This window comes from Haliotis rubra, unplaced genomic scaffold (assembly GCF_003918875.1).
Source record: "Haliotis rubra isolate DU_JTF1 unplaced genomic scaffold, ASM391887v1 Scf300, whole genome shotgun sequence".
NCBI lineage: Eukaryota > Metazoa > Mollusca > Gastropoda > Lepetellida > Haliotidae > Haliotis > Haliotis rubra.
Window position 1 is genome coordinate 1123921 of NW_025766970.1, and position 72089 is coordinate 1196009.

Genomic DNA, 72089 nt, shown 5'->3' on the forward strand with positions numbered 1-72089 from the left:
TCTTCATCGTCACAAGGGTGAATAGAAATAGCCTAGTCGGAAACTTGATATGCGCCGTGACGCCCTGTTTGTGGCCTTGTGTCTAGCTATTTTGCACAATGTAGGTTGTTGTTGTGTGGAAAGGGTGACGAAATCAACACACACCGAGAGGGAATGGGACATGGCTATATTCGGGTAGAAATGGTAACAAAGAGATCAGTACACGTTTGCTCTTTTAGAACTGCATTCAGGTTAGTTACGGTAACAGATGGGAATGTTCAGGTTAGTTACGGTAACATATGGGAATGTTCAGGTTAGTTACGGTAACAGATGGGAATGTTCAGGTTAGTTACGGTAACAGATGGGAATGTTCAGGTTAGTTACGGTAACAGGAATGTTGGGAATGTTAACAGATGGGAATGTTCAGGTTAGTTACGGTAACAGATGGGAATGTTCAGGTTAGTTACGGTAACAGATGGGAATGTTCAGGTTAGTTACGGTAACAGATGGGAATGTTCAGGTTAGTTACGGTAACAGATGGGAATGTTCAGGTTAGTTACGGTAACAGAAGGTATGTTCATGTACGGCAACAGATGGGAATACAGGTTAGTTACGGTAACAGATGGGAATGTTCAGGTTAGTTACGGTAACAGATGGGAATGTTCAGGTTAGTTACGGTAACAGATGGGAATGTTCAGGTTAGTTACGGTAACAGATCAGGTTAGAATGTTCAGGTTAGTTACGGTAACAGATGGGAATGTTCAGGTTAGTTACGGTAACAGGAGTTGTAATTACGGGAATGTTCCAGGTTAGGAACAGATTCAGGTTAGTTATTACGGTAACAGATGGGAATGTTAGTTACGGTAACAGATGGGAATGTTCAGGTAGTACGGTTACGGTAACAGATGGGAATGTTCACAGATGGGGTTAGTTACGGTAACACGGTAACAGGGAATGTTCAGGTTAGTTACGGTAACAGATGGGAATGTTCAGGTTAGTTACGGTAACAGATTAGGGAATGTAACAGATGGGAATGGTCAGGTTAGTTACGGTAACAGATAGTTATGGAATGTTCAGGTTAGTTACGGTAACAGATGGGAATGTTCAGGTTAGTTACGGTAACAGATGGGAATGTTCAGGTTAGTTACGGTAACAGATGGGAATGTTCAGGTTAGTTACGGTAACAGATGGGAATGTTCAGGGGTTAGTTACGGTAACAGATGGGAATGTTCAGGTTAGTTACGGTAACAGATGGGAATGTTCAGGTTAGTTACGGTAACAGATGGGAATGTTGGGGTTAGTTACGGTAACAGATGGGAATGTTCAGGTTAGTTACGGTAACAGATAGGGAATGTTCAGGTTAGTTACGGTAACAGATGGGAATGTTCAGGTTAGTTACGGTAACAGATGGGAATGTTCAGGTTAGTTACGGTAACAGATGGGAATGTTCAGGTTAGTTACGGTAACAGATGGGAATGTTCAGGTTAGTTACGGTAACAGATGGGAATGTTCAGGTTAGTTACGGTAACAGATGGGGGGAATCAGGTTAGGTTAGTTACGGTAACAGATGGGAATGTTCAGGTTAGTTACGGTAACAGATGGGAATGTTCAGGTTAGTTACGGTAACAGATGGGAATGTTCAGGTTAGTTACGGTAACAGAAGGAATGTTCAGGTTAGTTACGGTAACAGATGGGAATGTTCAGGTTAGTTACGGTAACAGATGGGAATAGTTACGGTAACAGATGGGAAGGTTAGTTACGGTAACAGATGGGAATGTTCAGGTTAGTTACGGTAACAGATGGGAATGTTCAGGTTAGTTACGGTAACAGATGGGAATGTTCAGGTTAGTTACGGTAACAGATGGGAATGTTCAGGTTAGTTACGGTAACAGATGTTGGGGTTAGGGAAATAGTTACGGTAACAGGTTAGTTACGGTAACAGATGGGAATGTTCAGGTTAGTTACGGTAACAGTTGGGGTTAGGGAATGTTCAGGTTAGTTACGGTAACAGATGGGAATGTTCAGGTTAGTTACGGTAACAGATGGGAATGTTGGGGTTAGTTACGGTAACAGATGGGAATGTAACAGATGGGAAGGTTAGTTACGGTAACAGAAGGGAATGTTCAGGTTAGTTACGGTAACAGAAGGGAATGTTCAGGTTAGTTACGGTAACAGATGGGAATGTTCAGGTTAGTTAACGGTAACAGATAACAGGGAAATGTTCAGGTTAGTTACGGTAACAGATGGGAATGTTCAGGTTAGTTACGGTAACAGATGGGAACGGTAACAGATGGGAATGTTCAGGTTAGTTACGGTTCAGGTTCAGGTTACGGTAACAGTAACAGATGATAGGAATGTTCAGATGGGGTTAGGTTACGGTAACAGATGGGAATGTTCAGGTTAGTTACGGTAACAGATGGGAATACGGTAACGGTAACAGATGGGAATGTTCAGGTTAGTTACGGTAACAGATGGGAATGTTCAGGTTAGTTACGGTAACAGATGGGAATGTTCAGGTTAGTTACGGTAACAGATGGGAATGTTCAGGTTAGTTACGGTAACAGATGGGAATGTTGGGGTTAGTTACGGTAACAGATGGGAATGTTCAGGTTACATTACGAAACGGAACATTTTGAGGGAAATGTTGCTGTGTTATTCACCGTGTCCAAAGATAAAAAGGTGAACAAACTGTCAAACTATCAACGAGCTTTATCTTTCCAATTCCAATTGCTGCTACAGCATGTCTTCCTGTAAATTACCATTCTTGAAAATATGGTTATTTTGTATTTTGTTTAGCTGATAGCTAAAGGGGTTTTAAAATAGGAGACACGTAATTGCATTGCATGGATATTCACGAGCTTCCTACTGATGCTTCTGTAATAAGAATAACACGAACATCATTTAGGGTAATCTTTTGCGGTTAGATACATTGCATTGTCAACTGATACCCCTATGTTTAATTTTAGTTTTCAAGGCTTGATCCACAGGCCTTGACATCATTGTACTTACATGTGTGGAAATGTACCTTGTTTACATGTAACGTAGGTTTCGACATTTGTCGACAGTCTGTAATTTTGCAAGGTGTGAACTGGATGTGAACTGGGCGTGAACTGGGTGATTGTGTATCAATATATAGTTTCCGTTTTAGGAACCACTGGATTTCAAAAGCAAATCACCAACAGCTACCGATCTATCATACAACTTTAATACTGGTGTATTCAGCCTAGTTATCAAACTCACCTTTGCTGTCTGGGTGTCAGATATTTCTGATATGTCTTCACTGGTCTCACCCGTGAAGATCTAGCTTAGAATTGATCTTCATTAACCCATGCCTGTGGTAACAGGCGACTAACGGGATCGGGTGGTCAGGCTCGCTGACTTGGTTGACACATGTCATCGTATCCCAGTTGAGTAGATCGATGCTGTTGATCAATGGATTGTCTGGTCCAGTCTCGATTATTTACAAATCGTTGTCATGTAGCTGGAATATTGCTGAATGTTGCGTTAAACAACAATCAAGCAAGCAAGCAATCTTCACTGGTCTTTTCAGCGTGTAAATCGCAGATTGTAAAACTACTATTTTGTGCGTATATGCTGGAGTGAGTGAGTGAGTATGATTTAACGCCGCTGTTAACAATATTCCAGCAACATCACAGCAGGGGACACCAGAAATGGGCTTCACACATTGTACCCATGTGGGGAATCGAACCTGGGTCTGAGGCTTTAACCACTAGGCTACCCCACCGCCCCTCCTTATGTGTAAGACGTGGTGTTAAAATTCTGATCGAGCTTGCAGCCAACAGCTTGTATATTCTATCTCTGGTTCCGGAGTACAAAAGCCACAATAATAGTTGATGGAGGCTTTATTTTATATATCCATGAATATTAATAACATAACATAAAAGGTCCACAATGTCAAACATACAGTCAACACAATTCCTTCACGACACCTTTCTGAAAGGTAAAACGGTCTCAATATAAAACTTCAGCTAAAAGACCCATTTTGGAAGCATAATTTCACGTCTGTAAAATATGAGATCTGTCCCCAAAATAAATAATCAAAGAAACAGTTCTAGTGATCCAAACGGTTGTAAAACTCTAACCTGCAACACATGAATAGCAAACGTGTGAGAATATGTTGAATATTCTCCAAACACACAAACAAACATACAAATAGTTAACAGTAAATCCGTCCAACTATACTACTGGCCATGTAATAAAGTAACTGTGCATTATTTGATGTTATGCCATTGTTAATGCAAAAACATAAAAACATGATTTGTGGTGTTTTCCTTAATCACTGTTGATTGGATTATATCGAAATCTGTATGATTTCACGGCTTGAGATCGTGACACGCCTTTCAAGGGATGTGGTTTGAAAAGTCAATTCACATATTCAGCATCGTGTGTGTCCACCATTGGCGATGATGAAGAACTTAACAACGACGACGCATAGACGACACTAAGCGAGTCAAGAAACATTGAGGAATGTTGTTCCATGTCTGAAGCAACGCTTGTCCCAATTCAGCTACCGTCAATGGTTGATTCTGGGCTTGACGTAAACGTCTCTCCATTTCATCCCGAGCGTGCTCGATACGGGACAGGTCCGGAGAAACAGCTGGCCAGGGGAGTACCGGAATGTTCCGCTGTGGACGGCCAGTCCGAGTCAAATCTCTCGTGTTCCCATTGTGTTGAAAACGTCTCCATAGAGATGTGATTGGGTTTCGATGGACACCAAATTGTCAGTCAATGTAAACTTAGGCTCAGTATTATTCGTTACACTGCTATACTGAGTCTAACAAAACCTAGTAGAAGGTCGCGTCAGCTAACCTTTGAGTGACCTATGACAGTCCATTCGACGGCCGAACGGATTTAACCAATCTGACAACGACTTCTTGATAGAGTTCGGCGGGATTTACAAATTGGTTTTTGGATTTTCTCTTCCCTGGTCGCTGACACTGATCTATCAACAAACACAGATATTTGACCTGCGGTATATACGCTTAGGGGATTATTATGACATGGTTAATATTAGCTTATATTTCCGCAACATGACATCCTTGAATATTGACAAAAACGCTATTTTCAGTGACTGTTTACTCATTACGTGTATCACTCGGAAGCGATCGTGCGGAAAATAGCAATCGTTCGAGTTTTTTAGGTAAAGGTTTAAACGGTATGTGCGAATGTTAACTTTCGCGATTTGGTAAGCTGTGTTCTGAGTGGTCAGTCCAAAAGGTAGGCTGACGTGACCTTCTACTAGGGTTTGTTAGACTCAGTATAGCAGTGTAACGAATAATACTGAGAGTAAGTTAGACTGACCAAATTGTCTGGCCATTCCAGTCTCCAGCATACCCACGCTGATTTTCTGTAAGCCGTGGCATGACTACGCGCAGTTTAGGTTGAAATTAACTTGTTTTTCACAACATTCAGAGATTAGACAAAAGTCAACCGTTCTTCAATGTTCAATATCAGGTGTGTGAACTTCCAGTGTCAAAAAGCCTGCAAACCGTGAGTAAGTTCATCGTGCACAAAGTTCACGTGCCACACGCGACACGTGACATCAAGTGCTTGTTTCTTTAGGGTTGTTTTTTCAAATCACATTTATTTTATGCAATTTTATGTTATGCACAGTTACTTTCCCCTTTTAGTATAATATACGTATTATATGAATTGTACTCGTCTTGATGTGACATACCCACTTAGTGTGCCTTTATGGCTTTGCATTCAGTGCCATCTCGATACTATCCATCATCTTCATTTTACAAACTTGTGAACATTAAAAAAATGATTAAAACCGCAAGATTTTAACATATTCTTCAAATCATAACCGATAATTCACTGCTCGCGTGATATCCTCAAAGACATTCTTTTATTTGGAAAGTCCTACTTTATAATGTGTTGGAAAGCAGGTTGTGAGGCTGAGCTTTCGTTTTTGGGAAGTTGACTCCATAATAAAACAAACTAATTGATCGGGGATTGTATATGGTGGAAACAAAGGCAACACAAGTCTATATCTTGCATGAAATACCCACTGGGATTTGCAGGCAATGGTCTAAACAGTGACAGATTAGCGCCAACTGAATCTTCTTGTTAATCAATTATTACACACACATTGTAACCAGTTAGCGACAACTGAATCTTCTTGTTAATCAATTATTACACACACATTGTAACCAGTTAGCGACAACTGAATCTTCTTGTAGATCAATTATTACACACACATTGTAACCAGTTAGCGACAACTGAATCTTCTTGTTGATCAATTATTACACACACATTGTAACCAGTTAGCGACAACTGAATCTTCTTGTTGATCAATTATTACACACACATTGTAACCAGTTAGCGACAACTGAATCTTCTTGTTGATCAATTATTACACACACATTGTAACCAGTTAGCGACAACTGAATCTTCTTGTTGATCAATTATTACACACACATTGTAACCAGTTAGCGACAACTGAATCTTCTTGTTGATCAATTATTACACACACATTGTAACCAGTTAGCGACAATTGACAAGTATCGGTGCCCTATTGACGGCGTGTACAAATCTCACATACCGTCCAACAATACATAAAAACAACAAAATGATCCAGTAATAACACTTTTTGATCCAGTAATAACACGCGTTGGTCCAGTAATAACACTTTTTGATTAACCAACATATACTACATAACCTTTGTTACGAACCATAGGATGTTGTGTTCAGTTTCGTTTGAACCGAAGCTGTACATGTATCTGTCCAATGGCAATATCGAATACTGTTTCAATAAAGCAATTTGTCACATTCAATCTCCACCTCGTCTCTCAGAACATCAGTACCATCTGTTTAGTAGTATATGTGTACACGTGTCCTCCATATACTAGTACACCATAAAGCTAAACATGAGTTTAAACATCAATAAGGTCAATACACTGGATGAACCACAGACACTGATAAGAATGAAATATGACATGGCATATATGGAACGTTCAATAAAGCAGAGAACATTAGCTTCATCATCATATTCGTCACGATATTCATTATTATGCCATTAATAAAATTATCGCCTTCACACTCTGCATTAACATCAATCAACGATGACAACATCACAACAACATTACTATCAGTAGTAACTTACCACAATAACATGATCAATACACTCCAAGAACATCAAGGTTAGCGACAACCAAGGAGGACTGTTGTTAATAGATTACTATCAGTAGTAACTTACCACAATAACATGATCAATACACTCCAAGAACATCAAGGTTAGCGACAACCAAGGAGGACTGTTGTTAATAGATTACTATCAGTAGTAACTTACCACAATAACATGATCAATACACTCCAAGAACATCAAGGTTAGCGACAACCAAGGAGGACTGTTGTTAATAGATTAGCGACAGAATAACTCCATGTCTGTAATATAATACATTCATAGATGTAGCGACATTCCTTACCATTCGTTGGTAGAGGACTAGCGACAACTATAACCGCTTAAAGGAGTAAATAACTACAAAAAAAGAGTAGTGTTACAACCTTTAGGAATGCTATACGGTGCTGATATTAATTATATATTATTTATGACTAGCGACATTCAAAAAGATCATGTGCAATACGGGAAAATATTGACCCACTTGATCTGCATAATCTAAAAATAGATTACAACCTTTCAAATTGTTCGGAAATCTGATATGTGCATATAAGCGAAAACGAGACGTTGGTAAACTCAACAACTTCCATGTATTTTTTAACTGTAACAACATCACACGAAAAGCTGATTCAGGGTCAAAGCACCTGAATCAGGGAGCGTTTTCTTCTAATATTTCCACACAACCATCTCAGGAGGTGGTAGATGAATTGAACTCTAAACAAACTGCTTTTCATACTTCGATTTTCTTTTGCGCCTATAATAGTCGCACTTATATGTTTATCATGTCAGAAGTTAGAACCTTTGCAAGTGTGAAACAGAAAACAGGACCGTTGTGCATGTATTTCCAATGTCAGATAATTTTCATGCCAAATTACTCGTTACTTTGACATTTGCGATTTGTATGGTGTCAAACACGGTCCTTGAAATTAATTTCTTCCTACAAACGTAAGTATCTTACGCCTAAACCTATTTACACGTACATGTCTATTTTGCCCTGGTAGTATAGAGCGGAGTATATTTGTTCAAATAGATTATGTCTGTTTATTTTAATAACGATACTACTTTATTGTGCAAGATTCTAGATCACCTGTTTGTACGCACTGTCAGGAAATACAGTGACAACAATCTTTGGTGAATATGCCAGTAGTTTAAATATACCGTTCTCTCAGATTTTAAACTGTTGCCATGATACGTTCATGAATGGCAACATTCTCTAAATACACATAAAGTCTCCAGAATTTGCCTCGTGGTAGAATATACCCGGCGTGACCCACCAGCTCGACGGTGGCTAACATCACACGTTGTGTTTCTTTTGTTGACATGACAACGTTGAGTGGCACGGCTGTATATGCAAATTGATGCAAATGGTCGCAGATTAAGCCATACCTAAAAGCAGATTTGCAATCTGAACCAATCGCTGCCCAGCAGATCGTAACTTCAGCCAATCATTTCCTTTCCTTGAAGACAAATCTAATTGGTTCCTTGGTCCCAATGAAGATTTCATACAGAACATCAATCTCTTCATGGCCGGGTTCGAGGGAAACTTCAAAGTTTTGTATTATCTGAAAATATAGTCATACCACCACATTGGAATAGTGCCAAGTCTTCAAGAAAACAGTCATGGTAGATTTGCATAAGAGTTGTGAGAAGATACGTAAATATTCGTCTCGATTTGATACAGAAATGTGTGGTAAACTGTGGCCGTTCTGGAAAGATTGCGCTTCGTCAATCGTACATTATATGCATGCGTACATGTAGCCATATTTATAGTCGTAGCTATGCCTCTAGTCACAGCCCTCTAGTCATAACTATCTAGTCACTGTGACCCTCAGAGAGTTCATATATTCCCTAAAATGTCAAGGGATTTCATGAAATTACTGAACTATTGGCTCAGGGAATTTATGAAACCCCTGCCAGCCTTTATTGAAATAGAGCATACCAAATTCATAATGCGAGTATAGAGTTTATGCTGATGAAACCTATTTGTTGGGACAAGATGTTATGACTCTGACTATTACACTTCAATCCCGCTTTAAAACAGTCACATCTCGATTTATATCGGTTAGGACCACAGTTACATTTTTTTATCCATTGTCACATCATTCCTAATAAAGAGCAGACGCTGAGGACAAACATCAAGTTGAGAACGCGTTAACAAACCTTTGAGGATACTGGATTTCACGCCTATTCCAAAACTCTCATTAGCTTGATCGTTATGCATAACCACACTACACCATATTGCAGCATACGTCTCTGGGAATGAAATGCTTCTTACTGAAAAGAGTATTTATCAAACAGAACTATCTTGAACTGCTCTTCTTAGCTTTCAGCCATACTAAAAAAAAGTATTTTTTGGTTTGATTTGGGAATACATGAAATCCCTGGGAGTCACAGTGATTTCGCGAAATCATGGATTCTTTTAGGGATTTCGTGAAATCTCTGGTTCCACACATTCCCTGTAACATATATACATATAGGTAAAGCGGTAGTTCACCTTCGATACAGCCAGGTAGATTTCCTGTTCAGCGAACCTCTTCCCAACGCACTGTCGCGGACCGAAGCCGAACGGAAGTAAGGCGGATGGTGGGATAGGGGCCATTCTCTTGCCGCTTGTGTCACGCAGCCACCGCTCAGGGAGGAACGCTTCCGGATCAGGGAAGTACTTCCGGTTCTTCACGGTTTTCTGGTTCATCATGATCAAAGATGTCTGGAATGTTTATACATGATAATACTTTAAATCTTGTCACACAAATACATTGAATGAGTGAATTTAGTTTTATGCCGCTATTAGCAATATTCCAGCAATATCACGGCGGGGGACACCAGAAATGGGCTTCACACATTTTACCCGTGTGGGGAATCGAACCCGTGTCCTTGGCGTGACGAGCGAACGCTTTAACGCCTAGGCTACATTACCACCCCCACAAATACATTGTCTTGAATAGAAATACCATAAAAGGTAAAATATAAAGTGAATTGCAAAATGGACTGCATTTATTAATTGTTGTGAACACACCCAACACAATAGTTACTGCCATACAAGTTATTAATACTGACAACGAGTAAAATATAAGGGAACACTTATGAAGCAGTGTTATCAGTTAACACTGACTGAGTTTGGTTTTACGCCGCTTTTAGCAATATTCCATGAATATCACGGCGGGGAACACCAGAAATGGGCTTTACTCATTGTACCCATGTAGGGATTCGAACCCGGGTCTTCGGCGTGACGAGCCAACGCTTTAACCACTAGACTACCCCACCGCCCCTATCAGTTAACAGGATGATATTGCTACCTTTGTATCAGCTCAGGGACCTGTGAAAAACTGGATAGGGTTATTTTGTTACTCAACAATTGAGTTGGACTGCGTTTGTTTGTTTGTTTGTTTGTTGTTTAACGCCGCACTCAGCAATCTGTACTGAGCACTCGGCGGTCTGTAAATAATCGACTCTGGACCAGACAACCCTGTGATTAACAGCATGAGCATCGATCTGCACCATTGGGATACGATGACATGTGTCAACCAAGTCAGCGAGCCTGACCACCCGATCCCGTTAGTCGCCTCTTACAACAAGCATGGGTTGCTGAAGACCAATTCTAACCGGTATGAGGGCTGAGATTTCTGCGTGTATTGGCTAATAAAATGTATTGCAATTCAATGAGACCTGTCGACTTAAAAGGTGAGTGACACTGATTCTACAACCAGAACCTACTTTTTCGACGCCAAGTCCCCCCAAATATACGTTATGGTTCAACATAATGGCAACCTCAAAATTAGGTTGGATAGTTAGCCATGGTGTCCTTCCCCTGTCTATGCTGTTCATAGTAAGTAACGTATGCCATTTAGTCAATTAAATGCGAAGGGATGTAATGAACAAAAGTAGATTTTAACTTAAACTTTAACCTTAATCACGATACTTTTGATACTTTTTCCCTGAAAATACCGGTTCTCAGAAAAGGTATTGCAATACGTCTCATTTAAACATCGCATTCCGGTATAACGGTTCAACCGCGCAGTCCCTCGGGAGATCGAGTCGAAACACATATAACAAGACGTGTAAGAGATACCCCTGGCATCGTCATTGTTCTCCGCATAATATTCATGTTGAAGGATACTGTTTGTTTGTTGTTTAACCTATCTAACACAAGAACGTAAACTTGTTGGATTGTTGAGTAACGCCGCAGTTTTCCAGCCATATGACGGGGTTTGTAAATATTCCAGTTTGGACAAGACAATCCAGTGAATGAGCATGAGCATCGATCTTCGAGATTGGGATACGATGACATGCGTCAACCAAGTCAGCGAGCCTCCCTTTGTCGTGTCTTATGACAAGCATGGGTCGCTGAAGACCAATTCTACACCGGATTTTCCCGAGTCTTAATAGATACTCATCAGAAAGAGTCAGATAAAGACACCAAATACCTTAACAATACTACACGTGATCATTGCAGGACAGACTACCGGTTGTAAAATGATTACATCAGGTGTTCTTAACTTCCGTTGAATAGAATAGGTTTGTACGCAAGCACTTAATCACTCGACTAAAGCGACCGTGCATGATTTATCGCTAGGTGGAGGGGGGTGGTTGTGTAGTGGTGGTGGGGTCATGATGATCTTTATGGAGTAGCATGTTTAGTGTGAATGAACACTTCGAAATGTGCCAAAGCAAGTGCCCCAACCCCACCCTGTACAAACGCAATGACACCACCACCACTACTTTTTATGTAAAACATTTTAATATTATTATGTACAAGTGCTGACCCGGACCCTAACTGATATCAATTATATCTTTAATTAGGAAATGTCGTGATTTTCATTGTGCTATTCTTCCAACAACATCAGAACTGATACGGTATTCCTTCTGATTCCTTCTATTTAGTATGTGATTTGGAAGATTAACTACACATTCATTCCTAACAGGGATACATGATATTCGACGAAGTCAGGATTGAAATGATTGAATTGAGAGAAATACGACGAAGTCAGGATTGAAATGATTGAATTGAGAGAAATACCCATTGTACCCATTGGGGAATCGAACCCGGGCCTTCGGCGTAACCATCAGGTAACCCCATCGCCCCCGTTGAATACAACAACCTTAGCGGTCGTAGGTCTGTGTTAATGTTACGGGAGTTACGGTCTTCCAAGCGCTAACGGCCTTCTACAACAGGAGATTTACAACAGATGTTATCTTTCCTCACACATAAATGTCGCTTTCTGACTGGCTGAGCCCTCTTCTATTATTTTCAATGTACCCCGCGTACAAGCGAGTAACATTTCAATGTATCCCGCTGTCAATGGCAACTCATTTGGTACTTCGTGGTAGTAATTCTTTATCTCGAATAACATTGAATCACGTATGATGTACGGAAATTACCGATGTTTTGCGAATACAAATCGATGGAAGGAAGATAACTCTAAATCTGTTTTTCTTGTCAGCAAAATCTAGCGATGGCTACAAAAAGATTTTTACCCGTCCTTCAACCAATTCAAAATTAACATGAAGGTGTTTGGTAAGATAAATACGTTGTTCACTGGTCCCTCGGGGCCCATGGGTTGATTTACCCTCGATGTTGGTTTATGTTCCCCAACCAACATCGAGGGTACATGAACCCATGCCCCCCTCGTGACCAGTGAACAACTTATAATTTAGTTACACAATCTGAAGATGAACCGACTGGTACATATCTCAAGGAGAGGTCAGGGTCGTATGTGGGTCAGAAGGGCAGAAGAGTTTACTGGTACAAAGTATGGTCAACAGTTTGTCTCTGATGTGGCCACGGCGGGGGGACCAAAACTTGACATACTGTGGTCTCACGCAGCTTTCAGCAATATTCCAGCAATATCACAGCAGGGTACACCGAAAACGGGCTTTACACATTGTACCCATGTGGGTCGCCTGCATGACGAGTAAATGCTTTAACCACAAGGCTACCCAATCAACCCCTATACATCGACACTCTACCCAGCCTAAGGACTCCCGTATTATGTGAATATAAACTAAGTCGTTTGACAATATACATAGAGGATAAGTGTGTACTAAAGAAATAGAACCCGTGACTCGTCCACAATTCAATAAAAACAAATCATTTCTGAAATAAGATCATCCGTCAATACGTATTCTTGAAGCATCTCCTCGACCTTTCAGAGAGTGATTCAAAATTCAGTCGTTGTTGTAGGATTTGATGCAGTCGTAAACGTCGCTCCATGTTATCACACACGTGTTCAATGGATGACGTGTTAACTGGGCCAGGGAAACACATTAACATTGTTCTGATTCAGATACCGCCATGTAGCTGGAACATTGCTGAGTGTGGCGTTAAACAACAAACAAACCAAACCAAACCGGATTCAGATCCTGCTGTTCAACTTCTAATAACGTGTGGTCTGGCTTTGTCGCGTGTTATCACTCCAAAAAGCGCTGTTCTGTTGCATATGTCATCCTTCTAGCTAATTTCCGTGGTACATCAACTACTTGGTTGCGTTTCTTCGTCTATTCTAACACACACTTCCTCTGGTTCCAATTCCAAAATACATTCACACGATTACCAATGAAAAACTTCCTTGTCACAGTAACACATGCCTCTAAATATATTTTGGAAGCAATATAGACACATTGTATTGGGCCGCTATATCAGTTACACAACACGAACATAAACGCTGTTCAAGCCGTAATTTCGGTTTAACCATCTCCACTTTTCAATCATGAACATATGTGATCTGGGCCTCAAACGTCTACATGTGTGGTTTAGGCAACACCCGAGATTGAACGTAAAAGAAAGTACACACCTCATGCTTTGGTAAAATGTTTTCCTGAAAACAGCGTAATATTTAGAAAAGTGTTTTGGTTGCAACTCACAAGTCACAAACATTGTGTACGTGCTGCAATAACACCATAGATATCGTACCCAATTGGAACATTGCTAGCAAAATATTTACGTTGTTTTAATAGTCTCAAAACACCAGGTGTGTGCTTTCTTTTGTACGTCAGTATAGTTTTCTAATAATCCCAAATATTCTTCATACAAATTTTAACTTGGATTGTTTTGCATCACACTACCAAAATATAAAACATGGCTTAAAGTCTATCATCTGCAACATTTGCAAGGAAGGACAAATTGTGCATGGCCAAATTCATGCTAAAAACTGACTACTTAAAAGTGCCCCAAATAACCCTAATGGTGCAGATGGTGGTGCCGGTGCGACTGCTGTAGATGGTGATGCTTGCGACGATGGGGATCATTTTACGTAAAGTACGAAAGTATACGTACTCCTGCGGGGATCCTGTACCCCTGGAGAGTGATGTCTGTAGGCAGATACCGCTGGGTCCCCGTCAGAACAGGGTGGTACAACCTGCAATGTTCACATTCACACTGAGTAGGTACATTTACACTAAAGCAATATTCCAGCCACATCACAGTATATATCCGAGCCTCAACAACCGCCGGGTTGCAAGAACTCCTTTTATCACAAGCCATCAGAAACTATTGCTGGTATTTCATTATCACATAACACCACAGTAATCCCATGGGCGGTGGGGAGCACATATCTTCTTTAAAAGTCATTTTAGAGGCTGTAAAGATGAAGGAAAACCAAGATCTATGGACAGTCAACTTCTTTATTGCAATAAATGTGACGTTTCGGTGTAAATACTACCACCGCTATCAAGCAGATGATGAGTGATGACCTGCTTGATAACGATGTTAAAATCTCCACCGAAACGTGGCATTAATTGCAATGAAGAAGCTGACTATCCATAGAATTTGGTTTTCCTTCACATAAACTTAAATTGGGGAGGTGCCTATGCTGAGGATCGGGATTGTGGGGACAGTGTTTTTATGCTTTTTCGTTCAATGGTCCATAGTCATTTGAGGGTGGTTTACTTAAAGAACCACTAAACTTTGTTTTTTGTTACTCTTTTAACCATTACATATGAAAGATTTGTGGTTAGTCTTATGCGGAACACCAAATTTATTCTTTAAAAACTTGTGGTTAATTAATACCGAGCGATTAAAAGTGGCCAAAAAGTCGCCTGCTTCCCTCTCGCCCGCCAACGAAACCACAGACAGGTTACGTAACTCTGTCGCCAGAGCACTGCAGTGACGTCATATGAGGAACGATTTTCAGTTAGTTGTATAGAAAGTGTGTAGCACGCTCATCATTTTGATGATTTCTCGACATGAACGACGACATGCCGAATCGTTGCTTTGTTGTCAATTGCTCCTAGGGGTCGGGTGATGGTGTCACCATGCACAGATTTCCACAGGACCCCCGCAGTTCGTGCTAAATGGGTTATGTTTGTGAGTCGCGAAGTGTAGCGGTGTGGAAGCCTGAAACGATATCTTACTTGTGTTCAGATCGCTTCACGGACGTTAAAGAATCAAAACTACTTACTAGTTATAGTAAAATATGTATATGATTGATGACCATAAAGATTTTCCATAACACAACTTGTAACATAACGATTTCTTCCTCGGAAGTGAGGTTGTGGTCGAAGTAACAATACTATTGTAAGTAGTATTATATTGACACCCACCTCGCTGCCAGGAGAGAAATTGTTATGTTATACATATAATCATGCAAAATCCTATTGGCCATCAATAAAATAAATATTTTACTACCAGTAGAAAGTAGTTTTGATTTTGTAACTCGGTGAAAACAAACCTAAATAGCATTTATCCTCAGACTGGCGGATGTTCGATAGAGCGCCGCCATTTTTGAAAATCGTAAAGTCTGTTAGAATTAATGAGATTATAGTTTGTTTTCATCAAGTTAGAAAATCAAAACTACTTTCTACTCGTAGTTAAATATGTATTGGAATCATAACCAAAAGGATTTTCAATGACACAACTTATAACATAACGATTTCTTCCACGAAGGCGAGGTGGGGTCGAAGTCACAATACAGCGCGATAAATTTCTTGCTACATTCCCATGGTTAATGTCCACTCACCAGTATGTAGATACTAGTCAATGTGCGTCTTTATATTTGGTCTTATAATCCTAATTAGTTTATTATCATACTTTTATGCATTTTGAAACTAAATAAAAGCTGACGATCTGCTGATACTTATAGTGAATTTATAACAGAACTGTAATATCTAGACATTTTATAGTTTGCCAATGTGAATCATAATTGCACACACACCCTAGTGTATGTTGTCTGTCTCATTACACTTCACGGCGAAAACAATGATTTTGTTGAATGCTACGACAAATGAATAAAAAACAAAATGCAAATATTAAAATTAAAACAGATTAAAGTTATAGGAACAATATCAGGCCATTACCTTGTTTGAGGAATGTATCCATCAATATCCACAAAACTGTTCCAAATGATGTGTCTTTTAACAGTTTAATATACGAAAAAGTGATCAATCTTTTCAGGCATTGGTGTATAGTCTCATTGGTCACCCAAGATAGCACACCTGGCAACTAATTGCATAATGTCCTCCTTTCATTAAAAACAGTAATTTAGTTAGCCAATAATGGGCAATCAGTCAAATGTGAAAGAAGGACGTTGTTTTTACGCAGACATCACGACTTATTCAGTATAGATTAGTAAATACCGCATAAACACTACCTTTTGCCAAATCCGGCTGTGTAAGATAAAAGTAATTAATCAATCAGCGTGTTATCGGTTAATCCTTTGATCGATGTTTATAATGTTGAATATTTACTCCAGACACAAGAAATGCCAAATTGGAACCTTTGTCGGGTAATCTAAGTGTGTTACCACTAATTATACCTGTTATAAATTCATTAACTGACCATCAAGTGAATGATGACAAATAACATGTGTAGGTTTATACCACCTAACACGGGTTACAAGGGAGTATTAATTGCTGTATTGCATGTGAAAACTCATGGGCCGACACTGTTTTGAGAATACAAACAGATTTTTACGTGACATGATTAAATATCGAGGTAAAAAAACACAGAAATGGGATCAATTTGGATCAGTCATTATACAAATAGGGCCTAACGACACCAATCAATTGTGACAGAAGCGTCTATGAAAACAAGTTGTAACTCGGAAACTAGGCAAAGCAGGAGACAAAATTAAATGCCAGTAGATTGTGAGAACATATAGCTTTCATTTTCCACAACAATTGTCACGATTTCAGGTTTATACAAGCCTGTAAACAAAATAATTTACCCCCTAAAATGTAGATGAATTCTGCATCGGCCCTCAAAGCTATTCCTCATATGACGTCACAGAGTCGCGCCGCTCTGATTGGTTGAAATTTCGTTCGCGGGTGAGAATTGTGCACTGTTGTCAAAAAGGTCGATTTAAGTCAATTAAAAGTCGAAATGAGTAGTTTTAATGACGGGGTTTCATTTATAACGATGCCAGTTAGTGATTTATGTATTTTTACCCCCTAGGGTTTATGTGACCTTTAACATTTATACAGAAACACTTAGTGATACGAGTATCCAATCTTTCCAGTGGGACCTATAATTTTACTCGTTTCATTCATTAATATGTTATTCAGACATCGTGACATGTGATTCAACATTGAACAGGTTTAGCAACGCATCTAAAATAATTTAAACCTTGTCTACGTTTCACTAGAACACTCATGGTTTCACATGCCAATCAGGGAGGCATAGCCAAAGGATTACTAACAATCAGCCAACGATCTCATAGCAGTCACAAATATTCTATCCCAAGTGAATTTCTGACACCCCGATTGTCACGATATGGCTGGAACACACTTGATTGAGTGTCAGATGCACAGCAATCAATACCGAGGGTTTATCGTTTGGACTACACAAGATTCGATACCCTCCACAATTGACGCTTACCTGAAGGACTCCTTAAGGCACGCGGGAAGGTACTTCATGTTCTCGAGGGCGGCGACCGTGATGGTGCCACATGGGCCGAGTTCGCCAAGCACCTCCTGGAACAGCTTCTCTTGCTTGTCTGGATTACGGGCAAGGACGTAAAGCAGCATCTGTATCATCCGGGCAGTCTGCCGAGGACATAACGCATAGGTTATTTTTACTGCAATTTGATTGGTTGAAAATGTTTTTGGAATTCTACTTCCGGTAATTATCTGAGTCTTGACCAATCTGAAAACACATGCATCCTATTCGAAGTGAGAGGGTGTGGTGTTTCTGTTAAATCATGTATGAGACGCTCACCATTTTGAAGTAACTCTCTACCATCGGTGGTGACAAAACAAGAAACAGAGCATACTGGAAGCGAATCCGGAATTGGTTGCCACGATCAAAGGCATCTGGGGCGCAAAAGAGAACAAACCTTCCCAGCTGAAAGTGGAACCTTAGGCGAGAGGGCCACTCCCAATTGCAGTAGACTAGGAGAATCGCTGATGGGTTAGCATGCAGAAACAATTTAACAATCATATCTGAAAAGCATGGTAATATATGCATGATGAATGATATCTGATGAAACATAATTTTGTACGATAAGCAGTGGTCATCGATGCCTGAATCGAGAGCAAAGAACAAGTTACAGCAAACTATGTGTATAACGAACACGCGTATATCGAACTGACGGATATAACGAACTGTTTGTTTTGGTTCCGGCCATTTGCTGTATATTTCAGTCGAAAACTAACTTTAGTTGTCCCTTTGAGTTCGTTATAAACGTACTTTACTGTGTATGACTCAACGTTCTGAACGAGATATCCCTTTTTGGCTGGATAACAATGATGTTTGAACTGGGTAAACCACAATGGGAGTGACTTGTAGCTTCATAATAAAGTTTCACAGGACCTGCCAATCACGAAAAGAGACGTGATGGCCCAAACCAGTCAGACTATAAAGAACCAGAGAAAATATGTCTGGAAGAAGAGGGCTATTTGAAATGAGATGGTCAGTAACCTATAAACTCAGGCATTGGTTTTCCGAGAAAGCAAAGAAAAACATGCGTGTTAGCCCGCAAGCCATGTAGATATGTTGCGTCATGTCTTTCCTGCCTTCCTGCCTTTCATGCCTTTCGGGTATCGAAAGGTGGCTCTTGAAATTTAGAAATGTCCTGTGTAAGAATTACACGCTTAAGCAGAAAGTGAATTCTCTCGACTATAGATGCGATTCTCCGACAATCCATAGTGGTGAAAGTAGTCCGCTTCAGTGGGTGTGGAACCCGTGAAGATCCGGGTTAGAATTGATCTTCAGTAACCCATGCTTATCGTAAGAGGTGACTGACGAGATCGGGTGGTCAGGCTTGACGACTTAGTTGACACATGTCATCGGTTCCAAATTGCTTTGATCACTTGATTGTCTTGTCCAGACTCGGTTATTTCTAGACCGCCGCCATATGGCTGGAATATTGCTGAGTGTGGCGTAAAACTAAACTCATGCACCCACTAGTGGGCGTGTCTTGATTTTCAACAACCATTAGAAAATGAATGCAATAACACATGACCAACGAGATTGCAGGAATTACAATCAACTCAAAGAACATTTCATTATGTATGACTGTAAGTAAACTACCAGTGAAGATCCAGCTTAGGATTGGTCTTCAGCAACCCATGCTTGTCGGTAAAGGCGACTGACGGTATTGGGTGGTCAGGCTCGCAGACTTGGTTGCACATGTCATCGTATCCCAATTGGTGTTGATAACTAGTTCGTCTGGTCCAGACTGGATTAATTACAGACCGCCGCCGTATATCTGGAATATTGCTGAGCGCGGCGTTAAAAACCCACCCACCCAAACAAACAAACACAAACGGTTGGACAGTGACAAGTGGTTCATGATATAGAGACACAACTCCAGAGAATACAAACCGTTGGTGGAATACGCCAAGACGTAACGCCGGACCACGACCCAGACTCACCAGCCGCCAGGAAAACTGCTACTCACGTATCCTCCGACCATTGACCACAGGGTCAGTCGCCTGACAACACCAGAGCTTACGAGACCATTACACGGGGATTTATCGACGCTGTGGGATGTATGGACACGTTAGTGTTGTATAAATGATGGGGTTCTTTATATACTACTGTATCGATAATATGGAGATATGTCGGAATTTTATTGACTTCAGATACGGAGTGTTTATCAGGATTCTTATGTTACTATTCGCTACATCGTCCTCAGCGGTTTTTTCGATTTAATGGTGAAAGAGTTAATGATGATGATAATTATTATTAATATTATTATTATTATGTTTTACAGATTAAAGATAATATGCAGCAGAGAGGGTTCGGGTGATCCTGGCACAGTCAGGCTGGTAAGGCTCATCATCAGCTCAGGGCCCTTGCCCCCTCTACACGCAGCCCAGACAGCGAATGGGACTTCTCCCAGGAAACGCTGCCTAGTCGAACCCACCAAGAACTTTCCGGAGAATATGAAGGCTCCCCAACACTGCAGCCTTCTGCATTACCCAGAGTGTCAGAAGGGCTGTACTCCCGGTGGAGAACCCAGGCACTCTCTTGATCTGCGCCAAGAGATCAGGAGGTACCAAACCAAGGGCACCGAGAACAATGGGGAGCCTGACGACAGTGTACTTGGGATGCAAGCGAGACATTTCAAAGGCGAGGTCCGCATATCTATCATGCTTTTCCTTAATCTTGCAATCACATTGGTGTCAAAAGGGACAGAAAATTCTATGATATAAATAAATTCATTGGCTTTATCAAAAAGGACAAGATCAGGTTTGTTGGCTGGAATTCTTCTGAGGCTGTATATGGGCCTATTCCACAGAAGTTTGAAAGCATCATTTTCCATGACGCCCTGGACATGTTCAGAGTCGTACCATTGATGGACCTCGGAGTCAAAGCCACAGGCATGTCGAAGACGGTAGTAAAAGCAACGAACCATGCCATCATGTCGTTTAAGATATGCTGTTTGTGCCAAAGAAGGGCATCCACTGACAAGGTGTTGGACGGTCTCCGTGAATTCATTGCAAAGTCGATATTTCATATTGATATTTTCTTTAAGAATCACATTTAGGCGATTGCGAGTGGGAAGTGACTGGTCCTGAGCAGCAAAAAGGAAGCCCTCGGTTTCACATTTAAGACCAGCCGACTTCATCCAGGCGAAGGAGTCTGTGGGATTGCTATTCTGTTCAACACACTGCATGTACACACGATACAATGGCTTCTCAGAAAGCTTCTCCACAAAAGACCGACTCTGGGCAGACTTGGTAAAGGACTTCACCTGGTTTACTCCCATCACTGTACCGTCCAGCAGTACATCGCCATTAACAAAATCAACCTCAAATTTCAGATTCTGTCCAACAACCTTGGCACGCTTAAAATAGCTGTGGAATTCCTTGCTTTCATCATGAGTCTTCACATGCATCACCAGAGGATCATCTGATAAATAAATATGTGCAAAAGTACACAATAAAATTCTATCATGAAGAGCCTCCACATTAATCAAACCCCGACCTCCAGAATTGATTGGCATGTATAAACGGTTAAGAGAGGAACGAGGGTGGTGGGCTCTGTTATCAGACATGATCCTTCTGGTCAGACGGTCAAGACTCTGGATGTCTTGTTTCGTCCAATCAACTACTCCAAAGGAATAGGAAAGGACTGGCACAGCAAAAGTATTGGTGACTTTGACCTTGTTTCGAGCATTTAGCTCTGAGCTCCAGATTTTCTTTAAACGATATTTATACTCGGCCCGAAATTTGTCTTGAATCTGGGCATCCTGGAGCTTGTCTCGAACTTGCATTCCAAGATAGGTGTAGGCCTGATCTTCCACAAGATGCTCAATAACTCCTCCCCCTTGTAACTTGACCGATCCATCATTAGTTACCTTGCCTCATTTCAAATGAAGAGTATTACATTTGTCGAGTCCAAATGTCATGCAAATATCATTCGAAAAGGACTCGACAAGGAGAACCTGCTCTTTCAAATTGGTATCTCCTTTGGCAAGGAGCTCGATATCATCCATGTAAAGGAGATGAGTAAGAGGTGTTGGGGATCTGTGCTGAGGAGGTCCAGGATGGTAACCCTCCTCTTTATTGAGCAGAAAGCTCAAAGGATTTAAAGACAGACAAAAAAGCAAAGGACTAAAGGAATCCCCCTGAAATATTCCCCTTCTGATTGGAATAGATTCCGAAGTCTGAACCTGCCCTTGCGAGTACATCTCAAGCTGAGTCGACCAGCAACTCATTAAAGACTTGAGTAAATCAAGTAGTCGCTCGGGGAGGTCAATACAATGAAGAGACTTCAGAATCCATTCGTGAGGGACAGAGTCGTATGCCTTTTTGTAGTCAATCCAGCACATGGAGAGGTTGCGGTGATATGTTTTTGCCTCTTCCAAAATCATTTTCTGTACAAGAAGTTGATCCTTGCACCCCCAGATCCCTTTCTTGCCCCCTTCTGCTCTCTGTAAATGATATCATTGGAAGAGCAGTAAGATGACACGAGGTTTGTCAAACACCCTGTGAATATTTTGTATTGTGTATTCAAACATGTGATAGGGCGGAAGTTTTTGGGATCAGTCAAGTCTCCTTTTTTGGGAAGGAGTATTGTTCGACCTTTGCAGAACCATGGAGGAACATCACCTGTGTCCACGAGAGTATTAAAACAGTGTAGTAATGGTGTTTGGACACAGGGGAACAGTTTCCAATACCGGTTTCGAATGCCATCGGGCCCTGGAGCTGTATTAGATTTGGACTTTTTATAACACTTTTCAGGCAATCTGGTGAGATGTAACAGACAAACGACCTAGTTACTTTCTCATGCATTGCATGGTCATAATCACGGACCCATGGTGCCTCAAGGTTACAGTTGCCGGGTACAGACCACAACTGTTTCCAGAACCTTTCATTGGCATCCATGGGAGGCCGTTTATCATGTTCACCATCACCCTTTGTTTTCAATTGCCTGTAAAAGTGCTTTTCATTATTTCTAAAAAGTTTATTTTGTTTGATAAATTTATTTTTCTTTTCCCATTTTTTCTTTCTCTCATTCCAAACCCTTATTTTGGCCTTAAGGGAATCGACAATTTGGAGAAGTACCTTTTCTTTTGTTGTCTTGTATTGTAATTTTAATTTTCTCCAAATTGCCTTTTGCCGTTTTGACATTGGACTCCCTGATGATCTTAACTTCAGGCACAGCTCTATCCAGGAAATGTATTTTCGAGTTTCCGTTAGTTTTACTTGAAACCGGTTTTTCTTTGGTGTATTGTTCTTAGTATTAGATGATTTTTCTTTGGAAACTGTGTGAATTTCCTCCAAGTTTCGAGCCGCAGCATAGACACAACAATTAACTTCATGTAATGAACAGTCCGATGAAAGTTTCATAGAAATAATATCATTTAATAAATTGATTTCAGTTTTGGGAAAAGATTCATTTGTTTGTTTAATTGGCCTCCGATTTTCTAAAGGTATGCCAGATATTTCATCATAAATGGAATGAAACAAAATATACACAGGGTTTTCGGAAAGATCTGCAACTGAAGAAGAGGAAGAGTGAGGGTCTGAAATTTCGGGGCCAATTGGCTCTACGCCGGAAGAGTTTCCATCAGCAAGAGGAAAGAGGTTGACACGGACGTCCATCAGAAGTTTTGGGTCTGCTGCCACTTGAGCATTCTGTTCATGCAAAGGTTCCTGACGGGCACCAGTTGTGGGTTGAACTGGCTCACGGGGCAAGAGATTTTTCAGCCGCCGGAATTGATCTCGGAGATTTTGCTCCGTCAGGTAAGCATACATGGGCATGGCATTGTCCCAATGCAGCTTCAGCGACTTGCCATTGATACGTGGATTTTCAGGCCATCCTGTCGCTCTCGCACACTCAAGTAGTGTGGTTTTAAGGTGGTTTGACCAAGATATTCTTGGTCGGGTTCTGTGCCTTCCCCTGGGGCAAGTCCCATCTCCAGTATGGTTAGTGTCACTACCGGAGGAAGGCTGACTGGGCTGCGGAGTTGAAAGATAAAATTCTTCTTAGCTATTTGTAACCCAGTGAAAAACCAGCTTCGGGGGGTCAGCCCTAACTGGGTGATGTACGTTCAGTTCAGGGAATAAAATTCCCCTATCTAGGCCCACCACGAAGAGGCGTACATCATCAGGCCCTTATTATTATTATTATTATTATTATTATTAGTAGTAGTAGTAGTAGTAGTAGTAGTAGTAGTAGTAGTAGTAGTATGGATCAGGTCGAGAAGAATTGTATACACACAACCATCCCCTTCGATAATCTGCAACTTGGAACGCATCCTGTTGTGTAAGGGTCAGGCCAGCTAATCTGTCCTCTTACCGAGTCTGTTCCCCCGCTGAACAGGTCGAGGGCGATGGCCCCCATGTCGTCTACTGTCAGCTTGTTGGACATCAGCAGGGACAGCATCAGATTCTTCTCCTGGGAGTCGAGGGTGCCGGCACTTTGGCGCTGTCTGATGTCCTCCAACATGCCATGATAATGGTCGTGGGCTTGACTATATAGACACAGGACTCAGAAAGTGAATCATCAACCCGGAAGTAAATATTCAGCTCTGTATTCGTAGTTTTATTAATTTCACTGGCAGTCGTTTACATCATCATTAATTTTAATAATTTTGCCTGAAGACAATTCATCCGAAATGTATCGTTATCAATTCATTTGCAAAATCTCGTAATTGGGTAATTTCCAATTAATTCTCTTCGCTTTCTCAAGCAATCAGCTGTCTTAGAAATGGTGGAGAGTTATGTTTTGATGTTATTTCGAATATATGACTGCACTGAAAAAAGGTCAGATAAAAATCCCTGTGTGAAGATAGGTTTGCATGAGTGGTGTTAGTACACTGAAGACAGTTTACCTAACAAGCCTGTCCACCGCGGCTTTGTAGTCATCTTTGACTTTCAGGGGAAAGTTTTTCAACACGAACGGGTGAATGTAGAGACATTCGTTCATAATGCGGAACATGTCTCTGACGTCCTTCAGGGACTGGAGCTTGTCCGGGTACATGTCGACGTCACGTTGCAGATAGCCGAGGCGTTTGTTGAAGGCGACCACGCAGATGCCTGGGGATGAACAATAAATTATGAAGTTTATAGTATGATGTGGAGTCACATCGTCAGCAATATTTCCGATTTAACGGAGAGCTGTTGACATGTCTAGTACTAGTAGGTCCTACAAACTGAGACATCATTGTCCTAAGACATGCTCCCGTCAAGATCCGGGTTAGAATTGGTCTTCAGTAACCCATGCTTGTCGTAAGAGTCGACTAACGGGTGGTCAGGGTGGCTGACTTGTTTGACTCATGTCATCGTATCCCAATTGCGTAAAACGATGCCCATGATCACTGGATTGTCTTGTCCAGAGTTGCTTATTTACAGAACGCCGCCATATAACTGGACTATTGCACAAACCAACCAACCAAACACATGCACATGTGTCAAATGCTCATCAAACCAGATCTATATGGATTTCGTTTCTTACAACATATGCTTTTGGGTTTTCTCGACATAATCAGTATATTCAAAAAAACTTTATTATCAATAAAATTCTAACACGTTTATTTTAAGTACCGTCAGCAATGAATGCGATAAGATAGCCTAATTTATAACGAATTCGATGTATTGTCGAAGACTCGAAGTCCAATTGTTTTGGTGATATGACCAGAATGTTTCCATAAGGGACACAGTGTTTTGAAGGGTTATTCATCACTGAATCAGATTCAACTACAACTACAGATTTCGTGTCGGTAGACTCTTTAATAGTGCAATCAGTAACTAAAACTTACTTTCACAAGAGTACTTAAAAAACATCTCTGACATTCCGTGCGGAGTAAACTGGTCCTGCTTCATCCGGGTCACCAGGTCGTCTGCAACCTCGTTTTGGGCAGACAGGAAATGTTGAGCTGATCGGGCCCGCATCATCTGCGCATTCACAGGACTCCGGAAGTTCTGCCATTCCTTACCTTGGCTGTGAAACAGCAGTGAAATGCCACAAATGACAAAATATTATATAAAACACATGTACAATGGTAAACAAAGTGCCTTGAAACACTGCCAATTTAAATAAGCTGAAAAATACCCAGGATGGACCGGGGATTCAATACCAATGGATGCTGGTGGTGCTAAGACATAACCATGATGGCCCTGGGATTAACTACCAATGGATCCTGGTAGTGCAAAGAAATAACCATGATGGACCTGGGATTCACTACCAATGGATCCTGGAGTGGCTAAAATATAACCATGGTTAACCAGTGATGTGATTCGAACTCACTATCAATGGATCTTGGTGGTGCTAAGACATAATCATGATGAACCAGTGATTCCAAGTCGCTACAATTGATCCTGGTGATGCTAAGACATAACCATGATGAACCAGTTATTCGAAATCTCTACAATGGATCCTGGTGCTCAGACATAACCATGATGAACCTGGGATTCGAACTCCCTACAATGGATCATGATGGTGCTGAGGCATAACCATGATGAACCTGTGATTCGAAATCGCTACAATGGATCCTGGTGGTGCTAAGACAAAACCATAATGGACCTGGGATTCGACATCGCTAAAATGAATCATGGTGGTTCTGATACATAACCATGATTAACCTGGTATTGGAAGTAACTACAATGGATCCTGGTGGTGCTCAGACATAACCATAATTGACCTGGGATTCGAACTCCCTACAATGGATCCTGGTGGTGCTAAGACATAACCATAATTGACCTGGGATTCGAAATTGCTACAATGGATCCTTGAGGTGCTAAGACATAACCATGAAGAACCTGGGGTTCGAACTCCCTACAATGGATCCTGGTGGTGCTAAGACATACCGATGATGAACCTGAGATTCGAACTCCCTAAAATGGACCCTGGTGGTGCTAATACATAACCATGATGAACCTGGGATTCGAACTCCCTACAATGGATCCTGGTGGTGCTAAGACATAACCATGATGGACCTGAGATTCGAACTCCCTACAATGGATCCTGGTGGTGGTAAGACATTACCATGATGGACCTGGTATTGGAAGTCCCTACAACGGATCCTGGTGGTGCTAAGACATAACCATAATTGACCTGAGATTCGAAATCGCTACAATGGATCCTGGTGGCTCTTATACACAACCATGATGAACCTGGGATTCGAACTCCCTACAATGGATCCTGGTGGTGCTAAGACATACCCATGATGAACCTGGGAATCGAACTCCCTACAATGGATCCTGGTGGTGCTAAGATCCCATACACCATGATGAACCTGGGATTCGAACTCCCTACAATGGATCCCAATGGATCCTGGTGGTTCTAAGACATAACCATGATGAACCTGGATTCGAAGTCCCTGATGGATCCTGGTGGTGCTAAGACATAACCATGATGGACCTGGGATTCGAAATCGCTACAATGGATCCTAAGGATGGTGGACATACCCATGATGAACCTGGAATCGAACTCCCTACAATGGATCCTGGTGGTTCTAAGACATAACCATGATGAACCTGGGATTCGAACTCCCTACAATGGATCCTGGTGGTGCTAAGACATAACCATGATGAACCTGGGATTCGAACTCCCTACAATGGATCCTGGTGGTGCTAAGACATAACCATGATGGACCTGAGATTCGAACTCCCTACACTGGATCCTGGTGGTGGTAAGACATTACCATGATGGACCTGGTATTGGAAGTCCCTACAATGGATCCTGGTGGTGCTAAGACATAACCATAATTGACCTGAGATTCGAAATCGCTACAATGGATCCTGGTGGCTCTTATACACAACCATGATGAACCTGGGATTCGAACTCCCTACAATGGATCCTGGTGGTGCTAAGACATACCCATGATGAACCTGGGAATCGAACTCCCTACAATGGATCCTGGTGGTTCTAAGCCATAACCATGATGAACCTGGGATTCGAACGCCCTACACTGGATCCTGGTGGTTCTAAGACATTACCATGATGGACCTGGTATTGGAAGTCCCTACAATGGATCCTGGTGGTGCTAAGACATAACCATAATTGACCTGGGATTCGAAATCGCTACAATGGATCCTGGTGGTGCTAAGACATACCCATGATGAACCTGGGAATCGAACTCCCTACAATGGATCCTGGTGGTTCTAAGCCATAACCATGATGAACCTGGGATTCGAACGCCCTACAATGGATCCTGGTGGTGTTAAGACACAACCATGATGAACCTGTGATTCGAACGCCGTACAATGGATCCTGGTGGTTCTAAGACATAACCATGATGAACCTGGGATTCGAACTCCCTACAATGGTTCCTTGTGGTGCTAAGAGATTACCGTGATGGACCTGGTATTGGAAGTCCCTACTATGGATCCTGGAAGTATTAAGACACAACCATGATGGACCATGGATTCGAAATCGCTACAATGGATCCTTGAGGTGCTAAGACATAACCATGATAAACATGCGATTCGAACGCCCTACAATGGATCCTGGTGGTTCTAAGACATACCAATGATGAACCTGGGATTCGAACTCACTACAATGGATCATGGTGGTTCTAAGACATACCGATGATGAACCTGGGAATCAAACTCCCTACAGTGGTTCCTTGTGGTGCTAAAACATAACCATGATGGACCTGGGATTCGAACTCCCTACACTGGATCCTGGTGGTGGTAAGACATTACCATGATGGACCTGGTATTGGAAGTCCCTACAATGGATCCTGGTGGTGCTAAGACATAACCATGATGAACATGGGATTTGAAATCCCTACACTGGATCCTGGTGGTGCTAAGACATAACCATGATGAACCTGGGAATCGAACTCCCTACAATGGATCCTGGTGGTGTTAAGACACAACCATGATGAATCTTGGATTCGAACTCCCTACAATGGATCCTGGTGGTTCTAAGACATAACGATGATGAACCTGTGATTCGAACTCCCTACACTGGATCCTGGTGGTGCTAATACATAACCATGATGAACCTGGTATTGGAAGTCCCTACTATGGCTCCTGGTGGTGCAAAGACATAACCATAATGGACCATGGATTCGAAATCGCTACAATGGATCCTTGAGGTGCTAAGACATAACCATGATAAACATGCGATTCGAACGCCCTACAATGGATCCTGGTGGTGCTAAGACATAACCATGATGAACCTGTGATTCGAACTCCCTAAAATGGATCCTGGTGGTGCTAAGACATAACCATGAAGAACCTGGGTTTCAAAATCCCTACAATGGATCCTGCTAGTGCTAAGACATAACTATGATGGACCTGGGATTCACTACCAATGGATCCTGGTTGTGCTAAGACATAACCATGAAGAGCCTGGGAATCGAACTCACTACAATGGATCCTGGTGGTTCTAAGACATAACCATGATGAACCTGGGATTCGAACTTCCCACAATGGATCCTGGTGGTGTTAAGACACAACCATGATGAACCTGGGATTCGAACTCCCTACAGTGGTTCCTTGTGGTGCTAAGACATAACCATGATGGACCTGAGATTCGAACTCCCTACACTGGATCCTGGTGGTGCTAAGACATAACCATGATGTACCTGGTATTGGAAGTCCCTACTATGGCTCCTGGTGGTGCTAAGACATAACCATAATGGCCCTGGGATTCGAACTCCCTACACTGGATCCTGGTGGTTCTAAGACATAACCATGACGAACCTGGGATTCGAACTCCCTACAATGGATCCTGGTGGTGCTACATAACCATGATGGACCTGAGATGAACTCCCTACAATGGACCTGGTGATTGGGAAGTCCCTACAATGGATCCTGGTGGTGCTAAGACATAACCATGATAAACATGGGATTCGAACTCACTACAATGGATCCTGGTGGTGCTAAAACATACCAATGATGAACCTGGGATTCGAACTCCCTACAATGGATCCTGGTGGTTCTAAGACATAACCATGATGAACCTGGGATTCGAACTCCCTACAATGGATCCTGGTGGTTCTAAGACATAACCATGATGAACCTGGGATTCGAACTCCCTACAATGGATCCTTGTGGTGCTAAGACATACCGATGATGAACCTGTGATTCGAACTCCCTAAAATGGATCCTGGTGGTGCTAAGACATAACCATGATGAACCTGTGATTCGAACTCCCTAAAATGGATCCTGGTGGTGCTAAGACATAACCATGAAGAACCTGGGTTTCAAAATCCCTACAATGGATCCTGCTAGTGCTAAGACATAACTATGATGGACCTGGGATTCACTACCAATGGATCCTGGTTGTGCTAAGACATAACCATGAAGAGCCTGGGAATCGAACTCCCTACAATGGATCCTGGTGGTTCTAAGACATAGCCATGATGAACCTGTGATTCGAACTCCCTACAATGGATCCTGGTGGTTCTAAGCCATAACCATGATGAACCTGTGATTAGAACTCCCTACAATGGATCCTGGTGGTGCTAAGACATACCCATGATGAACCTGTGATTCGAACTCCCTACAATGGATCCTGGTGGTGTTAAGACACAACCATGATGAATCATGGATTCGAACTCCCTACAATGGATCCTTGTGGTTCTAAGACATACCGATGATGAACCTGTGATTCGAACTCCCTACAATGGATCCTGGTGGTGCTAAGACATTACCATGATGAACCTGGTACTGGAAGTCCCTACTATGGCTCCTGGTAGTATTAAGACACAACCATGATGAACCTGAGATTCGAACTCCCTAAAATGGATCCTGGTGGTGCTAAGACATACCGATGATGAACCTGTGATTCGAACGCCCTAAAATGGATCCTGGTGGTGCTAAGACATAACCATGAAGAACCTGGGTTTCAAAATCCCTACAATGGATCCTGCTAGTGCTAAGACATAACTATGATGGACCTGGGATTCAAAAATCCCTACAATGGATCCTGGTTGTGCTAAGACATAACCATGAAGAGCCTGGGAATCGAACTCCCTACAATGGATCCTGGTGGTTCTAAGACATAACCATGATGAACCTGTGATTCGAACTCCCTACAATGGATCCTGGTGGTGTTAAGACACAACCATGATGAACCTGGGATTCGAACTCCCTACAGTGGTTCCTGGTGGTGCTAAGACATAACCATGATGGACCTACAATGGATCCTGGTGGATTCGAACTCCATGATGAACTGGTCGAACTCAATGGTTCCTTGTGGTGCTAAGACATAACCATGATGGACCTGAGATTCGAACTCCCTACACTGGATCCTGGTGGTGCTAAGACATAACCATGATGTACCTGGTATTGGAAGTCCCTACTATGGCTCATGGTGGTGCTAAGACATAACCATAATGGCCCTGGGATTCGAACTCCCTACACTGGATCCTGGTGGTTCTAAGACATAACCATGACGAACCTGGGATTCGAACTCCCTACAATGGATCCTGGTAGTGCTAATACATTACCATGATGGACCTGGTATTGGAAGTCCCTACAATGGATCCTGGTGGTGCTAAGACATAACCATGATAAACATGGGATTCGAACTCACTACAATGGATCCTGGTGGTGCTAAAAGATACCAATGATGAACCTGGGATTCGAACTCCCTACAATGGATCATGGTGGTTCTAAGACATAACCATGATGAACCTGGGATTCGAACGCCCTACAATGGATCCTGGTGGTTCTAAGACATAACCATGATGAACCTGGGATTCGAACTCCCTACAATGGTTCCTTGTGGTGCTAAGACATTACCATGATGGACCTGGTATTGGAAGTCCCTACTATGGATCCTGGAAGTATTAAGACACAACCATGATGAACCTGAGATTCGAACTCCCTACAATGGATCCTTGTGGTGCTAAGACATACCGATGATGAACCTGTGATTCGAACTCCCTAAAATGGATCCTGGTGGTGCTAAGACATAACCATGATGAACCTGTGATTCGAACTCCCTAAAATGGATCCTGGTGGTGCTAAGACATAACCATGAAGAACCTGGGTTTCAAAATCCCTACAATGGATCCTGCTAGTGCTAAGACATAACTATGATGGACCTGGGATTCACTACCAATGGATCCTGGTTGTGCTAAGACACAACCATGATGAACCTGTGATTCGAACTCACTACAACGGTTCCTTGTGGTGCTAAGACACCACCATGATGGACCTGAGATTCGAACTCCCTACACTGGATCCTGGTGGTGCTAAGACATAACCATGATGTACCTGGTATTGGAAGTCCCTACTATGGCTCCTGGTGGTGCTAAGACATAACCATAATGGCCCTGGGATTCGAAATTGCTACAATGGATCCTGGTGGTGCTAATACATAACCATGGTGGACCTGGGATTCGAACTCCCTACGGTGGATCCTGGTGGTGCTAAGACATACCCATGATGAACCTGGGATTCGAACTCCTTACAATGGATCCTGGTGGTTCTAAGACATAACCATGACGAACCTGGTATTGGAACTCCCTACAATGGATCCTGGTGGTGCTAAGACATAACCATGATGGACCCGAGATTCGAACTCCCTACAATGGATCCTGGTAGTGCTAATACATTACCATGATGGACCTGGTATTGGAAGTCCCTACAATGGATCCTGGTGGTGCTAAGACATAACCATGATAAACATGGGATTCGAACTCACTACAATGGATCCTGGTGGTGCTAAAACATACCAATGATGAACCTGGGATTCGAACTCCCTACAATGGATCATGGTGGTTCTAAGACATAACCATGATGAACCTGGGAATCGAACGCCGTACAATGGATCCTGGTGGTTCTAAGACATAACCATGATGAACCTGGGATTCGAACTCCCTACAATGGTTCCTTGTGGTGCTAAGACATTACCGTGATGGACCTGGTATTGGAAGTCCCTACTATGGATCCTGGAAGTATTAAGACACAACCATGATGAACCTGAGATTCGAACTCCCTACAATGGATCCTTGTGGTGCTAAGACATACCGATGATGAACCTGTGATTCGAACTCCCTAAAATGGATCCTGGTGGTGCTAAGACATAACCATGATGAACCTGTGATTCGAACTCCCTAAAATGGATCCTGGTGGTGCTAAGACATAACCATGAAGAACCTGGGTTTCAAAATCCCTACAATGGATCCTGCTAGTGCTAAGACATAACTATGATGGACCTGGGATTCACTACCAATGGATCCTGGTTGTGCTAAGACATAACCATGAAGAGCCTGGGAATCGAACTCCCTACAATGGATCCTGGTGGTTCTAAGACATAACCATGATGAACCTATGATGAACTTCCCACAATGGATCCTGGTGGTTCCCATAACAATGGACCTGGGATTCACTACCAATGGATCCTGGTGGTGCTAAGACACAACCATGATGAACCTGGGATTCGAACTCCCTACAGTGGATCCTGGTGGTGCTAAGACATAACCATGATGAACCTGGGATGATGGACCTAAGACATAACCATGATGGACCTGAGATTCGAACTCCCTACACTGGATCCTGGTGGTGGTAAGACAGTACCATGATGGACCTGGTATTGGAAGTCCCTACAATGGATCCTGGTGGTGCTAAGACACAACCATGATGAACCTGTGATTCGAACTCACTACAACGGTTCCTTGTGGTGCTAAGACACCACCATGATGGACCTGAGATTCGAACTCCCTACACTGGATCCTGGTGGTGCTAAGACATAACCATGATGTACCTGGTATTGGAAGTCCCTACTATGGCTCCTGGTGGTGCTAAGACATAACCATAATGGCCCTGGGATTCGAAATTGCTACAATGGATCCTGGTGGTGCTAAGACATAACCATGATGGACCTGGTATTGGAAGTCCCTACAATGGATCCTGGTGGTGCTAAGACACAACCATGATGAACCTGTGATTCGAACTCACTACAACGGTTCCTTGTGGTGCTAAGACACCACCATGATGGACCTGAGATTCGAACTCCCTACACTGGATCCTGGTGGTGCTAAGACATAACCATGATGTACCTGGACCCACCCATACCTGGAAGTCCCTACTATGGCTCCTGGTGGTGCTAAGACATAACCATAATGGCCCTGGGATTCGAAATTGCTACAATGGATCCTGGTGGTGCTAATACATAACCATGGTGGACCTGGGATTCGAACTCCCTACGGTGGATCCCGGTGGTGCTAAGACATACCCATGATGAACCTGGGATTCGAACTCCTTACAATGGATCCTGGTGGTTCTAAGACATAACCATGACGAACCTGGGATTCGAACTCCCTACAATGGATCCTGGTGGTGCTAAGACATAACCATGATGGACCCGAGATTCGAACTCCCTACAATGGATCCTGGTAGTGCTAATACATTACCATGATGGACCTGGTATTGGAAGTCCCTACAATGGATCCTGGTAGTATTAAGACACAACCATGATGAACCTGTGATTCGAACTCCCTAAAATGGATCCTGGTGGTGCTAAGACATACCGATGATGAACCTGTGATTCGAACTCCCTACAATGGATCCTGGTGGTGCTAAGACATAACTATGGTGGGCCTGTTATTCGAACTTCCTGCAAATGGATCCTGGTGGTGCTAAGACATAACCTTGATGAACCTGGGATTCGAAATCCCTGCAAATGGTCCTGGTGGTGCTAAGACATAACCATGATGGACCCGAGATTCGAACTCCCTACAATGGATCCTGGTGGTGCTAATACATTACCATGATGGACCTGGGATTCGAACTCCCTACAATGGATCCTGGTGGTGCTAAGACATACCCATGATGAACCTGGGATTCGAACTCCCTACAATGGATCATGGTGGTTCTAAGACATAACCATGATGAACCTGGGAATCGAACGCCGTACAATGGATCCTGGTGGTTCTAAGACATAACCATGATGAACCTGTGATTCGAACTCCCTACAATGGATCCTGGTGGTGCTAAGACATACCCATGATGAACCTGGGATTCGAACTCCCTACACTGGATCCTGGTGGTGTTAAGACACAACCATGATGAACCTGTGATTCGAACTCCCTACAATGGATCCTGGTGGTGCTAAGACATACCGATGATGAACCTGTGATTCGAACTCCCTACAATGGATCCTGGTGGTGCTAAGACATAACTATGGTGGGCCTGTTATTCGAACTTCCTGCAAATGGATCCTGGTGGTGCTAAGACATAACCTTGATGAACCTGGGATTCGAAATCCCTGCAAATGGTCCTGGTGGTGCTAAGACATATCCATGGTGGGCCTGTGATTCGAACTCACTACAATGGATCCTGGTAGAGCAAAGACTTAACTATGATGGACCTGAGATTTACTACCAATGGATCCTGGTTGTGCTAAGACATAACCATGATGAACATGTGATTCGAACTCACTATCAATGGATGCTGGTGGTGCTAAGACATAACCATGATGGACTGGCATTGGAACTCCCTACTATGGATCCTGGTAGTATTAAGACATAACCATGATGGATATGTGCTTCCAGCACCCTACAATGGATCCTGGTGGTGCTAAGACATAACCATGATAAAGCTGGGATTCGAACTCACTACCACTGGATCCTGTTGATGCTAAGAAATACACATCATGAACCTGAGGTTCGTACTCCCTACAGTGGATCCTGGTGGTGCTAAGACAAAACCATGATGAATCTGGTATTCGAACTCACTACCAATGGACCCTGGTGGTACTACAACATAACCATTATGGACCTGGGATTTGAATTGCCTAAGACGGACCCTGGTGGTTCTAAAACATAACCATGATGAACCTTGGATTCGGACGCCCTACAATGGATCCTGGAGGTGCTAAGACATAACCATGATGGACCAGTGATTCCAACTCACTACCAATGGATCCTGTTGATGCTAAGCGGCAGAACCCGTCAATGCGAATTCCAGTATCTAAGAGGTAAATTGAAAATTAGAAGTGTCATTTTGACGCATTTGCGCCGAGGCTTTAAACCACTGTGCAAATATCGACGTTTCAGGAAATGGCCCCTTTAATAATTTAAGAAACCGAGCCTTTGCGAGTACATCTCACACCAGAATGAGAACATAGTCTCGGTACACGCGAACTAAGGTCTTCACTTCAGATAATATTGAAGAAACAAGAGAAGCCGTTTAACACACGCCCGGAGTTAGCAGATACAAGTGTTGTCTCCGACGTAAGCCATGTAACGGGTGACATGTTCTTAGATCTTTGCACATTGATCGACCTCAAGTTGCGTCTGTGTAAACTGCACAAAATTCAAGTTTGTAAATTCTGATTTCAAAATCAATTGTCACAACAAAAGCGTGACGTCATAATGCTGGTTACCAATGATGATATGCTGAAACACCTTGAAAATGATAAAAAAGTTATCGTTTTGTATTGGCAGAAAAATCAAATTGTGTTTTCATCGGTATTTAGGCATGAGACAATGTATCACACTAATCTCGTCTTCATGTTCGAATCTCCATGTGTTATGAGATTGACGAGCACAAAATACATCTATCCTTATTTCGAGTTAAAGTAAAGTTAAATATGCTGTTTTCAACGTGTTTAATTATGAGCAAACATTTATTAGATACCCGGAATATTTAATGCACATGTTGCGTCTCTTAAAAACCAACAATGCACTGAAATTCTCGAGGGGCAGGCACCATTGACCTTAATATAAAACATGCTCGTATCTGTGACATGTATAACACATAATATACGCTTTCTATAAACAGACATAATGAGTTAGCGTTCTGGCTTGTCTTTCGCGGACATCACCTGTGTAACAAGTGCAGGTGTTCGTATTTTCAGGAATGTAAAATATGACATGTATAACACATATAATAAACGCGTTATAAACATAGAAATGATGAGTCAGCTCTCTGTCGGACGTATCTTGTCGCCAAGTACAAGTGAACTTTTGAAGACACTGATTGGGCAGTATACTGAACTGCTGTTTCACATTTAGCAATTTTTAACCATTGTAAAATCGGCCTGTAAAAATTAAGCCATATATTTTCAGTGATTGATATTATGAGCGGTCCACGCTGAGGGGTACAATCACACATAACTAACCAATCAACCGAGCTTGACCACCCGTTCCAATAAATCGCCTCTCACGATAGACATAGGCTACTGGGTGATACTTAAAGGCTGCCATCGAGTGCTCATTTAATCCACAACCGTGGTGGTGGGGTGGCCTGGTGGTTAAAGCATTTGTTCGTCACGCCGAAGGTCCGGGTTCGATGCCCCACATGGGTACAATGTGTGAAGCCCATTTCTGGTGTCCCCCGCCGCGATATTGCTGAAACATTCATAAAGCGGAGTAAACTAAATTCACTCACTCACTAATCCAAAACTGTTACAAAACCTTTCTTAAGCGATTTCAACAGCTGTTTAGACGTTGCAGGTAAGAGAGGCGGGTCGGTGATTTCCAATGAGACGTGTTACTTTAGGCCTTCCTGCGGTCAGTATTGCTCGAAGGCTACCTTTCTTACGCTGATTTCGACAGCTATACACATGGAAAAAAGTATCGCAACACCTATTATTTTTAACCCCATATAGCAGAAAATGGAACGCAAATGTGTTTTTCAGATATATGATTTAATGCATTATTAGATATGTTATAAACAGATCATCGAATAATTATCAAAGTTGGCACAAGTCATTGTCACTGACCGTTGTTCATCATGGCACTCGTGTTCTAAATATCTTGTATTACCCCATGAGAGTTCAGGGCTGCCTGGTATCGCCGTCCCATGAAAACAATACCGTTACACATTGTGGCCTGGAGAATGTACACCGAAAGTCGATTTCTTTTATTCATGAGATGCCAGAGCTCGTGTTTGTTGCTGCAGAAGCACTGCATATGTACGGCGGAATATCTTGGAGCAAGTACCGTTTGCGGGTATTCATTGATGGTGTAGGGCCTTTTACATGATCACTGACATCCTGAACAGGATCTCTGACCATGGTCTGATTAAAAGGCCAGTCTTCAAGCACGACAATGCCAGACCACATCGCGCACGTGCCGTTGGTGTTTTGCCATGGCTAGTAAATGAGATAAGCCGGTGACATTAATCATTACACGGCGGAATCTGGGATTCGAATTAAACCTTGACACGGCTAAAGGACGCCTAAAACCATTATCAACACTATTGACCTTCTTTCAACTTTGTATATAGTATATATGAGGCAAGGCAGAGGGCAAGGTCAGATTATGTTGACGTGACATACACAGACAGCACTCATGATAATATTCTACTCACTTGTGATCAAGTATTTACGTTCAAGGATACTATTTAAGCAGGCGGTTTTCAAAACTGTTGAAGTGTATTAGTGTCACAGTATATATAGTTGTCATAGACGTACAAAACACTTAGCTCTACGAAGAAGATATACAGATACATACGAAGATGAAGCTTTTGAATAAAGCAGACCAGGCACTATTGTTGGTTACTCGAAAAAACATGATTAACAAAGGCGATAATTAAGGAGATTATCATAAACTTTTATGTAGACGAAGGTGTCATAGAAGTAAGTATTATCAACGTACATGTATGTATCTTCTACACAGAAGTAAGTATTATCAACGTAGATGTATGTATCTTCTACATAAAAGTAAGTATTATCAACGTAGACGTATATATCTTCTACATAAAAGTAAGTATTATCAACGTAGACGTATTATCAACGTAGATCAACGTATATGTATCTTCTACACAGAAGTAAGTATTATCAACGTAGATGTATTATCTTCACACAGAAGTAGTATTATCAACGTAAATATGTATCTTCTACATAAAAGTAAGACGTAGAGTATATATCTTCTACACAAAAAGTATTATCAACGTAGATGTATCAACGTAGATGTATCTTCTACACAGAAGTAAGTATTATCAACGTAGATGTATGTATCTTCTACACAGAAGTAAGTCAAGTATTATCAACAGAAGTAGATCAACGTATGTATATCTTCTACACAAAAGTAAGTATTATCAACGTAGAGTATATATCTTCTACATAAAATGTATTATCAACGTGTATCTTCTACACAGAAGTAAGTATTATCAACATGAAGTAAGTATTATCAACGTAGATGTATGACAGAAGTAAGTATTATCAATAGATGTATGTATCTTCTACATTAAAGTATGTATCTTCTACACAGAAGTGTATTATCAAGTAAGTATTATCAACGTAGATGTATGTATCTTCTACACAGAAGTAAGTATTATCAACGTAGATGTATGTATCTTCTACACAGAAGTAAGTATTATCAACGTAGATGTATGTATCTTCTACATAAAAGTAAGTATTATCAACGTAGATGTATGTATCTTCTACACAGAAGTAAGTATTATCAACGTAGATGTATGTATCTTCTACGTAGATGTAAAGTAAGTATTATCAACGTAGTATTATCAACGTAGATTATCAACGTAGATGTATGTATCTTCTACACAGAAGTAAGTATTATCAACGTAGATGTATGTATATCTTCTATCACAGAATCTTCTACACAGAAGTAAGTATTATCAACGTAGATGTATGTATCTTCTACACAGAAGTAAGTATTATCAACGTAGATGTATGTATCTTCTACACAGAAGTAAGTATTATCAACGTAGATGTATGTATCTTCTACATCAAAAGTAAGTATTATCAACGTAGATGTATGTATCTTCCACACAGTAAGATTAGTAATGTATGTATCTTCTACACAGAAGTAAGTATTATCAACGTAGATGTATGTATCTTCTACACAGAAGTAAGTATTATCAACGTAGATGTATGTATCTTCTACACAGAAGTAAGCATTATCAACGTAGATGTATGCATCTTCTACACAGAAGTAAGTATTATCAACGTAGATATTTATCTTCTACACATAAGTAAGTATTATAAACGTAGATGTATGTATCTTCAACATAGAAGTAAGTATTATCAACGTAAATGTATGTATCGTCTACACAGAAGTAAGTATTTTCAACGTAGATGTATGCATCTTCTACAAAGAAATAAGTATTATCAACGTAAATGTATGTATCTTCTACCCAGAAGTAAGTATTATCAACGTAAATGTATGTATCTTCTACACAGAAGTAAGTATTATAAACGTAGATGTATGTATCTTCTACACAGAAGTAAGTATTACCAACGTAGATGTATGCACGATTACTCCCATGTGTGTATGTGTGTTACAATTACAATGGAAGATACACTGTCTAGATTAAACGACAGTGGAAGTCTGGCTAAGGTAATTTTAGATAAAGTGTCTATTTATAACCTGTTAAGCAGGCAACTTCCTTTGAAAAGAGGCCACATTTCGATAACACTTTTCATTTGAATTAAATGACCCAGTTACCATGGACTCGTTTTAAACCTTGTGACAGCATCAGCATAATTTCTTTCATGTTTTGAAAACCCTCTCTATAAACATCCTCACACTGGGTGGTGTGACATTTCGATGGTATCCGGGTACAACGCAAGAGTACAGATGTTCTGAACAAGAATTCAGTAACCCTCTCAACTTTATTTCTGTTTGTATGTGTTTTTTTTTCATATGCATCTGTAACCTTACCCGATCATTGTCATGAAAGTCGTGTTTTTCTAAGCTGACATAAGCGATAAGGGTATTACTCCCCTACAGTTTTATGATCAATTAAAACAAACACACATCAGTAATGTCACTAATTGGCAGGCCTTTTGTTCTCTTTTGGCCACATTTTACATAAACCAAGATATGCCATACTTAAATCCACCACCATAATCGAATGCACATCACACAAACACTTCACAACAACTGTGTAATGCCTTAATTCAGATCAAGTATGCGTACGTCGTACTTCAAAACAACTGTGTAATGCCTTCTTTCAGAACAAATAGACCATGCCTTACTTCATACAACCATCCAATGCCTTACTTCACACAACCATTTCAATGCCTTGGTTCAAACAACCATCCACTGCCTTACTGAACACACTCATCCAATGCCTTACTGAACACACTCATCCAATGCCTTACTGAACACACTCATCCAATGCCTTACTTCACACAACCATCCAATGCCTTACTGAATACACTCATCCAATGCCTTACTGAACACACTCATCCAATGCCTTACTGAACACACTCATCCAATGCCTTACTGAACACAACCATCCAATGCCTTACTGAACACACTCATCCAATGCCTTACTGAACACACTCATCCAATGCCTTACTTCACACAACTCATCCAATGCCTTACTGAACACACTCATCCAATGCCTTACACAAACACAACCATCCAATGCCATCCAATGCCTTACTGAACACACTCCATCCAATGCCTTACTTCACACAACCATCCAATGCCTTACTGAACACAACCATCCAATGCCTTACTGAACACAACCATCCAATGCCTTACTTCACACAACCATCCAATGCCTTACTGAACACAACCATCCAATGCCTTACTGAACACAACATCCAATGCCTTACTGAACACAACCATCCAATGCCTTACTGAACACACTCATCCAATGCCTTACTGAACACAACCATCCAATGCCTTACTTGAACACAACCATCCAATGCCTTACTGAACACACTCATCCAATGCCTTACTTCATACAACCATCCAATGCCTTACTTCACACAACCATTTCAATGCCTTGCTTCACACAACCATCCAATGCCTTACTGAACACACTCATCCAATGCCTTACTGAACACACTCATCCAATGCCTTCACCAATCATCCAATGCCTTACTGAACACAACTCATCCAATGCCTTACTGAACACATCCACTCATACAACAATGCCTTACTGAACACAACCATCCAATGCCTTACTGAACACTTACATCCAATGCCTTACTGAAAACCACTCATCCAATGCCTTACTGAACACAACTCATCCAATGCCTTACTGAACACAACTCATCCAATGCCTTACTGAACACACTCATCCAATGCCTTACTGAACACACTCATCCAATGCCTTACTGAACACACTCATCCAATGCCTTACTGAACTCATCCAATGCCCATCCAATGCCTTACTGAACACACAACCATCCAATGCCTTACTGAACACTGAACTCATCCAATGCCTTACTCACACACTCATCCAATGCCTTACTTGAACACAACTCATCCAATGCCTTACTGAACACAACCATCCAATGCCTTTACTCATGAACACTGAAACCATCCAATGCCTTACACACAACCACACACAACCATCCAATGCCTTACTGGAACAACCATCAATGCCTTATGCCTTACTTCACACAACCAGCCAATGCCATCCAATGCCTTACTTCACACAACCATCCAATGCCTTACTTCACACAACCATCCAATGCCTTACTTGAACACAACCATTTCAATGCCTTACTTCACACAACCATCCAATGCCTTACTGAACACACTCATCCAATGCCTTACTGAACACACTCATCCAATGCCTTACTTCACACAACCATCCAATGCCTTACTGAACACGCTCAGCCAATGCCTTGCTTCACACACTCATCCTATGCCTTACTGAACACTCTCATCCAATGCCTTACTTCGTACAACCACCAAATGCCCTACTTCGCACAACCACACAATGCCTTACTTAACACAACCACACAATGCCTTACTTAACACAACCACCCAATGCCTTACTTCGTACAACCATCCACTGTTTTACTTCACACAAGCTATGTAATCCCTTCATTTACGACCGGTCTTCATTCCGTATTTTCACATTAATGAGAGAATATCTTACTCCACACATCAACCATGTAATGTAACATTTCCCAATAACTATGATCCCCAGGGAGTTTTAGATTGATAATACGATGTGCCGTTTGAGATTCACATCCAATCAACGAGGGAGAAGCAAAGCGCCTTTGAGCAGCTGAGCTGGATATTAGCGCTATACAAATATTAGTATAATAAAAACAAAATAACTATGAAATGAAACACTCCACAACCACTATGAATGAGTGAATGAATGAATGAACGATCTTTATAAAGCCGTACTTCACAACAATTACATAATGCAATAGTTCACCACGGTTATATAATACCTCGTTCCTCGACAACTGTCTTACTTCACCACAACTGCATAACGCCTCACGTCACAATAACACCGTAATGCACATGTAGCAGGGCATGGAGTCATCCCACGGATGACATCCTTACCTTGTCAGCTTGTTAACGGGGTTAACCTCTTTGGTCATGTGGGACTCGGAAAATTTATGGCCGCTACATTGGCGCCCAACGTGGGCTGAGCACGTTTATATATGAAATTTGAGCAAAATATGTCTCAGTACCCTGCTATGCGGCCCGGGCAGTATCTCATGTTGGCGGGGGACCATGTAGCAGAGTCATGTAGCAGAGTCATGCCATAGATGACATCCTTACCTTGTCAGCTTGGTACAGAATGGACCCCTGTATTAGAGACACACTTTATGCTGACAACAAGCAAAAGTAAAGATCAACTCACAGGAGAATGAGTCCTTTCCGGAGTCCAGAATTTTCGCAGTACAGTTCGTGGATCAGATGACCATCTCTCCTTGGGCACTTTCCTTCGTTCTTCATCACAGTTTCTATATCAGCAGCATCTTCAACCAGCACACACCACTTGCCTAAGTTGATCCGTACCAGTGATCCGTGCGTATCAACCAGCTCATTGAACAGATGGTGGACTTTCTCTATGGTGTGACTTGCTGTTGAAATAGAGAGTGAGTGTGTGAGTGAGTGGAGTTTGTATCTGTTTTGGGGAAATTCTGGTCACATCACGGTGCAGGCATGGCAAAATGGGCCCACATAAAGAGCATGGCATGTTTGTTTGCTGACTGGAATCAACCCTGGAGCTTAAAAGCCAACTCTTAAACCACCGGGCAAGCACTTGTGGTGGTGTCTGCGGATGGGGCGAGGTGATGTGTGGTGGTGTGTGGTGGTTAGGTTTGATGTGAGGTATTTAGTACATTTTCAGAAATATTGTTGGTAGCTACATCTTTTTTGAATACTTGCGACAATACATATATATAATATATATGAAAAGTTTGTTTTTTTAAAAACGTTGACAGGTATACAGTTAGATATATTTAAATAGATTGAAAACAACACACAGTGCCAATTTCACTCCTGTATGTTTCATAAGCTGCAATACCTACGGTTGTGAATAGTTTGTCATCCAGTTCAATACAACTGTTATATATATAAACGTAGGTGCAAACAATATTTACGAAAATAACTACAATACCTACGGTTGTGAATAACTTAGAAGCAGGAATCAATACAATTATTACCTGGCTTGTCGGATGGATCGGTTCGAAACAAATGAACCGTCCCGATTTTCCCCAGGAAAAATAACAGATGTTGATCAACTAGTTAGTTATACTTCATAACATGCATATACACGCTTAGCTGCCTGGTTGAGCAAGGTAACATAACATGTTATTCTTTTCTACAGCATTAGAAAAAACAGGTAACGCAAACAAAAGTAACTAATATATTTGTGGAAACTTCAAATTTATTCTTATAATGATGACACTAATTCAAGTGTTTTAGAAATCGTGTGTGTGAAGGGACAAGAGATTATATCAAGTAAAGCATTGTCGGGTTCATTTAATGGATTTCGTCACGTACTGGCTTTCCAAGTCCAAATAGCCTACATCTGCGTGACCCGTGGAATGAATGTTAGCAGATATTGTCGGTCGCGACACACATAACCCAGAGGTTACACGTGTGCGTCACCGTGACGCACATCTGGGATCGAGTTATCATACAATAAGGTTATTTCCGTCACTTTAAAGAAAGTTTCTGAAAACAATCCAAGTAGGGGTATCATATGGCGTTTGAGACGCGATTCCTTCTAACTGTAGGAACGGGAGCTCTTGTTGCAGCAACCTTGCCCCATCGGCCTCGACCTATCATCCGTGACACATCTGATCATTAATGATCGTGTTGTTATTTAGCGGTGAGACGTGTATTTATTTCATTACTCAAGACATGCTCAAATACATTTGCATGGGGACTGCATACATAGCCCTTTTAGGTTACCTCATCGTAACTGGGAATTCAGGATTCTCAGAAGTATCAAATTGCGGTATCCGTGCAGACATTTCATGACTCATTCAACATGCTCTATATCAACGTATGTAGACTTAAACACAAGATTACTCATTAGGGGATTCAGGAAAATGATACACTATAACTATGATATACTATGCTTTGTGGAAACAAAATTAGACAGTTATGTTTATATTGATATTCAAGGATTTACAAAATTATATCACAACAGAACAGCGGACAGTAACAGAAATTCATTTATAAGTTGTGTCGGTAATCTGTTTGGGAGAGTTGTATTTAAGCAAATATATAACTATTTCAACGAGAACAAGTTATTGTACAAATGGCAAGGTGGTTTTCAAGCTGGAGTTCACCTGTCCATCAATTAATTGAAAAATATCATCAAATATACCAAGCTCTGGACCAATATTGTATGTTTTTTTTGGTGATGTTTCGAAGGCTTTTGATAGTGTTTGTCACAGAGGGCTTATACATAAATTGGAAATGCATGATACAAAAGGTAGGTTGTTAGAGTGGTTATGTAATTATATACGTAATCGCTATCAAAAGTCTTTGTTAATGGAGCCCTGTCTAAACCAAGGTTACTCCAAGCTGGCCTCCCACGGGGATCAGTGTTGGGGCTGTTTCTATTCATCGTTTATGTAAACGATATTGCTGATGACTTAGATTGTATAACTCGACTATTTTCAGATGACACATCATTAGGCAAGGCTTCTGAGAATCTTAACAGAATAGAAACCTCATTAAACGTAAATCTCAGAAGGGTAAATGATTCTGCAAGCAAGTGGTTGATATCATACAATCCAGATAAGACAGAAGCTGCACATAAGCTGCAAGAATTATTACAGGACCTCCCAAATATTCTTCTTTTAATGCACTTTATTATGAAACTGGCTTGGAAGCACTATCAGAGCGTAGAAGAATAAGAACATTGTCTTTGTTCTGTAATATTCCAAACAACAACAACAAAAATCTACCTAAAAGAAATAAGTCCTCAGTCCGTAGGGTCCAGGAGTCGATATCATTTAAGAAATTCAGGCAATATCTCCTTGCCAAGAACAAGAGTAAACAATTCTCATGAGTCGTTCTTCCCATCGACTATTAGATTGATTAAATCGAGTATAATAACATCATATATTTCAGCTCCGCTGAACTTATCTCACTGTATTAGAAAATGTAACATATTACATACGCAAATATGTCATGGAGCTAGTAGATTAAGTTACGATCTGTACAGTATAGGGACAATCACTAATCCATCCTGCGCATGTGGTAAGCCATGCGAAAATGCTCATGACTATTCTTAGAATGTTCTTTATATACAATATACATAGAAAGATCATGTTTAAAGCTATGCAAGATGTATGTGCTAGTAATTCTGTGATTACACTAACTGTTCTTCTAAACGGCATTGCAGATCTGACAAATCATAAAAATGAAATTATATTTAAAAAATGTACATCAGTATATAAGCAAATCTAAACGATTCCAGTTGTCTTTTTTCTATACACCTTTTATATTATAATATTTCCCCTAAACTGTCAATCGTCCTCTCTCTGTGTCTGTTTCTTATAATTGCTTGTGCAGAAATTTGCCATTGTAAATATCTTATAGAGGGTTTTAAAGTTGTAAGGACTTGTCCCCGATTCTTCTCACTTTGTGAATAAAATATGTAAGTTTAAACTAAACAGAAATTCGGGAGGAATACTGGCAGTGATCAGAAATGATAAAACTAATCACTTCAAAAAGTTGGAGTGTGGGTCGGAGTTTTTTCTCTGGTTTGAAACATCATATGAGTTGTTACAAGTGACAAACTATGAACAAAATGACACTGTGTATATCGGTATAGCGTATACACCCCCAGAGGGATCACGATATTACACAAACGAAACGTTCTTGCAGATGAATTCTGAACTCTCAACTAAATCTAAAATTATACTAATTGTTTATGACATGAACTCGCGAACGGGTATTTTACGAGACTATGTTACTGTTGAGTGTGATATTGTTAACGATGCTGAAAAACAGGAATCAGCTGATATCTCGCTTGAGAGATTTAATCAGGACAAAGGCAAAGTTAATATACGCGGATATTAAATTTCTTGAACTCTTTCTTGCACAGACAAAGGTATTGGTGAGGTAACTCGTAGTAAATGGGTCAGTCTAGTGGATTACTCAAGTGTAAGCGGAATTATCCTATGGGCCATGAAAAAAATTACACTGCTCGACTTTAACCCATTGTAATCTGATGCAAATGTTCACTATATCTTTGCCCTTTTCAGTTTCACATAATCATGATAATGATACAAGCGAAGGCAGTCACGCCCCTCTCAACCATGTAAGCCACATTCGAAAATGGGACAAATCTCGTATTAATGATTAAATGGATGCTACTGACAGAGACAATGTCGAGTCTGCTGTTCATGATTTATGTTCACAAAGATCCACTTGATGTTATTACCGCAGTAAACGATGAACTATGCAGTGTAACCACCACCACAACCGCCAACTATTTCGGTTTGTTAAAAAGAGAAAATTTAAAAACTTTGCTCCAAAAAGAAAAAAAACAAGACATTTTTTCGGAAAACCGTGCAAAATATTTCGAGGAAAATATGTTGGGGCCCTTAGGCGTTCAAAACCTATCGTAGTCTTCCACATAAGAACAAATAAGTGCAAGTAAAGAATACAACCGTTACCTTTTAAGATTTCCAAGACTGCACTCTAAAAGCCTTCAAGATAAATTTCTAAAATTTAAATTTGACTCTATTGAAAGGTAAAAAAGGTGACCCGACGAAGCTCCCCGACAAAAAACGACCGTATGTTGTTTTTTTCTAAATGGTAAATGAAGGACCGGGAGATATTGATTTTGACATTAACTCTGTTAACGATTTCGAATTTAATGACAGTACATTTCTAAATGGTACCGTAGCAAAGAACGAAATAATTGCCTCAGTTACACAAATGAAAATCATTCGGCGTTCGACGAGGTGAACATTTATCACCGATACTATTTACAATATTTCTGAATGATCTGGAATAAAATGTACAAATGACAACTGTAAAGGAGTCGAATTACATCCTGGTGAATTACAACCGCTTAGAAACTGGGATAAGTCTATTTGTTTTGATATATGCTAATAATAATAGCTTTGATAAATATCGTTAAACAAGAAAACTTAATATATATGTATCCAAAACAAGTATACTTATGTTTGGTGGTTCCCAAAGAGATTATAGATACTGTTTCAAATTTGGACAACACATTAAAGGGAACGTGCCGTCTAAAAATACCTAGGAATTACTGTGCAAAAAATTACAGATTTACTTTAAATGAAAAGAGTCTAGCTGAGAAGGCCACCAAAGCTATGTATGTATTCCGTTTTAAGCAAAGATAGATTACTTAATTTGTCTTGTGATTGTTAGTTACGATTACCCGGTTGCTTTGTTGCTCCTATACTTCTTGCTGGGTTTGAATAATGGGGTTTTGGTAATTATTATTGGGTAAAAATAGGAAATTTGAAACGTTGAAAGGAACTCCTCTCATTAAGAAAACATCATTCCTGATAATTGGGGAACTAGGGAGATGTCCACTGAAAATTGAAATTAAATCACGAATGCTACTCTTTGGGGGACAACTCATTTCAGGAAGGGCTTCTACATTTTCTCTCTTTATTTACAAATTACTGTATCATGTTACAATCTGAAACACATATCGCCATACATGTATTGCCTGTATTAAGAACACAATTGACCAAACTGGAATGAGTCATATGTATGGAGTAATCCACCCTCAAATGAAAGATTATGTTCTCTTTGTAATTCAATGGATATTGAGATGAATTTCACTCTCTGTTTATTTGCCTTTGGTCCTTGAAAGTATAAAATACATCAACAAATATTACTGTAGAAATCCGAATATGCACAAAGTGAACCAGCTTCTTCATTGCAATAAACTAGGAATAATTAGGAAATTAGCAATATTATGCAAAATAATAACGTGTCATTTCAAGCAACGCCCCAAAATAAAACCTTGTTAAATGCATGTATACACATTGCTTACGCTTGCAACCAATCGATATGTATATTTTACCAATTTGTGTATCTTACATGTATGTAACATATGTAAGCTGTACATAATAATGGTGTAAACATGTAGCGCTAATGCCGCAGAACGTGGCCAGAGTGTAAATAAAGTGTTTAGTAGAGTATTTGTGTTTGTGCACGCTCGTGGATGTTTGCATATCGCTATTTTCCAGTTGCCTAAACTAAGGATTACCTGATCCGTTTCTCGTTACCTTTTCATAGCGTTATGTTTTACCATCATGATAAAATAATTTGTTTCAGCTTTGAGGTGATTGTATGATTTTATTGTCACTCCCTATCCAGGTATAGCATTTGAGAGTATTTCTGAAGAATTTAAACATTCGGGAAATTATATTTATGTGAAACTTTAAATTATTTAAGTGTAACGAATTGGTGTATGACATGTACGACATAAATAGACATTATAATTATATAAAGATCAATGTCACCGAACTTCAAAGGGGAAGAGATTATTAAAAACTGTTTAGTTTTGTGTCAGCTATATTTTGTTATATAATAATATAAGTAATAATATTTTTTATTAATGAATTTAATCCTTATATCACAGACAACACAATAACAGTGAAATGGTATATCAATTGCTGAGGAAGGCAACTTAAAAGCTTCGATTAACTTCAGATATGAAACCAAACATCACAAGAGTAATAAATAGATATGTTACAAGGAAAGACATTTTGACGAGAACCAAGAAAGAAATGAAATGTCCTATGATAAAATGTCAACTTATGAAAAGTCAGTGAGATTCTTATACTGGTGTATTACATGACAATCTCTGATAGCCTCTTACTGTAACAATAGCTAAACGAAAGTGAAAGATGTTCGTATTTTTTCATGAAGTTATAAATGTGAAATTTATGACAGGAAATTATGAACCCGCATCAAATCTAAAGTGTTTAGAAAGGCAAAAATTCAGCTTTGTTGTTCGTCCTTCACGCAGAGCCGTGTAGCAAGTGCAAGCGTACTTTTGAAGAGACTGAGAGGGCCGGATACTGAATCGATGTTTCGCGAGGCGTGCTCTATCCTAACCCAGATTACGACTATAAAAGGCATTCTTGCATGTACACATTGTTGGCAACCATGACCTTTTCCGTGAATGTGAGTTACAATTCATATGACAGTTTTAAATTAAGGCATATTTCAGGTGAAATCAAGACACCACGGTCTAAGAGGGACATATACCCTGTACCACTGCCTTATGTACCATAGTAAATAGTATTTGTTCTAGGAGAGGGGAGGAAGTGTGTGTGTAGGGAGAGGGGGGACTTTCTCTCATATAAAGTTTTTTGTATCAAATTGCCTCAATTATACAACAGTAATGTCGACAGTGAGACCTGGAAACAATAAGTGGTAGATGCCAACACTATGTACGTTATTGTACTCAATCCGTCTTACCCCACCCCATCTCAACCCATCCGCAGACACCACCGTCCGTCCCGTCCCTAACCCAGCATGGCAAGATAACATCGTTTCATGGGACGATGTGAACTCACTTACTTCCGTGTAATAGTCATTAGTGATATAGCATATGTACTTACAGAATGGTTTAAAGTGGAATGCAGGTCCAATGATTGGAGTGTTGTAGATTCCCCCGGGGCCTGGGATTTCTTCGAAGGGTCGGACTCCTCTGATGACAAGGTCCTCAATAACTGACGTTGAGTGATAGCGTCGATTGATCAGTTCCCAGCACCGGCTCGTCACTGAATTCAGCGTCCTTCTCATCCTGGGGTTGTTTATGTTTTCTGTGCAGTGAAATGTGGGTTAACAGAGTGTTTCCATTCAATAACTGTATTTGCACAATCAGGTATAGTGACGACCTCTAACGAGGCCTATTCTCCTCGACCACAAAACGTCCTGACATGAATGAGGATATTACACAATTGACGTTATGTCAGTGAATGAGGACACCTCGAACATAGCAAGGCAACGTCATACACAATGCAAGCATTATCTGCAAAATTCTATGTTTTCCCCATAAATCGCTCAACTCTACATGCGTGAAGAGACGGGACAGGGGTCTGTCGGGTAGAAGTAGTTTGACGTCATTCAGACAGAGTCACGCAACGAGACAACGAACCCCGTTCTGTCTTAAAACGGGACTATAGTCGGATGACTTGACTTTCAAAACAAGATAGATTCAGGTCGTTCCTAAACTGGTCTGATTGTAAACGCAAATTTCATTAACTTTTAGTCTAACACTTAATGCCTATCTACACGAATCTGGGTGGTTGTGTTTTTGCACCCAGCTGTATGCAGAGGAAGTGTTTTATTACATCAACAGATGAGATGTTACAATATTTGACATAAAGTATGTAATTCTTTATATGTAACCATGAAATCTGAGATGGCATAAGACCTTTTCTTCTTTACAAGTTTGATAAAGAGAACCGGGTATTCACAACGATTTTGTCACGTAATCAGAAATTCTGTGGCACAAGTTACTAAAGGTTAGTGGCCCACAATTTTCTTTCGTTACGGGTTAATAAAGAGCTCCAAGTGTTCTTGATGATATTTCAGTTTAATGACATTGCCCCATTTCCACAAAGAGTGCAACCTTACGACTTCCAACATCTTCACATGTGTATGGTGAATCAGTGAGTGTATAGCTTTTAACACCGTGTTTCCCATTGGAGGATAGCCCGAATTGGCACAGGCTTAACTTTGGAGAAGCCCACTCCACGTAAGCGGTGGTTACAAACCCTATATTGCAAATCTGGCGAATGCGGAATTCGAACGCACGGTCAAATGATCCTTACGAATCCAAGGGGCGCAACTCTGTATTGCTCTGTATACGTTAAGTAGATTATACCCCATGACTTAGAAACGCGGGTCCCGTGAATATCCGGGTTAAAAGTGATCTTCATTATCCCGTTTTTGTCGTAAAAGGCGACTAACGGGATCGGGCTGTCAGGCTCGCTGATTTGACTGACACGTGTCATCGTATCCCAGTTGCGTAGATCGATGCTCATGATGTTAAGCACTGGATTGTCTGGTCCAGACTCAACCATTTACAGACCACTGACACATAGCTGGAATATTGCTGAGTGAAACAACAAACACAGTTTTGAATGTTTTGACAGCATTGCCAGCCTTTTTATCATGTTGATGCCAGAGTCACACATGTAAGACATTGAAATTGGTGTTGGTCACCTTGCGTTTGGCCCATAAGATCAGTAAATTAGCGGGAATATTGCTGAGTAGAGCGTTAAACAAAGAACAAACAAATTAGAAACGTTGGTGCCAGCATAGAAGTATTTCACTCAAAGCTGTAATCCACAACCCTGTTGTTGCCAGAATCCCTTTAATTAATAACTTTAGATTAACGTGTCACTGCACGGAGTTTCGTCTCTTTGCATACACTACACATTGACAAGATTAGTCTCCAGCAGTAGTTGTCCTAACAAACCAGGTCCACGAATCGTTCAATCATTATATATGAAATGCATGTCGAAAATAACACACGCTTTGGTGTCGTTCTAAAATGTCTTGGTGATCCAGCTGTCAATAACGTATAGTTAATTATGCCGTCGCAATGAACAAAACAGCCATCATTTCAGAAACAACTGCATGAATACATGTATAAATGTCATATTTCACAATGGTTTCTTCAGATGAAGGCATTTTTCATAAGCATTTTTCTCTCTTCAAGAGAAGTCCTGCAAATGCAGTACTTCCTATACTTCATAGACTTCATCAGTGATTTTACCACTTACCAGAATGACCTGAATCGAACGGTCGGTGTAAATTTGCATCTTGGTTTTGATGTCCTAAGCCAGTTTCTTGTAGGCGTGTTCGTTTTAAATATACTCATGCCAATAATGGTTGTGACCCCCTCTCCACCCCAAACCCCACACACACACACACACACCCCACACCCCACATCCCCTCTCCAATAAAAAAAATTGAAGGGGTGGCATGAGTATAGTTTACAGGGTTGACTTAACTTCATCAGGTGATCTGATTTGACCTGGCAGCGGATCGTTGTATCGTTGTACGTGTCTTAGGACAAGCAAGGACCATGAAGACATCATAATCATTTCAAATCGTGCATATAGTATATGCATTCCCATGTGTATGTCTCTATAATGTCTAATTTCTCTTTCCTGAGTTGGTGAGTTTGGTTTAAAGTCGCTTCGGACAACATTCCAGTTCTGTCACAGAGTCAACTCTATATAGGAGGATAGCCTGGAAGTGACTGAGGCCTCGGGAATATACCACAAGATTGACCCCAAGAATATGGGTAGTAACATAATCGGGGTGGACCTGGATTCCAACCCGTGATCATAAGTATTTGTCGTGCCCAAAGGACGCGAATCCAGACAAATTAGACGACCGGACCAATCGTTCCTCATTCCCCTTCCACGAACACAGGATCAAACACAATAGTCTTTGTAATACAAAACCGAAAAACATCTCACAAAGCAATCGAACAATTTTTTTTACCTAAACAAAGATGAAATTGTAAAAGAAATATTTACAATCACAGTATCTAGTAAATAAACACAGTTGAACATGAAGCCAGTCCTACCTTAGTGATTTGGTATACAACGACGCCTATCTCACAGTAAGCACAAGTGCCGTTACTATGTGGGTGCCTTTGCAGTAACGCTTACCTTAAACATCTAGTGAGCGTCATCGTGGGATGGTTTTTATCTAGCTAATGGTATAAGGGCATCAGTGCAATTGTACCACTTCCTAGAGTGACGTTAATCGAACTGTCAGTGTTAATTTACATCTTGGTACTGATGTCCTAGGTCTGAAGGTTAAAAGTAAAAAAACCCGTTTTATTTCACATCTTCAAATTATTATCACCGAATTGCTTGACAAGAAATATTCACAACAGACATTCTAACCAGTCGCCACGTATCATTTCTGACAGTGCTGGGCGGTGGGGTAGCCTAGTGGTTAAAGCGTTTGCTCGTCACGCCGAAGGCCCGGGTTCGATTCCCCACTTGGGTACAATGTGTGAAGACCATTTCTGGTGTCCCCCGCCGTGATGTTGCTGGAATATTGCTAAAAGCGGCGTAAAACCCAACACACTCAATCATTTTTATTTGGACATTTCGGTGTTTTCACATTCTGAAATTATTTCAAGTTGCCGATCTGTCAGAGTTTAAATAGAAAATAACCCAGATATATTCATTCAACAAAACGTCGACATATTTATTGGATCTTCTGATAATTCCTTAAAAGACATATCATGGTTCAAGGTGAAATATTATCAACTAATCCAGAGGTTATATCAAACAAATCCGGAACTATCATCGATTGCTGGAGAAAATATGTTTACCAAAGTAGATAGATCGAACGAAGATTATACCTTCACCTTAGTAGATAGTAAAGTCACGCTCGTAAATATCATATGTGTCATAAAATACGTGTCATATACGTAGATATAAGTATGTTTCTACGTTTTTCAACTATATATAGAAGCAACATACTATCTACATAAATCATAAAATCATTCAGGTAGATGGTCATATTTTTTTAGGCCGTGGCACTAATACTCTTGCATAGGAACAATACGCTAAAACATTAACTAAACACAGATGAAATGTTAAAAGAAATATTTAAACTCACAATATGTTGTAAATAAACACAGTTGAACATGAAGTCAGTACTAGCTTAGTGCCTGAGTATAACGGGATGCCTACCCCACAGTAAGCATTTATAAGTGCCGTTTTTATGTGGGTTCTCTTTCACAGCTTGGGAGCACTATCGTTGGGTGTTTTTATCCAGCTAATGGTATAAGAGCATCAGTGCATTTGTACCACTCCCTAGGGTGACGTCATTTTATGTTTAGAAGCATGGTGTTAATTCATTTTCATTTGGACATTTCTATATCTTCACATTCTGAAATTATTTCAAGTTGTTGATCTGTCAGAGTTTGAATAAAAAATAATAACCCAGATTTATTCGTTCAACAATGAATAGATCGAGAGAAGTTTATTCCGTCACCGTACATTCGTAAAAAAAAACCCCGCAAAATGAAAGGTGAAAATAATGATCGAAAGTTTGTACGCACATGTCAAATTAAACATGTTTTGAGGGTTAAATATTGTTGTTGACCAGTATGGTTTAGAAGAACATGCCTGAGCGAACGCAACCATAAACGATTTTGAAGGGTTTAACTGATAATGGTTGTCATGATGAGCTTGACGGCCATGGAACACAACCAGAAGGCGCAATTATTGCTTTTCTCGTGCAAAACATTTGTACAAAATTTGACTATGAAAGACCCAAGTGCATCTCGCAAATTCATCCAAGATCTTTGCAAGTACTGGATGAGAAAATGGGACGTCTCAACACAACCGACCGAAATATTGCCATTGAACGAATACAAGCTGGCGAATCAAAGAGTGTTGAGGCGAGGACCTTAAGCGTTCATCCCAGCACAATAACTCGTTTGTGGGATCGTTTTGTGCATTCCAATTCGACAAATGACCGTCCAATATCAGGAAGACCGCGAGTCACCACACCAGCCCAAGATCGCTACATCCGTGTAGCCCCCCTACGTGATCGCCATCGTTCCCCCGGGACACAGTATAAGGACGATTTTGAGCCCGGAGTGAGTCCGATCAGAAAATCAGGAACCGAGAGGTAGGTATGCGTGCCAAACGTCCAAAAGTTGCCCCCTCACTAACACGACAACGTCAACGTCGGCGAGTCATGTGGTGTAACACGGTGTAGCCATGGAACCTTGGAAATTCGAGGCACATATGGTTCAGTGGTGAACCTCGTTATCTCCTCCAACGACGCAATGAACATTAAGGCCCAACTCCTTCAGGCAAGTGGACAGATGTGGTGGAGAAAGTGTCATGGTGTGGGGAGCCATCTCATACATCCGCAGATCGGAATTGGTGCTCGTCCAAAGCACTGTGACGGCCGCTCGAGATATCGACCAGATTCTAGGTCCACATGTGCATCGCTTTGTCGTCCGCCAGAGGGAGCTGTGACAACAGGACAACACCAGACCTCACAGCACGTGCTTCAGTGGACTACCTGGCCAGTAATAACATCAATGTCCTACCCAGGCCCTCCAGACCCCCGGATCTGAACCCAATTGAACATCTGTTGGATCAGATCGATAAACGTGTACGTGTACGTCTTAATCAGCCATTGACCTTTCAACAGTTGTTCAACATGCTGCAGGAGGAATGGAGAAGGATTCCAAAACGAAACATTCAACAACTGATTCGATCTGTGCCAAGGAGGTGTCGTGCAGTTCGAGCAGTAAGAGATGGTCATACGAGGTACTAACGTCAACGCCACCTCGTGGACAGCACTGATGACTATGACGACTGTCATTCCGGTACAATGTGCACGGGACCGCCTCCGTGGTGTAGTGGTTAGAGCGTCCGCCCGGAGAGCGGAAGGTCGCGGGTTCGATCCCCGACCGCGTCATACCAAAAGACGTTAAAATATGGTACTTGTTGGTCCCTGCCTGGCACTCGGCATTAATGGGTACAACAAGGACTGGTCGGCTCGGAGTCAGTTTAATGTGTCTGAGTGGGGCATTCATGCTTCACTGCATGGTATCTCAGTGGGCTAGCACTATAAAACCAGTTTCAGTCTGGGCTAGTGCACGCAGCCGCACATACACATACTCACGCATGCACGTCGTCATATGAGCGAAATATTCGCAAGTACGACGTTAAACCCAATTAAACCTAACCTCACAATGTGCACGGGATACCAATATATTGCTCTTCATAATTCCAGCGCATTCCCATGTGTATGTCTCTTTCATGACTTGGTGAGTTTTGTTTAACGTCGCTTGAAACAGCATTCCAGTTCTGGCACAGGGTCAACTCTATATAGGAGAATAGTCTGAAGTGACAGAGGTCTCAGGAATATAACACAACAGATGGAACCCACGAATAAGGGTAATAACATAATCGGGTGAACCTGGATTCGAACCCGTGATCATAGGTTTTTGTCGTGCCCAAAGGTCTCAAATCCGGACAAATTAGACAACCATGCCATTCGTTCCCCACTTCCCTTCCACGAACACAGGATCAAACGCAATAATCATTGCAATACAACACCGAAAAACATCTTAAAGAGCAATCGATATTTTCCCATACGTAAACTGAATCTGCTGATTAAACATTAGGCAGAACCGCAAATAAGACTTCTAAAAACGCTAATGTCCTAAAAACATTTACTAAACAAAGATGAAATTTTAAATGAATTATTTAAAATCACAGTATGTTGTAAATAAACACAATTAAACATAAAGTCAGTCCTACCTTAGTGCCTGGGTAAACTGGGTCGCCTATCTCACAGTTAGCATTAGACCTGTTATGATGAGGGTGCCTTTGCACTAACGCTTCTCTTTAAATACAGCTTGTGAGCGTTATCGTTGGGTGGTTTTATCTAGCTCATGGCATAAAGTCGAATCAGAGGTCCCTATATCCAGTCTGTACCTCGGCATTAACGAAACCGCGACATATTTCCTGCTGCTATCGATGAAGGATTTACTGAACCATGTTTTGAGACATAATTGGGGAAATAATGTTCACAGGCAATGAATCGGAAATTAAGCTTCATTCAACATCAAATGATGCGATAACATAATAAAATGTGCATCTGATTTTTTGCTGTTACATGACATATAGTAATTTGACAAGATGGTGTTTTAAACGAATTTGCCTCTTATTTGTCGCCCGCGGTCATCAGCGTGTTTTTTCTGACGTGAATGGTGGGTAGAGTTACTGCATTGCCTAAAATATTCTGAATACAATGCCGTAAATGTACCCGACACTCGGTTGGTCTTAAGTACTGAGATTAGGTCGGGCATGAAGTAAACATGCAGCTCATAGTGGATTTCCTTTATGGAGGCCGCGGAGATAACCTGTGACACAATTCTTTACACACAGACAGAGAGATGGACCAAGAGACAGACAGGGAGACAGACTGAGAGACAGACAGAGAGATGGACCGAGAAACAGACAGACAGAAAGATAGACTGAGAGACAGACAGAGAGATGGACCGAGAAACAGACAGACAGAGAGATAGACAGAGAAACAGTCAGACAGAGAGATAGACTGAGAGACAGACAGACAGAGAGATAGACAGAGAAACAGTCAGACAGAGAGATAGACTGAGAGACAGACAGAGAGATGGACCGAGAAACAGACAGAGAGATAGACTGAGAGACAGACAGAGAGATGGACCGAGAAACAGACAGTGAGATAGACAGACTGAGAGACAGAGAGATAGACAGACTGAGAGACAGACAGAGAGATGCACCGAGAAACAGACAGACAGAGAGATAGACTGAGAGACAGACAGAGAGATGGACCGAGAAACAGACAGAGAGATAGACAGAGAAACAGTCAGACAGAGAGATAGACTGAGAGACAGACAGAGAGATGGACCGAGAAACAGACAGATAGACAGAGAGATGACCGAGAAACAGACAGACAGATAGACAGACTGAGAGACAGACAGAGAGAGATGGACCGAGAAACAGACAGACAGAGAGATAGACAGACTGAGAGACAGACAGAGATGGACCGAAACAGACAGTGAGAGACAGACTGAGAGACAGAGATGGACAGACTGAGAGACAGACAGATAGACAGACTGAGAGACAGACAGAGAGATGGACCGAGAAACAGACAGTGAGATAGACAGACTGAGAGACAGAGAGATAGACAGACTGAGAGACAGACAGAGAGATGAAATGAGAAACAGACAGACAGGGAGATAGACTGAGAGACAGACAGAGAGATGGACCGAGAAACAGACAGAGAGATAGACTGAGAGACAGACAGAGAGATGGACCGAGAAACAGACAGTGAGATAGACAGACTGAGAGACAGAGAGATAGACAGACTGAGAGACAGACAGAGAGATGACACCGAGAAACAGACAGACAGAGAGATAGACTGAGAGACAGACAGAGAGATGGACCGAGAAACAGACAGAGAGATAGACTGAGAGACAGACAGAGAGATGGACCGAGAAACAGACAGTGAGATAGACAGACTGAGAGACAGAGAGATAGACAGACTGAGAGACAGACAGAGAGATGCACCGAGAAACAGACAGACAGAGAGATAGACTGAGAGACAGACAGAGAGATGCACCGAGAAACAGACAGACAGGGAGATAGACTGAGAGACAGAGAGAGATGGACCGAGAAACAGACAGTGAGATAGACAGAGAGGGACAGACTGAGAGATGACAGAGAGATGGACCGAGAAACAGACAGTGAGATAGACAGACTGAGAGACAGACAGAGAGATGGACCGAGAAACAGACAGACAGAGAGATAGACTGGGAGACAGACAGAGAGATAGACAGACAGTGAGATAAACCAAGTGGGGTTGGCGAAATTACCTACAGAGTGGATTGTAAACTTCAATAACATAAACATACTATAATTCGAGTCATGTGTCACAGTGATCGGGCAAGCCATCTGTAGAACTTTATGTCGTCTTGATACTTGTGCGTACCTTTCAACAAAACAAGGAAAGGGCCGATTCGTTTTCTCTCGCAATGTCAGTTTAAATAATGCTTAGAAAATGTGCCTACGTGGGTTTTTTATGATTCGCTGAAGTGGTTGAGAAACGCATCCCCCGCCGATACGTTCTCAATCACATCCATTGCTGTCCATTTGAACACACGTTCTCTCCTGGTCTTGTCTCCTCAGCCTCTGATTCAGTCATTCTCATTCCGTGACAGTCACCGCTCCCTGTCTAACTAACACTGAGTCGTCATAAGCCAATCAAACAAAAGGCTTTCTCGGGCATTTCTGGTGTTCTCCGCCGTGATATTGCTGGAATATTGCTGAAAGCGGCGTAAAACCCAACTCACTCACTCGAGCTACACGGCTACTAAATATCCAGACTACATTTTGGCTTACCTTTTCACCAAGTTCACGATTATAATTTGAAAACCGAACAAATGTTTTTGGAATGTATAAAATTTGGCAAAAATCGTATGGTATTACTTCCCACGGGATGTTTCTTCTGTTCAAATGGCTATCTCATGAAATCCAGGAGCGGACCTTGGCGGAATCAGTAGAAAAACACAACACCGAATTAAGCTTTTCGAGGCGGTATGATCAGAAAAGTTAACACAACCCAGCTGTTATCTTCTTGATCTGGTAAGTGAATCTCTGATTGGTCGGATAAAAAGTCGAGTCTGACGTCAATAGTAATGGGATGACCTCTATCGTTGTGCACAGGTGGCAAGGACGAAGGTCTGATTTTAATGACATTTGTCCGCATTAAGCTAGAGCTGGAAGCACAATTTGGCATATCAGTGGACGTCAGGGTCGGTACTCCATCAGTCAGTTCCACAAACTGATTTTAACCCAGGAACTGGCCGAGCTGTTAATGTCGCAGTTTGGTATCGATTCGGTAGATGCATAAACCGAATATGGTATTCTTGTTGATGTGGCGTCACACCTGGACGAGCCCGTGGCAAATTATGAGTGTTACGTTGCTGTAGATCACATCTTCGAACATTGCAGTTACGTGTGAAGATTACACTGGTGTGTAGATGAAGTCACGGATCTATTTAATATGGCGGCCTCCAGGGAGTCGGACATTTTGACGTTTATGATCTAATAGTCTCATACTTGTACACATACAAATGAATGAGGTGCCAATTTTATATAATTTCTGCCCATATACTTAGTGTTAATTTTAGATGGAAGATCCCTTAATAGTATATTTCAGTTCCAGCTGGTGTTATTCCTTTTTGCTGCATGCCATGGCACGTAGAATCCCCAAGTTGGCCAACTGCTCCCGAGAATTCCGGACAACTGGCTGTTAGCTGCACAAAGGTAACCATTGAGCCTTACCAGGACCTGTAAGTCTCGCGAGGCGCTACTTCCGGTACTAAACTGGTTCCCGGCTCCCTTTCCTCGCGCCAACTTGCGATGTACGAGACGGGGCCCACCTTACTTCCGGTACCAGATACCATTGCATAGATCCCTTTACCCTATATATGAATATATGACGACTGTGCTGTGTTAGGGGTAAATTTGGTGTTAAGGTACCTGTGGTTGCAATAACTTGGTATCAACACGGCAGTGCTTGGTCGACCGCTTTGTTTACAGAAAAACCAGGTTTGTTATCACTCACGAGCAACTCTCAGCTTGATTAGGGATACTCCATTTAGGGATAGACCATTTGTCATACAGTGTGATCACGATATTCATTTAAACATCTCGTTTCAAAAAGCGTTTAACTAGAGGTTGTGTGCTGCAAGAAAAACAAGTGAGTATGTGAATGGTTGTATAACGCCATAGTAAGCAGTATTCAGACTTTTAAATGAGTGAGTGAGTGAGTGAGTGAATGTATGAATGAATGAATGAATATGTGGGATACACTCCGAAGCTCCTTGCAAAAATGTACGAGTCTGTGTTGATTACTGTCTTGCTGAAGGTGTTTGAAGGATAAGTTCTTCAGTTTCTCGGAGTCACGTCTTGCACTTATGTCCAAGCTATTACTATTCATGAAATGTCAAGATGATCATCGCACAAGAGTGAGATAGATCATATATCTAATGGCAAATTATTGTCGCCCACAAGACTTTCAGTACTTTTGCACCGATCGCAGAGTAACCTCAAACTCTGCAGTATTCCAGCTTGTCTGTAACGCACCTGGTTTTGAAATTATACCCAGGTATTGATACTAAAGAGAGCTGGAGGCGTTTGTCTGACCACCCGATCCTGAGAGAGACAGAGAGAGAGAGAGAGGTTCCGTTAGAGAGAGAAGACGCCTGAGAAAGGAGAGAGAGAGAGAGAGAGAGAGAGAGAGAGAGAGAGAGAGAGAGAGAGAGAGAGAGAGAGAGAGAGAGAGAGAGAGAGAGAGAGAGATCTTTTAATAAACGGTTCTGTTTGTTCTATATCCGGCCTACGTAGGATTGTCCGTGCACATCTATATCCGGCCTACGTAGGATTGTCCGTGCACATCTATATCCGGCCTACGTAGGATTGTCCGTGCACATCTATATCCGGCCTACGTAGGATTGTCCGTGCACATGTATTGAATGCTGTTCACGGAGGAAAATCTCGAAATAGAGATCGAGAGGTACAGATCGAAAGAGGGGAAGGGAAGAGAGGTCATCATCAAGTGTACTAGAAAGTTATGGTTGCGCTGATAATGTCATAATATCTGATGGCAGATACCATGTTATTAAAACTTATAGTAGCGCACAATTTGAGTAATTGATGAAAATAAGCCCAAAATACTAAATCTTTTATCTCTCTTGTCATAGAACATGAACTGCAATAAGTATCATCAAGTACACCCTTTATCATCTCAAAATGCACCATTACGTGACACGATGATACGGCAGTGTTCGTAACTTTATATTTACTAATGGTATCCCTCCCAGCCCTTTCGTCATAAAGTGCGAATGTTTGCCGATTCTTAACCTCATTCAATTTACAAAACACATACATGTCACTGTGTGCAAATACCATTCTTTAAAGGATATCATTAACGATCTTCTTGACAGAATAGAAGAGAACATTTATTACTTTCAGGCAACTACCCGTGGTTTATGAAGTTCAATGTACAATATTATTTTTTAAAAACACATCAGTGGTAGACGTAGGTGCTTTTAAACCACCAGGTTAAATTTGAAGGTCGTTGTTAAAGATACGTTGAAGCCCCACGTGCTGCGATGTATATCTTGGACTTCAGTGAGGCTGCCCGGTCCCGTTCCGAGCCCTAGTTTTGGCAATGCTGTCGGCCATGGTTGTAACTAGGGGATGATTGGTTGTGAAGAACACACTGTGTATGTCAGCCAATGTGCAGCTTCCATCTACGTCAGATACATTAGTCATCTTATCTGTGTGACAGATCATGTCTCGTCTCCAGGAAGTGTCCGTGCCTCGTGACAGGGCCATCACGCACTGATCACGGCACCTGCAACATTCCAGCTATATGGCGGCGGTCTAGAAAAAATCGAGACTATCCAGTGATCAACATCATGAGCATCTATCTGTGCAACTGGGATAATATGACATGCGTTAACCACGTCACCGAGCCTGACCACCCGATCCCGTTCTTACGACAAGCATGGGTTGACTGAGATCAATTCTAACCCGGATCTTCACGGGTGTCGCTGATGGCCTAAATGGGACCCGAAACGCCTACCCTCTACCTTGTCACATCCAGACACACCAACCGGACCAGAACGGTTAAAACGTTCACAGAGCATGCCTAGCTAACGGAAGTCTCAATACGAATTACTTATCAAAATGGGACAAATCAGACCACCAGGCCGTTTTAACGATTGCCTAGTCTTCAGGGTGAACGTTTGATCCTCAAAATCTTCTTTGCGTATTTTGTTTTTTGCCACAAAGAATCCATTCAATGAGTCAGATCTCGTTGCTGAAACAAACCAGTTTTCAGTACCACTGCACTGTGTTAGCCAGGTGTGGCAGCAGGCTGTATACATGTCTTACTTTAACAAAACGTGCCGACTGACAATTATCACGGGCCTATTTTGGTCTTTTTATACAATTTTAGCGATGCATTCTCCGTTGTTTGATTTCTACTCACGATCAAATGCTTTGACCAATTCTGACCCGGATCACGGGTCTGCAGTTGCAGTGACTAAATGCATCTTACTGTTTTGTTATGAATTATGTATTTGTTAATAAATTACTGACAATCTCGAAGCAATAGCTTATACAGTCAAACACCGTGGTGTCGAACCGCTTGTCTCGAAGTAAATGTTTGGTTCCTATGTTTTCCTTATTCAGTCATCATATTGCGCATGTGTCGAACCACTTGTCTCGAAGTATTACGTAAATCACTTCGACGACACAGCGGTGGTTGACTGCAGCTGAATAAATAACATGAACTCTTCACTTCACTTCACTTCAAACTGAGTGAGTGAGTGAGTAGGGTTTTACACCGCTTTTAGCAATATTCCAGCGATATCACGGCGGGGGACACCAGAAATGGGCTTCACACATTGTACCCATGTGTGGAGTCGAACCCGGCCCTTCGGTGTTCACCACTAGGCTACCCCACCGCCCCAGTTATGTCACTATGGTCAACACTTCCTAGTAGGTAAGTCACTATGGTCATGAGTGTAAATAACATAAACACTTCCTAGTAGGTAAGTCACTATGATCATGAGTGTAAATAACTAAACACTTCCTAGTAGGTAAGTCACTATGGTCATGAAGTGTATATAACATAAACACTTCCTAGTAGGTAAGAACCTATGGTCATGAGTGTAAATAACATAATCACTTCCTAGTAGGTAAGTCACTATGGTCATGAGTGTAAATAACTAAACACTTCCTAGTAGGTAAGTAACTATGGTCATGAGTGTAAATAACATAAACACTTCCTAGTAGGTAAGTCACTATGGTCATGAGGTAAAATAACATAAACACTTCCTAGTAGGTAAGTCACTATGGTCATGAGTGTAATATGACATAAACACTTCCTAGTAGGTCAGTCACTATGGTCATGAGTGTAAATAACATAAACACTTCCTAGTAGGTAAGTCACTATGGTCATGAGTGTAAATAACATAAACACTTCCTAGTAGGTAAGTCACTATGGTCATGAGTGTAAATAACTAAACACTTCCTAGTAGGTAAGTCACTATGGTCATGAGTGTAAATAACATAAACACTTCCTAGTAGGTAAGTCACTATGGTCATGAGTGTAAATAACATAAACACTTCCTAGTAGGTAAGTCACTATGATCATGAGTGTAAATAACATAAACACTTCCTAGTAGGTAAGTCACTATGGTCATGAGTGTATATAACATAAACACTTCCTAGTAGGTAAGTCACTATGGTCATGAGTGTGAATAACATAAACACTTCCTAGTAGGTAAGTCACTATGGTCATGAGTGTAAATAACATAAACACTTCCTAGTAGGTAAGGCACTATGGTCATGAGGTGTAAATAACATAAACACTTCCTAGTAGGTAAGTCACTATGGTCATGAAGTGTAAATAACTAAACACTTCCTAGTAGGTAAGTCACTATGGTCATGAGTGTAAATAACATAAACACTTCCTAGTAGGTAAGTCACTATGGTCATGAGTGTAAATAACATAAACACTTCCTAGTAGGTAAGTCACTATGGTCATGAGTGTAAATAACTAAACACTTCCTAGTAGGTAAGTCACTATGGTCATGAGTGTATATAACATAAACACTTCCTAGTAGGTAAGTCACTATGGTCATGAGTGTAAATAACTAAACACTTCCTAGTAGGTAAGTCACTATGGTCATGAGTGTAAATAACTAAACACTTCCTAGTAGGTAAGTCACTATGGTCATGAGTGTATATAACATAAACACTTCCTAGTAGGTAAGTCACTATGATCATTAGTGTAAATAACTAAACACTTCCTAGTAGGTAAGTCACTATGGTCATGAGTGTATATAACATAAACACTTCCTAGTAGGTAAGGCACTATGGTCATGAGTGTAAATAGCTAAACACTTCCTAGTAGGTAAGTCACTATGATCATGAATGTAAATAACTAAACACTTCCTAGTAGGTAAGTCACTATGGTCATGAGTGTATATTACATAAACACTTCCTAGTAGGTAAGTCACTATGGTCATGAGTGTAAATAACTAAACACTTCCTAGTAGGTAAGTCACTATGGTCATGAGTGTAAATAACTAAACACTTCCTAGTAGGTAAGTCACTATGGTCATGAGTGTATATAACATAAACACTTCCTAGTAGGTAAGTCACTATGGTCATGAGTGTAAATAACTATAAACACTTCCTAGTAGGTAAGTCACTATGGTCATGAGTGTATATAACATAAACACTTCCTAGTAGGTAAGTCACTATGGTCATGAGTGTAAATAACATAAACACTTCCTAGTAGGTAAGTCACTATGGTCATGAGTGTAAATAACATAAACACTTCCTAGTAGGTAAAGTCACTATGGTCATGAGTGTAAATAACTAAACACTTCCTAGTAGGTAAGTCACTATGGTCATGAGTGTAAATAACATAAACACTTCCTAGTAGGTAAGTCACTATGGTCATGAGTGTAAATAACATAAACACTTCTAGTAGGTAAGTCACTATGGTCATGAGTGTAAATAACATAAACACTTCCTAGTAGGTAAGTCACTATGGTCATGAGTGTAAATAACTAAACACTTCCTAGTAGGTAAGTCACTATGGTCATGAGTGTAAATAACATAAACACTTCCTAGTAGGTAAGTCACTATGGTCATGAGGTGTAAATAACATAAACACTTCCTAGTAGATAAAGTCACTATGGTCATGAGTGTAAATAACTAAACACTTCCTAGTAGGTAAGTCACTATGGTCATGAGTGTAAATAACATAAACACTTCCTAGTAGGTAAGTCACTATGGTCATGAGTGTAAATAACATAAACACTTCCTAGTAGGTAAGTCACTATGGTCATGAGTGTAAATAACATAAACACTTCCTAGTAGGTAAGTCACTATGGTCATGAGTGTAAATAACATAAACACTTCCTAGTAGGTAAGTCACTATGGTCATGAGTGTAAATAACATAAACACTTCCTAGTAGGTAAGTCACTATGGTCATGAGTGTAAAATAACATAAACACTTCCTAGTAGGTAAGTCACTATGGTCATGAGTGTAAATAACATAAACACTTCCTAGTAGGTAAGTCCCTATGGTCATGAGTGTAAATAACATAAACACTTCCTAGTAGGTAAGTCACTATGGTCATGAGTGTAAATAACTAAACACTTCCTAGTAGGTAAGTCACTATGGTCATGAGTGTAAATAACTAAACACTTCCTAGTAGGTAAGTCCCTATGGTCATGAGTGTAAATAACTAAACACTTCCTAGTAGGTAAGTCACTATGGTCATGAGTGTAAATAACATAAACACTTCCTAGTAGGTAAGTCACTATGGTCATGAGTGTAAATAACATAAACACTTCCTAGTAGGTAAGTCACTATGGTCATGAGTGTAAATAACATAAACACTTCCTAGTAGGTAAGTCACTATGGTCATGAGTGTAAATAACATAAACACTTCCTAGTAGGTAAGTCCCTATGGCCATGAGTGTAAATAACATAAACACTTCCTAGTAGGTAAGTCACTATGGTCATGAGTGTATATTACATAAACACTTCCTAGTAGGTAAGTCACTATGATCATGAGTGTAAATAACATGAACACTTCCTAGTAGGTAAGTCCCTACGGCCATGAGTGTAAATAACTAAACACTTCCTAGTAGGTAAGTCACTATGGCCATGAGTGTAAATAACATAAACACTTCCTAGTAGGTAAGTCACTATGGTCATGAGTGTCAATAAAATAAACACTTCCTAGTAGGTAAGTCACTATGGTCATGAGTGTATATAACGTAAACACTTCCTAGTAGGTAAGTCACTAAGGTCATGAGAGTAAATAGCATAAACACTTCCTAGTAGGTAAGTCACTATGGTCATGAGTGTAAATAACATAAACACTTCCTAGTAGGTAAGTCACTATGGTCATGAGTGTAAATAACATAAACACTTCCTAGTAGGTAAGTCCCTATGGTCATAAGTGTAAATAACTAAACACTTCCTAGTAGGTAAGTCACTATGGTCATGAGTGTAAATAACATAAACACTTCCTAGTAAGTAGGTCACTATGGTTATGAATGTAAATAACTAAACACTTCCTAGTAGGTAAGTCACTATGGTCATGAGTGTAAATAACTAAACACTTCCTAGTAGGTAAGTCACTATGGTCATGAGTGTAAATAACATAAACACTTCCTAGTAGGTAAGTCACTATGGTCATGAGTGTAAATAACTAAACACTTCCTAGTAGGTAAGTCACTATGGTCATGAGTGTAAATAACATAAACACTTCCTAGTAGGTAAGTCACTATGGTCATGAGTGTAAATAACATAAACACTTCCTAGTAGGTAAGTCCCTATGGTCATGAGTGTAAATAACATAAACACTTCCTAGTAGGTAAGTCACTATGGTCATGAGTGTATATAACATAAACACTTCCTAGTAGGTAAGTCACTATGGTCATGAGTGTAAATAACATAAACACTTCCTAGTAGGTAAGTCCCTATGGTCATGAGTGTAAATAACATAAACACTTCCTAGTAGGTAAGTCACTATGGCCATGAGTGTAAACAACATAAACACTTCCTAGTAGGTAAGTCACTATGGTCATGAATGTAAATAACTAAACACTTCCTAGTAGGTAAGTCACTATGGTCATGAGTGTAAATAACATAAACACTTCCTAGTAGGTAAGTCACTATGGTCATGAGTGTAAATAACTAAACACTTCCTAGTAGGTAAGTCAATATGGTCATGAGTGTATATAACATAAACACTTCCTAGTAGGTAAGTCACTATGGTCATGAGTGTAAATAACATAAACACTTCCTAGTAGGTAAGTCACTATGGTCATGAGTGTAAATTACATAAACACTTCCTAGTAGGTAAGTCACTATGGTCATGAGTGTAAATAACATAAACACTTCCTAGTAGGTAAGTCCCTATGGTCATGAGTGTAAATAACATAAACACTTCCTAGTAGGTAAGTCACTATGGTCATGAGTGTATATAACATAAACACTTCCTAGTAGGTAAGTCACTATGGTCATGAGTGTAAATAACATGAACACTTCCTAGTAGGTAAGTCACTTCTATGGTCATGAGTGTAAATAACTAAACACTTCCTAGTAGGTAAGTCACTATGGCCATGAGTGTAAATAACATAAACACTTCCTAGTAGGTAAGTCACTATGGTCATGAGTGTCAATAAAATAAACACTTCCTAGTAGGTAAGTCAGTATGGTCATGAGTGTATATAACGTAAACACTTCCTAGTAGGTAAGTCACTAAGGTCATGAGGTGTAAATAGCATAAACACTTCCTAGTAGGTAAGTCACTATGGTCATGAGTGTAAATAACATAAACACTTCCTAGTAGGTAAGTCACTATGGTCATGAGTGTAAATAACATAAACACTTCCTAGTAGGTAAGTCCCTATGGTCATGAGTGTAAATAACTAAACACTTCCTAGTAGGTAAGTCACTATGGTCATGAGTGTAAATAACATAAACACTTCCTAGTAGGTAGGTCACTATGGTCATGAATGTAAATAACTAAACACTTCCTAGTAGGTAAGTCCCTATGGTCATGAGTGTAAATAACTAAACACTTCCTAGTAGGTAAGTCACTATGGTCAAGAGTGTAAATAACATAAACACTTCCTAGTAGGTAGGTCACTATGGTCATGAGTGTAAATAACTAAACACTTCCTAGTAGGTAAGTCACTATGGTCATGAGTGTATATAACATAAACACTTCCTAGTAGGTAAGTCACTATGGTCATGAGTGTAAATAACATAAACACTTCCTAGTAGGTAAGTCCCTATGGCCATGAGTGTAAATAACATAAACACTTCCTAGTAGGTAAGTCACTATGGTCATGAGTGTATATTACATAAACACTTCCTAGTAGGTAAGTCACTATGATCATGAGTGTAAATAACATGAACACTTCCTAGTAGGTAAGTCCCTACGGCAATGAGTGTAAATAACATAAACACTTCCTAGTAGGTAAGTCACTATGGCCATGAGCGTAAATAACATAAACACTTCCTAGTAGGTAAGTCACTATGGTCATGCATGTAAATAACTAAACACTTCCTAGTAGGTAAGTCACTATGGTCATGAGTGTATATAACATAAACACTTCCTAGTAGGTAAAGACACTATGATCATGAGTGTAAATAACATAAACACTTCCTAGTAGGTAAGTCACTATGGTCATGAGTGTATATAACATAAACACTTCCTAGTAGGTAAGTCACTATGGTCATGAGTGTAAATAACATAAACACTTCCTAGTAGGTAAGTCACTATGGTCATGAGTGTAAATAACTAAACACTTCCTAGTAGGTAAGTCACTATGGTCATGAGTGTATATAACATAAACACTTCCTCGTAGGTAAGTCACTATGGTCATGAGTGTGTAAATAACATAAACACTTCCTAGTAGGTAAGTCCCTATGGTCATAAGTGTAAATAATTAAACACTTCCTAGTAGGTAAGTCACTATGGTCATGAGTGTGAATAACATAAACACTTCCTAGTAACTACGTCACTATGGTCATGAGTGTAAATAACATAAACACTTCCTAGTAGGTAAGTCCCTATGGTCATAAGTGTAAATAACTAAACACTTCCTAGTAGGTAAGTCACTATGGTCATGAGTGTAAATAACATAAACACTTCCTAGTAAGTAGGTCACTATGGTTATGAATGTAAATAACTAAACACTTCCTATTAGGTAAGTCACTATGGTCATGAGTGTAAATAACATAAACACTTCCTAGTAGGTAAGTCCCTATGGTCATAAGTGTAAATAACTAAACACTTCCTAGTAGGTAAGTCACTATGGTCATGAGTGTAAATAACATAAACACTTCCTAGTAGGTAGGTCACTATGGTTATGAATGTAAATAACTAAACACTTCCTAGTAGGTAAGTCCGTATGGTCATGAGTGTAAATAACTAAACACTTCCTAGTAGGTAAGTCACTATGGTCATGAGTGTATATAACATAAACACTTCCTAGTAGGTAAGTCACTATGTTCATGAGTGTAAATAACATAAACACTTCCTAGTAGGTAAGTCACTATGGTCATGAGTGTATATTACATAAACACTTCCTAGTAGGTAAGTCACTATGATCATGAGTGTAAATAACATGAACACTTCCTAGTAGGTAAGTCCCTACGGCCATGAGTGTAAATAACATAAACACTTCCTAGTAGGTAAGTCACTATGGCCATGAGCGTAAATAACATAAACACTTCCTAGTAGGTAAGTCACTATGGTCATGCATGTAAATAACATAAACACTTCCTAGTAGGTAAGTCCCTATGGTCATAAGTGTAAATAACTAAACACTTCCTAGTAGGTAAGTCACTATGGTCATGAGTGTAAATAACATAAACACTTCCTAGTAAGTAGGTCACTATGGTTATGAATGTAAATAACTAAACACTTCCTAGTAGGTAAGTCCGTATGGTCATGAGTGTAAATAACTAAACACTTCCTAGTAGGTAAGTCACTATGGTCATGAGTGTATATAACATAAACACTTCCTAGTAGGTAAGTCACTATGTTCATGAGTGTAAATAACATAAACACTTCCTAGTAGGTAAGTCACTATGGTCATGAGTGTATATTACATAAACACTTCCTAGTAGGTAAGTTACTATGGTCATGAGTGTAAAGAACATAAACACTTCATAGAAGGTAAGTCACTATGGTCATGAGTGTAAATAACTAAACACTTCCTAGTAGGTAAGTCACTATGCTCATGAGTGTATATAACATAAACACTTCCTCGTAGGTAAGTCACTATGGTCATGAGTGTAAATAACATAAACACTTCCTAGTAGGTAAGTCCCTATGGTCATAAGTGTAAATAACTAAACACTTCCTAGTAGGTAAGTCACTATGGTCATGAGTGTGAAATAACATAAACACTTCCTAGTAGGTAAGTCACTATGGTCATGAGTGTAAATAACATAAACACTTCCTAGTAGGTAAGAAGTCCCTATGGTCATGAGTGTAAATAACTAAACACTTCCTAGTAGGTAAGTCACTATGGTCATGAGTGTAAATAACATAAACACTTCCTAGTAAGTAGGTCACTATGGTTATGAATGTAAATAACTAAACACTTCCTAGTAGGTAAGTCACTATGGTCATGAGTGTAAATAACATAAACACTTCCTAGTAGGTAAGTCCCTATGGTCATAAGTGTAAATAACTAAACACTTCCTAGTAGGTAAGTCACTATGGTCATGAGTGTAAATAACATAAACACTTCCTAGTAAGTAGGTCACTATGGTTATGAATGTAAATAACTAAACACTTCCTAGTAGGTAAGTCCGTATGGTCATGAGTGTA

At 40.7% G+C, this 72089-nt stretch overlaps 1 protein-coding gene across 1 annotated transcript; it reads right to left on the reverse strand.

Moving 5' to 3' along the window:
- Nucleotides 1–5824: 5824 nt before the first annotated feature.
- Nucleotides 5825–51087, reverse strand: LOC124282694 (probable cytochrome P450 CYP44). Its single transcript, XM_046718717.1, has 9 exons — nt 50688–51087; nt 43457–43679; nt 25771–25952; nt 24844–25048; nt 24309–24483; nt 17934–18100; nt 14397–14478; nt 9618–9830; nt 5825–8685 (listed from the first exon to the last, which is right to left on the reverse strand). Exons 1-9 carry the CDS (start codon nt 50869–50871, stop codon nt 8569–8571), a joined length of 1548 nt encoding a protein of 515 aa, XP_046574673.1. The 5' UTR covers nt 50872–51087; the 3' UTR covers nt 5825–8568.
- Between the last annotated feature and the right edge of the window lie 21002 nt (nt 51088–72089).

What these genes read in the sequence shown, in the direction of transcription:
- LOC124282694 (XM_046718717.1), bottom strand. Translation starts at nt 50,871, where the DNA reads ATGAGAAGGACGCTGAATTCAGTGACGAGCCGGTGCTGGGAACTGATC. An exon ending in CGGAAAGGACTCATTCTCCT is followed by an intron (nt 25,953 to 43,456) that starts GTGAGTTGATCT and finishes GCTGTTTCACAG; the next exon opens with CCAAGGTAAGGAATGGCAGA. An exon ending in TGCCTTAAGGAGTCCTTCAG is followed by an intron (nt 14,479 to 17,933) that starts GTAAGCGTCAAT and finishes TGAACATTGCAG; the next exon opens with GTTGTACCACCCTGTTCTGA.